This window comes from Crocodylus siamensis, chromosome 14 (genome assembly GCF_052110815.1).
Source record: "Crocodylus siamensis isolate JL-2025a chromosome 14, ASM5211081v1, whole genome shotgun sequence".
NCBI lineage: Eukaryota > Metazoa > Chordata > Crocodylia > Crocodylidae > Crocodylus > Crocodylus siamensis.
The window spans coordinates 21770690-21842778 of record NC_143408.1 but is presented as its reverse complement, the minus strand read 5'-3'; positions in this window follow the sequence as shown (position 1 = coordinate 21842778).

The following is a 72089-nucleotide window of genomic DNA, read 5'->3' as shown; positions in this document are numbered from 1 at the left end:
ACGGGACAAAGGCAACAAAAGGCCTTCTTTTACTCAGTTTTGCCAGGTATGCCGAGCTGGGCAGGAGAATTTTTTTCCCCAAGGAAATCTCTCTGTTTCTTCTATAACTCCAACCTGCTTCCCTACCCCCACCCCCCATCTGATCATTTAACGTCCCCCCTAGATCCAAGTTGGTAACAATTAACCAGTTGAAAATGCACATGGATGTTCACCATACTGTGAAAACTAAATACAAAGCTTTCCTAGTTTTAACCTTCTAAAGAAAAGGGTGAAAGGGGCACCATGGGGATGAGAACTCTCTTTACAAGTGAGAATTTGTTTAAAGGTTATTGATGCCATTTTGTACAAAATAAATGCCTGCTTTCCAGGAATTGCATTGCTAAATGATACATGGCTCACTAAAATGCTGCAGTAGAGTCTGTCTGCAAATTAAAATCAACCAGCTCACCTCAGCCAGGCATTTGGCAGCTTTTTTTACAGTGAGGCTCATGTCTCGGTACAGAAAATGTCTCTTGGAAGCCTCTCTTATTGTCCTTTTTCCCCATTCTGTCCAAATCACCCAGACTATTCCTCTTCCATTCACAATTATATAAAGTCTTAGCAGCACTTACTGAGAAACTGTCCTGGCAGAAAAGGTTGAGATTCTCTGCTGGCTTCAGTATCTGAGACCACATCTTCTCCCTGTGTCTATTTAGCTCTGAATATTGGTAAAGAATGGCTAGTTTTGTTCCTCCTCTGATCTTCCTGCTTTTTTTTTTTTTTTTTTTTTTTGGATGACTATCCTGTTACCAAACAGATCTCTACAGGCCACTAGTAAATGCTGCTCAGACCTCCTAGGCTCAAGTGAGCCCTTATTGAAAACTGCTGACTTATGCTATTTTCTATTTATTGCCCCTGACAGTCCATAACTTCATGTTATAACTTCAGTTCTTAATTGGCAAATCTCTTCACAAGGCAACTGCTTCGCTGATGTTTCAGTAACATTGTAAGCAAAGGTCAAGCGCATAAAAACGTACAGTGTCACAATAACCTTGAGACCCATGTAGCTGTAGAAATGAGTTTAGGAACCAAATTGGCATAAACAGGGGCCTATTTTTCCTTAGGCAGAACAGGCACTAGACCTTAGTAGAAGGCAGAAGCTAGGGTGGATTAGGTTGAACAATTCGTATAAAACCAACCTCTGGGCCAAAGACATAGTTTCATAGTAGCTAGAGTCGGAAGGGACCTAGGTAGATCATCTAGTCCGACCCCCTGCCTTAGCAGGAAAGAGCACCGGGGTCAGATGACCCCGGCAAGGTGCTCATCTAACTTCCTTTTAAAAATCCCCAGGCTAGGAGCCTGCACCACTTCCCCTGGAAGCTGGTTCCAGGCCCTAGCCGCCCTGACTGTGAAGTAGCGCCTCCTAATATCTAATCTAAACTTACCCTCCGCCAGCTTGTGACCGTTATTCCTGGTCACTCCTGGCAGCGCACGGGGGAACAGGGACTCCCCCAATACCTGCTGATCCCCCCTGACCAGTTTGTAGCAGGCCACAAGGTCCCCCCTTAACCTTCTCTTGTGGAGGCTAAACAGGTTCAGGTCCCGTAGCCTCTCCTCATAAGGCCTGCCCTGCTGACCCCTGATCATACGAGTGGCCCTCCTCTGAACTCTTTCCATATTGTCCACGTCCCTCTTGAAGTGTGGCGCCCAGAACTACATGTTTTCAATTACCATTGCAAGTTGGGAAGTATAGGGAATAATGGTGCAGGATTCCGAATCCAGCATCACTGAATATGGGGGCTCGTTCAGACTAAAAACAATCGGGTAATCCCTTCAATTTGATCCTGCTTCAATCCACTTCTGGCAGCGTAGCTTGCAGACCTAGCGCTCCTGCCTTTGGGCTCATTATGCTTTTAAAGGTGATCGGTCTCTCCTCTGACATGACCGGCTCAGTTTTTACATCTCATTTCCCTATCCATGAAAAGAGCACAAGGGATGCAGTTAAAATGACTCCATAATGCTGGTTAATCACTACCATGAGCTGCAGACTAATGCTGATGTATAACAAGGGCTGGTCACTTGAAAAGCAATCCCGTTACCTTTTTCCTACTGTCTCCATCATGCATGAACAATAGCACAAGCTGCAGCTTCAAACTTTCCAACAGCTTTCTGTACAGCTGTTCTTCTACAGCGCACCTTGTCAGCTTGCAAAACAACTGTCATGCTGCACTGCATTTCTGTTTTCAATATTTAAACAAAAATATAAAATAACCAAAACCACAATAAAATCTGCAGCCTGAACCTAGAAGGCACAGCTGTGCCAATGCTTAAAAAGAATGTACTTCTCTTTCCTTTATAGACAGCACAGTCTAACGACCAGGAATCTGGCAGAAAACAGCCCTGTGTGCCACCCACCTCTACTTTAGACCAGCCTATGCTCTTTCAAAGCATGTTGAGAATTCAGCAGAGGCTGTGGAGCTGGGAGCTTATTTGGTAGGTGTTCCGCACTAAGTTTACAACGTACAATGTCTTGTATGTACGTAATCTCTCTGTTGGTGTCCAGATGCTTTTATTGATCCTTGACTAGTGTTCTACAATGAACTGAAGTTAGGTCTGTGTCTATGAGCAGCAACCTGGTCCTTGAAGGTGGGTATCCTTTGAAGACTTCAGTAGTGCTGTAAGCCAATGTTAAAAGATTCTCCAGATGTTACTTGAGGCTGCAGACCCCTACACTGAAAATTAAGTATCCATAAACATCATATGCTAATTTTTGCCCAGGTCTGCTAAGGATATCAGTCAAGAACCCACCTGAAATGCAAAGGACTTTATTGGAAATAAGTTATAGAGGACATGGGCAATGGAAAGTGTTAATGGCCAAATGTGACTGATGGACAGCTATAACCATCTGATATTTAACTTCTTGAACTAAACTGAAATTCCCCAGCAAATGCATGAAAGCATCAGTGGGAGAGTTAAAAGAAATCAAGAAACCAGAGACCAGTTTCTTTGTCTGCAGGAAAAAGTTGTGGTGACCTTCAAAGTCCAGAACGGGCATTGTTACTGGGGAAAAAACCAGTGCCGCCTTAGGCAGGAAAGTACTGGACCCGAGTTCAGGAAGAGTCTGAGGTGCAGACAAGAAAATATGCAAGCTTCCAGAATAGCTGTTATATTTTCAGGGTATGGAGACAAAGAGCTCCAAGCGTGCCTGAGGGTTTTTTAAATGGGGTTCCCATTCCCATTGCCAAATCCTGGATTCTGTTTGGGTCCAGGCCTCCTGATCCATTTGATTCATTCTAAATCTGCCACTAGGTCCACAGCACAATTTCTATATTGTGCTATGTCTTATTATTGGGGCTTACTCAGGATTTGAGGGCTTCTATGGTGCAGATGGAGCTCACTTTGTGGGACTGATCTGTGATGCTGATTTTGGGGCTTTCCCATCTGGACAATCAGCTTATCCTGTAAATTTGCTGATCTGTGTCATATTTAACTTTTCGTGTTGCATGCTCAAAGACGACCATAGCAGGGTGTGGGGCCCAGGGCAAATCAGCCTGCGTGGGACCCAGATGCGGTAGCAGGGGGTATGGTGGCGAGCAGCCAGATGCAAAGCTGGCCTGGCTCTGGGGCATCCCCTGCAAAGCACAAGGCCCAGCGTAGTTGCCCCAATTCACCAGGGGACAGCCCTGTGTTCGCTCTTTGCAAACCATGGAAAGCTTGGGATTGATTTCCAGCAGCTGCTCATTAGTGGATATCACAGGTAATCATTTCAGACCCCCAGACACTTGCATCTGCCTGAGCTGTTATGCAATGCTTCAAAAGCACACTATTTTTGTAACAGTCAGGTATCTGTGAGAGCAATGAATGGACATGGGCAGTTTGTGCCAAATTTTGCAGTGATATACAGTGCATGAAGTCCCCTGAGCAAATGCAGAAATTGGAACTCAAACTGGAGACAAATGAAAATACAGAGGCATGGCAATGGTGTGAAATGTATTAACATCATTATGCCGCCCCTCCCATTTTAGTATTTGTACACAAAATACAAAAAAAGCATTAGGATATGAAATCTACCACCTCAGTATAAGACCTGCAGTTATCCAACTTTTTTAAAAAGAGCATTCAGATTATAATGTAGAGGTTGGGAAGTGTAGGTCAGGGGCTTGACTGTTGGCTTTAGATGCAGAAGGCCTGCTCCCAGGTCTGCTAGGTAATGCTAAGACTTTTTATCTCCTATCATTTGATCATCTTGCCTATTTACATTGTAATCTCTTCAGGGTTAGAAGCTGTCTCTTACCAGATATATGTACAGCAATGAGTAGAATGGAGCACTGATCTCATTTGGGGCCTCCAAGTACTTCAGTAATACAAATGATAATCTTTTGTTTTAATTATTGTAACAGTAGCTCCATCTGAGTTGGAGATTACTGCTCCACTCTAGTGCAGTCATCATATTCCCTAGGGCAGGGCATTGTTAAAACCATTTCAACAAATCAGAAGGCTTCAAAATCAATTAACTTTGCCACACAAGCCAGCATAGCTTTGCCACATAAATCCAGAAGCTAGGCTATCCAATGTAAGCCCAGTGAGTCGCACACTAAATGGAGCCTTGATTATGTAACAGAGGAAAGGGAACACTCATTAGGCAGAACTAATGTGCAGGGATTTGGGGAGGGTTTAGAGTGTGGTTACCAAGACCTATTTAAGAACAGCCTGAAGGTGCAAAGCCTGTTAAAGAGGGATTTCTGCTAGTTGTGGACTTAGTGAAGTGTGCTGGTGCTGGAGTAGCATCCTCAGTCTGCTGGAAAGAAAGATTCCCTTCCTCTTCCTCTGTTTATTAAGGCTGGTGCTTCCTATTGCCTCTAATATAAAGTTCAAATGATGTTTTTTTTAAATGGGGATTCGAGTAGCTGTTCCTGCCTTAGTGCTCCCTCTGAACAGTTATTGTCCTTAGTGTTTAGAGAAGTGGGTTTATGACCAAAAACACTGGATAGAGGATATGATGCCAAGGTGCTTTTTGCTTTAAAGAGAGTGACCAACTGTCCTGGATTTTTCTGGAGAATCTTGAATTTCAGGGCCGCATCCATGACGCATGAGTCTTTTGTCTTGACTTTAAAAACTGGTCCTGGATTGGCACAAGGCACCAAGTTGATCAGGGATAGTACTTGCAAATTGTGCAGTCATATGGCTGCAAAAACTTGCTGCTTGCTGTCCATTTAAGGACTGCTAACAGCTGCCTGTAGAGTGCCTGGTACCCTGCCCTGGAATTTTGCTTCCTGAAAATGGTTGCTTTAATTTTTGCCCTCTTTGTAAAGAGCAAAACCAGTGGTGGTTTTAGCAGTGAAATTCTGAAGGACTCATTCCAGAGTCTAGCTTATTGAAGTACTTAGAACTAGTTACCTATGCTGCTTAAGTTTTATCTTGATCACTGGCCACTGCTTCAGAGTGTGGAGAGGGAATGATGTCTTCTCAGACACTTGCACACATGATGCCATTAACATGTACATGTGATGAAAATGTCACTTTGTGTGGCTTAATGGTGTCACACTATACCCGTGCAGGAGCTTGGGGGGCGTTAAATGAGTTTGCCCTGTTGCAAACTAAACTACATCCTCCTGCCACAGGAGAGGCAGGCAGGCGGGCTTCACAGAAAAAAAGCCCCTTGCCCCTTCTGCCTTCAGCAGGCACCTGAAGGGGACCAATCCTTTTTCTTTTTTGTTCTGGCAGAACCTGCCCACCTCTCCCACGACCGGGGGGTGAGCTGCTGGCAGGCCAAGTGGCTCCTGAGCTGCAGGGTGGCCCAGTCCTTCGCTTCATGGTGGCGGCACCCCCCAGGGTCACCCCAGCAGGCTGCTAGAGGGCTGGGTGCTGCCCCAGCTTGGGCTCAGAGAAGAGCTGGATCAGGCCGGGTGCTGTCTCTGAGTTGGCAGCACCTGGCCTGCTAGAAGCCTGCCTGGGTATCCCCGGAGGGTGCTGCTGTTGCAGGGGGAAGGAGCGGGGGCTCCCTGCAGCTCAGGGCACTTGGCCTGCCAGCAGCTTGCCCCCCTCTCCTAGCGGTGGGCAGGCTTTGCTTAAAAAAAAAATCAAACAGACAAAACAAACTCCAAAAAAACACACACAAAAAAGGATTGGGCCCCTTGCCATAAAAGTTATGGAAACCCTTAAATTGAAATGGTGGGTTTCAATTAAAAGCCCAGTTTCAATTTAGGGGGCGCAGAATGCAACCTTAAGGACTGAACCCCCCCAATGTGGCCGAGTGCCCTGTTGTCTACCTGGGAGAGCCAAATGCCATCAGGCTGTTACCTGCTTCACTGCCACCTGGTGGGGATGTGCTGTAATAGCGTCTACCTGTGCAGCTACTGTGGAATAGCTCCATGCCTGCCCACTCGAGATCCTTGTGTAACTTCATTGGTGTCCAAATGTCCAGGCATCATCTATGCAGGCCGAGAGACAGTAGAAGCCTGGCAACCAGGCCAGGCCAGATTGTGTCTCTCTTTTGCCCTAAAAGTCTTGCTATAGAGGTGAGAAACAAACCTGGAGGGAAGAAAGGTTTCAATGTGGCCTAATGGCTAGAAGGAACCAGCCACTAAGTTGGAAGGTACTGCAAAAAAAAAAAAAAAAAAAAAAAAAAAAGGGGGATACCTGACTGTGGATAGCCCAGGGTCAGAGGCTGAGAAGAGTAGTTCTCTATTCCCTTGTAGTGAGTAGATACCTATGCCCTTGCTGAAGTCAGGCCCCCAGAGAACAGAACCAGTGATCAGTGTGGGTACAAACATTACTGCCGCTCGTGATCCCCTCTTACCCCCAACCCTCAAAGCTTTAGAGACCATCAGAACAGCTGAACCTTTTCAGGCTTTGAAACCCATGACTAAAAGAGATGCTGAGCAAACCAGTCCAACTGCACCTGACTGGTAAGCAAATAGCCCCTCTACCTCCAGCTGCCGAGGCCATTCAGCTACATCTTTATAGGACGCTGTCAACAAGATCACCTAATCCTACTGCTCAGATCTCCTCCTTTTCTGAACAGAGGCAATTGGGACAACTGAGCCAGAACTGGCATCCTACTGGAAATAAATAAAAAGTCTAACTATAGCAACTCGGTATAGATCATCCCAACAAGATGGATGGGGGGGATCCAGATGGTATCTGCTACAGCAAAACCTAGAAAAGAAGCTTCAAGACCAGCTTCAAGTTATGGATAGTTGTAATACAAAATATCTTACCTTTTAACTGGCATAATGTATTTAGCTCTCTTCTCTGCAAACAGCATGGGAGGGAGGGAGGAGGAGGGCATGGGACAACCTTAAACTTCTCAATGCAGTACACAAAGGGTGAAGTTAAACTGTTTGTGATTTCTCTATTGCCAGCTGAGAGTAACCAGGAGCAATTCTACCTTGACTTCAAAGATCCTGCACGCAGTTGATGGACCGCTGTGTATCGGTGCTTGGCAAGTACAAAACCTGAGGGAAGCTCTGGACGTTCAAAAAGTGCAATAGTAACAAGTGACTAAACAGATGAGTTGTCTAACCAGGCATGGAGCTGATAGTGAAATCTGAATTCTGCTGCTCTGCGTTGCACACTGAATGGATAAACTGTCTGGCATCTACACCTGTCAGTAAACGACTTCTTAAGCCTCCTTCAACATACCATTGTATTGATCTCTTTGCCTCTCTGGAATCAAGAAAAATCATATTTCTAGGCTCTGGCCCTATAGAGGGAGCTAAGCATGTAAACACTATCTAGAATTCAGCTGTAGAAGGAATGCAATTCACTGCAGATTAAGATGGCATAGCCATGGCCAGATAAGTGTCTGGGGAAATAACCTAGATATTCAGTATTGCATGTATTCTGAGTCATCAGAGCCTATACTTGGACCTTAATATAAACTTTTCTATTGCCATTATAGTGCAGAGGTAGTACAGTTAGAGGTGATACCCGACTTGCATTCTGTCTCCAACATACTCAACAAAATACCTATAGCACTTCTGACTGCAGCACTTCTTCCTGGTGATGACCAACAAAGCAAGCCAATGTACTGCTCTGAGACTCTTGCCCTAACAGCAGTCACAGAAAAACTGCCTCTTGTGCCGCTACCTGCATCCCTCTGGAGCAGCTCTGAAAGGCTAAAGATGGGAGTTAATCGAACACTTTGCAGTGAAGCTCAGCTCTAAGTTCTCCCCAGCTTTACCCCAGAAAGCAATGCACCAGCTCCTAACCCTTAATTAAAGCTTATGTTCTTAGGGAAAGTGTGTACAGGCATGTGGTATCTCCACTAACTGTACTTAGCAACACTTACAAAACGTGAACAAGCAGCAGTGGAAAGATTCAATCTAACAACAAAAGAGTTGGCAATTATAAGCTATTCACCTTAATAGGACAGCTACATACTGACCGTCTTGTCTTGTTCTGCCAAAAATCCCTGCAGAGAAGGTGAGAGTTGGCACTGCTTGCTGGCAATATCTGTTTGCTGCCCTGGAGAAATGGTACCTACTGCACTGCCACATTAGGTAGAGATGCCTAAGGCCAACCATTGTCCCTAAAGACAGGACTTCTTTTTAGGGCTTGTCAAGCTGGTAGAGCAGTAGAATTTAAAGCTAACTCAGACCCTGATACAGGTCTTTAGCTAGGGACCTCATGCATTTAATAAAGGTGCTCATATTCAGTTAAAATGTGTAGCCTCCAACTGACACAATGCAGCCTTGTAGTGAATTAGACCCACTGCTCACTTTGAAGCAGACCTTTGGGTAATTTTCAACATCTGAACTGAGGCATACAAGAAAATGGGACTGACACTTGATATTCAGAAGACTGAAATCCTCCATCAGCAAGCTCTTAATGAGCAATCCCCAGCTCCAGTCATTCAGATTCGTGGTGAGACTCTGGACAACATCAAGTATGTCCCATACTTCAGAATCCATCTCTTGCAGAAGGCTAACATAGACAAATAAATCCAACATCACCTTAAATGAGCAAGTACAGCCTTCAGATACCTGAGGAAATGGGTGTTCGAAGATCACAACATCAGATCTGAAACCAAGTTCATGGTTTATCAAGCAGTTGTGATCCCCACCTTACCGTACAGAGCTGAAATGTGGACACAGTAAAAGAGACACCTTAAGTACCATCAAGGCTGCCTGCAGAAGATCCTTCAAATCCAGTGGGAAAATAGATACATCAACATCAGCATCCTCTCACAAGCAAACACCATAAGCATCGACATACTGATCTTCTGACATCAACTTTGTTGGGCCAGCCACATCATCCAGATGTCCAACTCCAGACTCCCAAAGCAAGCCTTATTCCCCCAGCTTAGTCAAAGCATACGCTCAAGAGGAGGGCAGAAAAAGCGCTTCAAGTATGTCCTCAAGGCCAACTTGGAAAAAACGCAACATCAGCATTAACTCATGGAAGACTATTGCGCAGGACCGCCCCAAATGCAGGAAGAGTCTGCAGCAAGGATCTCAGTACTTCAAATTCTTACAAAGACAACAGCAGATAGAAAATTGAGAGTGGCAGAAACAGTGTGGCGTGCACCAAATCGAGAATCCGGAGCTACCCACCCCACACAGAAAACACGTGCCCGAGTTGCAGCAGAGTCTTTTGGTCTTGGATCGGCTTCTTCAACCATCTTAAGACCCACAGGTCATCATGGAAAACAATCACCCTGGACTGAGAGAGATTTCCAAAGGAGAATTAGACCCCCTTGGCCTCCTAGTGCACTGTTTACAAGAGTGCTAGCTTAAATCTAGTAACATTTACCTATAAACGTACTCCTCTACCCTAAAGAGGCAGTAGTCTGGGCAGAAACGCTTGTGGCTACCAGCATCTAAGCTCTCTTGGTCTGGCAAACACGCTGAGTACCCTCCTCGCAGGCTTTCAGATCCCTTTTCTCCTTAGCAGGGAAGAGTACATGAGACTCTTCTGTCCAAAGAGTCTGTCAAATAAGAACATACACTACTTTTATAAAAAGTGTTGATAATACATGTAAATATTAAATTTGTACTTTCAAATAAATACAAAAGCTTCTGCTGGCATAACTGAGATGAAGATGATGACCAGAAAGTGTGTCATTCCCCACCTTTTACTTTCAACGTTGTATGTCATTTGCCTTCAGTTCTTGCTGCATTCTTTCAATAGATTTGGTACAAGAGGCAGAAGGGGTAAAAACTTACCTATATCTTTCTGGATGATTGCAGTGGGCATTTGCTGGGCATGCCATCAGGTGTCACAGTACTGCCTCTGGGCAACTTCTGGTTGCATGCAAAAAGCAGTGCCTCTCTCTGCAGAGTGGAATCTGTCTGTTTTCAGGAGGAAATAATATCTACAGCTAAATATTGTAGTTTTCTCTCCTTCCTGCTGGCCTGCATATCTCCCCAGGGAGGCATGTGGGAAATGGAAACAGATTTGAATGTCATTTAATGCATAACTGGGGTTCTCTCTCTCCCTTCCACCCCATATGCATACACATATGCTGTTTGTGTCAGTTCATCTTTGGATCAAGTATTGCTTTTGCCTTCAGGCATTAGCAGTTTTTGGTTTTTTTTTTCTCTTTGCAACAATAAGCACTGGATCAGATGAGCAAAGCAAGGGAAGGCTGGCTTACATAAGCACTATCACAGGGGTTGAAGTATAGACTCTGCCCTACGACTAGATCTGAAAATGAATGTTTCACTTTCTGAAACAACTCCTCTGCTCAGTGTTGCAGGCAGGCTGTTCCATCATCAACTCTACGTAGCTGAGAATATACCATGGGATTCGACTCCTCATCCCAAAGCTAGCGTGAGGGTGAACAACACTATTCCTCTAGAGATCTGGTTTGTGCTAAGCATTAAAGAGGAAGTCTTCCTTCTCCACAGCAGATCAGGTGGTGGCAAGGACTGAAGGCATCCTGCTCAGAAAATTACTGATAGTTTGAGATGATCTATGACTATGGGAGTATGCCGGGTGTTATAGCCCAACAGAAACCTCTATGCAATAACAAGACCAACTGGACACAGGGTCATCAACATTTTTGGGCGCAGTACCAAAAACCTGCAACCTTGACTGTAAGATGCTGGCGTGCCAGGGGTGGACAGTGGGGGAGCAACAAGAGACCCAGTCATTGTTGTGGCAGCGCAGCCACAGCCCCTTCCTTGCTCTCAAGCCCAAGATGCACGTGCCAAGCAAAATGTCTTCTCATGCCACACTCTGGCACCTGTGCCAGGGGTTGCTTACCCCGAGCTAGACCATGCTAGCAGACAGATGTGGACTTGAGCAGTAATTGTGAGGTACAGCTTCCGCTCCTGGACACAAGTGCCATGCTTCAGGAGTTTTACGAGCCAGCTTCAGGAAAGAGCTTCTATCCTCCTTCCTTCTGCAGTTAAAGCTGCTGCACAAACTCACTCCAAGTGGGATACAGAACTGCCCGGTGCCAAACGATCTTGGCTGAGGTTGCAAAACCCTTCCAACTGCTTCAGACCAGCCTAATCTTGTCCTCCTGTGCAGAGTTACCCTGTGTGCTTTTGTATCTAAGAAGCCTGAAGAGCCGGCATGCATCAGCAAGGCCTGGAAGACGTAACAGAGGTCAGATGTTTTCAGCAATACCTAGGATACAGAAACACAGTTAGAAGGAGCTCTTCTAAAAGAACTGTTAAACAGACTATATGTATACAGTGTCTTCTGTTTCTCCCATTGTCTGGCTTCTTAATGCTCTGCCCATTTTATCTGAATCTGTGCCAGAGCTGAGATCTGGCTTTGAATTTCCTGAATCCTACAACAATGCCTTAACTACCAGATGGATCGTTAAAACTCTCAACTTCACTGTAGGTATACAACTAACATCCATGTGTTATAAAACTAACATCCACGGTCTATGATGTGGGAGAAGCAAGAAAGCCTATGACTCCAGAGTGTGCCGTACTGATGGCAAACCCAAGAAGGGATTCTGGATGCTGTGACTTCTTGTCTCCCACTTCAGTAATCCCCAGGATAACACTGTCTCTCCCTGATATTCCTGCCTCAGAAAGACAACTAACAGGAAATTCCACAATGCTTCTCCAAATTGCTTCTTAGAGATGACACTAGCAATAAATCCTGGTTGTCTGATCTCACAAGTGAAACAAATTTCATTTCCCATACCCACCCATTCAATTTGTTATAATTCCAAATGCTTGGGTGTATTATACTGTAGACCAGTGAAGTGCTGTCCTCCAGAAAAGAGAGAATTCCCTGCAGAAGCTGGCCTTCATTTCCCCTGCAGAAGCACCTGGAGGTTGTCAGCCCATATTTATTATGAACACAAAGTGGATAAAGAAAATATAAGCTATAAATGGGGAACTCTTTTCAAGTTTGCTGGCTTGCTGAGTGCATTGTTAAAAAATGCCTAAGTTATATTTGGTAATGGGTATTAGGCACATAGAAGCCAAACTTTCATGAACTTGCAATGAAATAGTCTCAAGTGCCTAAGCAAGTTAGTAGCCTCTGGAAAATCTTGCTTTCTGTCTATTCATCCAGCACCAGCTAGATCTCTCTGATCACGCCTGCTCCCCATCACTGGTGTGTGAAACTTCCTGTCTGTATACTGTGCAATGTATCTGCCTCAAAGCCAAAATTTAAAAAAGCAAAACAAAACACCTCCTAAATAAGTGGCTTGATTCTTACTCGCACACTTCAGTGGGAGTTACTGGGCATATAGCCTTTTAAAGATTGGATCACTTAGCCACCTTAGGTTGTGGACAGGCATTTCAGCCACTCTACAAGTGGTGGGGGAGCACGTATCAGCTGCCAAGATGCAACTGCTGTTACCTTTGCCAGCCCCTGGCAAGTGAACTAAATCACTGCAACTTGAACCTTGCCTGAAATAGGATGAAGATTACAAAGATTCTGGTGCGCTGGTATCACCGCAGGAGCAAGCGGTTATAACCATCTCATCCTAACCGTTTCTTTCAGGCCTTGTATAAATGGAACATCTGCACCCCGAGTCCCCTCTCTTGATACTCTTGGCCTAAATACGCCCTTAGTTTACAGTCACCATTTTTCTTCCTCAGTAAGTCATTGCTCCTCAAATACCGTAGGGATGTAACGTGCTGGGCAAATATGTGAATTGAGGACACCTCTGATTTCCACTGACTTGCGTACACTGAAGTGTGTGGCTGTGCTGCGTGAGTAACCGCTGTCCAATATCAGTTGACATCCAATGGTTAAGGGCCACCTTTTAGCCTCTTTTTACAGTCTTTTATAGCCTCATCATGCTGAGGGTGTGCAATAGTCTTGCTGAAGTTGATAGCTGTAAGGAGGCTTTGAAGAGGTTGCTCAGGACTCTGCAAGATCAATTCCTCTGCAAGGGTGTAATGCTACACCCCTTTCAAGATTCCCCAAGTGATGTTCCAGGAATCTGAGACCAGGTGTTTATTCTTTGAGTACAGTCAATGATGCCTTTAACCTTTTGTCCCCATGTACCCATCCAATACCCACTCCCAAAGGAGGAATTGGGTGACATCAAGCAGGCTGGTGGATTTATTCCATGCTTTGGCCACAATATGAATTGGTGGCTGTCACTCTGGAGCTGATCCTGTTTCAAACAGCCTGGGCTTCTCCAGTTTCTGTGACATGCTCCTGTTTAGGAGCATAGCATTTGCTGATTCAGAGGAGAAGCTACTAACACTAGCAGTAATTGGCAGTGTGTTCTCCATATTTCATTCTTTCTTTTCCCCCTTTCTTTCTCTCTGTTAATAAATATGGAGAAGAACTGGGGCTGCTCAGCACAGCAGCAGGAGGAAAAGGAAATCCTGTCACTTTATACTAGAAGGGCAACCTGCAAGTGACAGGAAAATAACTATCCCCCCTCCATCAGTTTAAGTTTACTCCTTTCCCCACAGGAGCCACCTTAATTAAGTGCTTTGTGCTCCTGGATTTGATTTGATCTTATCGATGCCTCGCTAGCCTTGTAAATGTTGAAAGATAAGACCTCCATCTCAATCTCTTGCCACTCTCCTTCTCTCTCTCTCTTTGTTCTGGCTCTGTTTTAAAAATTAACTTTCATGTTCACTTGGAGCTGAGAAACTCATTATGGAAAAAACCAAATCAATTTTTCTTGGCTATATTTTGCAGCTGCTTTTTCTTCCCTCTCTGGAAGGTTAATGTTTAAACTAAATACAGGGCTGTGGAGGGGGTGGTTGAGTCTCCTCTGCTCCTTCTCACCTCACCTCGTGCTGCATGAATGCTTTATCGTCTCCCACCTCCGATGCCACCTACGCATTTAGAGTGGGAGAAATGCAGTTGTGTCTTTGGGTGGGAGACTTGGAGCCAGATACAGCTACTTCGCAATTCGGTTCATCCCTAGCCCTGCTAATTGAGTTGCACCTGATGACACCAACAGTCATTTTGGCCCACAGTCTCTCACTTGGGTTACCTCCTGATCCCATTCTCGCTGTATCACATACCTGGCATTCACTGCCAAGCAATTAGACACAAAGCGTGTGGTGCAAAATAGAGCTATGTAAGGCACAGCAGCCTCACTCTCCAGGGACATATGCAAATGTTTCCTCTTAGATCTGATTCTTTTCTGAGTTTGAAAAGAAGAAAATTTAACTTCTAGTAACAATTTTTAACTGAAATTTAACTCTTTTTTTTTTTCTAAATCAGTGGTAGTTCTTATATCTGTAAGCACCGACAGTTGCTTGCCGTACCCACTCAGACCTTCACAAAAGCAGCATGAACACGCAGGACTCGGATCCTTTTTTTCTGAAAATCACAGTTCTTGTCAGAGCTCAAAAAAAATTGGGATTAGTAAATGCTCTAGGGCACAGTTGTGACTCCACCCGGTGGAGAGCAGTCATGAAAAGTACATAAGGACCCCAACATTTGTCCTTGACAGAAATAATGCAGTTTCCCTTCAGAAAAGCCCAGGGAATAGATCCTGGACTGCATCCATATTGCAATATGATATTACTCCTCCTCAGAGCAAAACCTGCTGCTTTACAGAATATGCAGGCAGTGTTGCGACTTCCACGGGAGGCATTAACACAAAGGGGAGCGTAGTCTTAGTGGTATGGAACAATGCAAGGAAATCCGCATCGGCAATGGGGTGACAGCAAGGTTGATTTGTCCAAAAAACTCTCTGAAGTGGAGATTGGGAACTAAAGAATTGACAATAAAGTGCATTGGTGCCCCCAGGACTCTTCAGGGTATGTATTGCTCCAGCCAACAAATTAAAGAACTATCCCAAATCTAGAGGTTTGTCATAGACGTGTAAAATCAAACCAGTTCTTTGTCCAGCAGTTGGATTCACCGATGAACGTAGTTTGAGAGTCTACTTTGTAACCAAACCGAAACCAAAAACGTCCTACCCGCTTTGGGGGTTCAAGGCAGGCCTCATCACTCCACTACTACTCAGCCTGACATCTTCTGGAAGATGTGCAATTTTCTGTTACCTCTCTTGAATAATAAATTATAATTAGCTTATAATATTTTTGTTGGTCACGCAAGCTCTCCAGGTAAGGAAACCTGTGGCCATGTGCCACCCTGGTTTCTATATTCAGGGACTGGGACAGAAGGTTTCTGAATCAGGGTATTCCCCTCTTTAAAGCTGCTCGTATGAGACAGTGATTCAGAAATCAAAAAGTGTCTCAGCTTCTCTCCTCCTCTGAAGCACAACCCAGTCTGTGTGACTTCTGCTGACTGGCTGCACGCTTCAACCCTCTCCCATCTCTGTCAGAGTCTCTTAATCCCAGTTTTGAACCATTTCTGGTGCTTGCACCCACTCTCCTGCTTCCCTTCAGTGTCACCGCTGCTTCACTTTTTTCTGCTAAACTTATTCCAACTTAATTAAATCAAACCCACCTGCAAGAAAACAAGCCTGGGTAATAAGAGACCTGGCTTTATTTCTGGGTTGGCCACTGATCTGCTGTGTGACCTTAAGTAAATCATTTTGCCTCTGTTCCTCCATCTAGGTGCTTTTTCTTGTCTATTTAGGCTGTAGGCTCTTTGGGAGAGAGACTGAGTCTTACTATGTGTGTGTAAAGACTTAGCACAAAGGGGTCCTGACCATGGTTGGGGTCTCACGGTGTTACTGTAGAACTAAAATCAAATCCTAGATGCAGCAGTTCGTAACAGCCAGAAATGGTTCTTGAAGGTCATTGTGGAAAACTGAACAGCAGAAAAATGTGATAAACTCAGCTACATCACTCTGCAATCATGTTGAGTGTGATAAACTGTTAAGAGAAAAAAATTGAAACCATGTCACTGGCCAGTGTCAAGAGGTGCAGTGCGAAGAACACATTAAACTTTGATGGATCTATTTATATATTAAACATGTGCAAGTCAGCAAATCTGTATTAGTGGTAATTTTCCAAAGAAATCTGCTAATAATGTTACTGCACATGCTTGAACAAATTACTGCATAGGCTTTTTTTTTTGCCTGCCCCCAATTAGCATACAAAATTTGCAGCTCTCCATATTATTTTATACCCTGGAGTACAGTCCAAGCAGCAAAGCAGAGGGGAGTTGTAAGGAGGTTGCTAGAGAGGAGGTCTGTGTTTACAAGGAACATGCTGATGAAGAACAGTTGAGAAGATAGAGAAAGAGAATGATACAGAACAAGAAACGGTCTTTTGGGAGGAGATCACAATCTTCTGTGTTTGTACAGCTCCCAATACTGTGGGGTCTTGGTCCATGATCGAAATTCCTTTTTATATCATGGCAGTGGATAAATAGTGGGTGGTGATGGGATTCCTGGTTCTACCAGCACTCTATTTAAGAACATGTTTGGCTAGGATTTCTAGCTCATTTTCTAATTCAAAGAGATCAGGAAAGCTTGTGAACTTCCTCCACACTTGGAGACTGTAGTGCAGTGCACGAGGTCACCTAGTTCAGGAGATGTCTACATCAGGGGCATCTGTCTAGTGCCCTCTGTCCTCACTAAATGCTCTGCACCCGTTAGTGGCATATGGCACCTCCCCAAGTGACCACAAACTCAAGGATTCCACAAAGCTGTGATTTCCCTCTTGTGCACCTTAAGAAATCAGGCTGCAGGATGCATACTGAGGCTTCATGCATCTTCTCCACCTGCCCAGGCCCGAAGGAGTTCCTTAATTGGGACCTAGGCAAGGAAACCTTCTTTATGCTGGTATTAAATTGGCAGCTGCTTGCATCTGCCTTTACCATTGATACCGCTAGTTTATGCGAACATGAATGTTAATGAGGATGGAGATTGCTCCTTGGACCAAATGTAGCTTCCCTGCACCCTGCTGCACATCCTCTCCTCTAAAGTCACCCTCATTCCTCTGTTTATCCATTCATGCACCTTAGTTATAATCTTTAAGTCAGAGTTCTCTGTGGCAAGCGCTGTCCTTGTGCAGTGAGGCCTGGCGCCCTAATTGGTGTCCTGAGACACTTGTGAAGTATAAACAATAAAGCATCTTTACTGTGAAGCACCATGTTGCTATGTAAGTAATAAATAGCAATCACTAGTATTGACTGCACTTTGCAGACCGTAGGACTGAAATTCTGTGAACAGCATCAGAAAATAGAAAGCAAGAGCACTGCAGTTGCATGTGCTTTCTAGACCCTTCCTGACTGAATGGAGCTTATCTCAGTCTGTACAATGTAGTATTATTCCTGTAAACACGGCACGTCAGCTTATTGTGGTTAATGAAATGCAGTCCCTACAACTCCTAAGATACTGAAGGACTATTAGTGCTTTTTTCAGCAACTGGATAATACAATGTGTGGTGGTTAACAGAAAGAAAGATGTGGGGGGAAAGGAGGTTGTTAGTGTCAGAAAAGCAAATGGAGAGAACTTCATGACCAGGGGGAACTTTTTATGACTTCCCAGCATCCAGGTCTCAATTATCAGAGATACAACTCAATTCACAAACAATATTTATCTCTGGCAGGGGGAAGCTGCTTTATTACAGGCCCTGGAAAGAACCAGTTTTGATAATGAAGTTAAAGGAAAAGCAGACCCTCCCAATTTGACAGTAGCCTTTTCTGATCACTGTGGCAGGTCAGGAGTAAATCAATAACCGGCTCTCTGGAAGGCTCCATTTATGAAAAGTTCTGTAAATTGAGGCTTCTGTGCTGCTGGCAAAAAATAATATTCCCTCAACGGCCCCGGATCTCTGGAGATGAAGGGGGGTTGCAAGGAAGTCAAGGCACATTTGTATCCAGAGCCTGCTGCTGAGGCTATCAGACTAAAATAGGGGAAGGCAAAGTGCAGTTGAAAGAAGACAGCTTCACAACACCCCTCCACTGGGCACCCTCACTTGGGTTCTCTAAGGGCCAGCTTGGAAGCTAGCTGTGTGCAAGCTTGCAGTGGAAAAAGCCTCAGGAGAAACCTCCCTGCTCCCTCTGGTTGCCTCAAAGGCAGAGCACAGCAGCCTCTCCAGTGGGTACATGTTGCTTGGCCTTTACCCCCTCTGGGGAGCAAATCAGCCAGAAAGGGCCAAGGAGGATTCAGGACCCTCCCACTCCCCTCACTAGCAGTCCTGAAACTCCTAATACACGCCCCAGACTCCTGGACCTAAAAGACTAGACAAAGCATCCCTGGTCCAGCAGATGTGGAAAAAAGTATTATTTTAAGCCCTTTATACTATAAACACCTGCAGGGGGGAAAAATCAGTTCCATTTTCATAATCGGCTTCCTTTAGGAACTTTGCTTCTATCCACGTGAAGCTGAGAAAATGCAGAAGTATAGGCACAATTCAAGAACCTTGTTAAAGAAACAAGGACATTTCCCCCAGATGCTGGGTTAAGGCAGATTTTAAATTCATGGGCTAACAAAAGCTTTCAAAGGGCACAAGTGTGAGGAGTCAGGCAGACCACTCTCACTGGCATTTCAGAAGAGTGAAGAGGTTAATTGCCCTTCTGGGCCTCTGAAAATCTTTCCCAAATGGTCTCTCTCCAAAACTATTTGGGGATTGCAGCACATCTCCAAATGAAAAAGTCCCAGTGTGTGCTTGCTTCCTACCTGGGGGACAGGTTCCTGTCCTAGATTTTCTGGGTTCACTTTTAAGCAACTCCAGCCTTGGTCAGAAAACTCTATCAGTTCATCTAGGTACAATGCCTTTCATCCACTCTCCTCAAAGCACTTTGCAAACAAATAGAAAAGAAATCAATACTCAGACATGCATATGCAGAACTCACCAGAGACCAGTCCATCGTTATTGCCCTGGCCAAATATTTTGCCTCTGTCTTATAAACAACTCAGATGTTGTTGGGTTGTTTTTTTTTAACTTGTTATGTACCATCCTGCAAAGGCATAGGAAGTGCTCCTCTTAAATGTCCAAGTCTTTGCAAGATTCTGTCCTTGGACTGACCTCTCTCCATCAGATTCAACAACTAGGAGCAAAGTGGGTTAAAGCCTGAATATGGTTCCTGAGCAAATGTTTTAGATGATAGTGTGCCCATCCCTTTTTGGGACATTGGTAGCTTCGACAAAGAGAAGCCTGGATTAGCACTGGAAATTTGGGATTAGTGGGAGGCTTTCCTGCCTTGGCATGTTTTCTGATGGATCGGGAGTTTGGACCACATATTCAACAGAACTGCTGGGTTTTTGGCCTTTATCAAGTTGGGGTGGTTAGCCACCTTAGTCTGCAGTCAGTCAGAAAGCTGGGTAGATATGCATTAGGGCTGTGGGAAGCTGAGGGGGCTGGTTTGAGTTGGAGGAGATCTGGCCCAATTCGGTGGCCAAATCTCCAAATCTGAGTCAAATCAGGAGACCAGTTAAAAGGTCCAAATCGATTTGAAGCTCTCCAAATCGATTCGGAAAGATTCAGAGAGCTTCCGTGATTTGGGCAGCCCCTGCCTGCTGCATCAGTGAGCTGGAGCCAGACTCTGTGCTGGTAAGTAGGGGGTGGAGGAAGTGGGGGCTGGAGGAGGGGGCCATGGGGGTCCCCTGCCAGGCCCCAGCCCCCACCCGCTCCCCCAGCCTGCCCATGGCTGCCCTGCCCACCCCAGCTCCCGGCCCTTTAAAAAAAGCCCGAGACTCACCGGGTGCTGCTGGGCAGGAGGGGCAATCCCCGCTGCCCCCTACTGCCCCACACTATGTAGGGGGCTCTGCCACAAGCCCCCCAACCCTCCCCCTGCTCCCCCAGCCCCCCCATGGCTGCCCTGCCTGCCCCAGCTCATAGCCCGCTAAGAAAAAAAACAAAAAACCCCTAGATTCGCTGGCTCCTGCAGCAGCCTCAGAGCTTCGGGGGCTCATGGAAGAGCACCCCACATGGCACAGGGCAGTGGGAACCATCCCCCACTGGCAGGAACCAGTGATTCTGGGGGGGGGTTATCCTTAAAGGGCCAGAGCTTGGGCAGGCAGGGCAACCACGGTGGGACAGCGTAGGGGAGGAGGGTCAGGGGCTGTGCAGGGATCACCCCTTGCCTGGAAGCATCCACTGAGTTGGGGCTTTTTTTTCCAAGTGCCAGGAGCTGGGCCAGGCAAGGCAGCCATTGCCCAGCTGGGACAGTGGGCAGGGGATGGGTGTGGCGGCAGCCAAATCTCCAAATCAGATTCAGCCGAATCGATTCAGGGCAGTGATTTGAATCACCCAATCGAATCACTGTCCCCTGAGTTGGCCGAATCCGAAGTGAAAACTAGCTGCTTCGCACAGGCTTAACATGCATCTGTATTAGACTAACTAAATAAGAGATAGTAGGCAGCCATCGATCCTCTGGATCATGTAAGAAGTCTAGTCAGATGCCTGATGAATCCCTTTGTGGCTGACAAGTCCAATTCAAGAGCGACACAGCTTGTTACAAATTTCACAGGTCCATATGTTATCTGAGTTGGAGTACAAGTTTACAGCATGCTGCTTTCTTCTCTCTTGCTTTGCTTCCACCCTCTGAATCAAAACCACTTCATGTTGGACTGCCCCCAGTGCCAGATGTTCCCTCCCTATCAGACAGGATTATGTGCGCTCTTTCCAGCTTTCTACATTGATGTTGAATGACTTTATATCATTTTGGCACATATCATGGTACTGCCACAGAGGGAGACCATAGAAAGCAACTTTCTAGAGCCATCTCGAATCTCACTATACAAAATATTCTTGGGAATACAGTCTTCTCCCATTCTCCCACGTCAACCTCCTGTTCTTGATAGTGGTTTCTAAGGGCGTCAGTCCTGTGCCCTCCTGTACCTCCGTGTTTGGTATTTTGTCTGCCCATTTTCTTTTCAGGATCTTACACAGACATCTCATGTGGAAGCTGTTCAGTCTCTTGATATGCTTAGCATATGTCCACATTTCTGAACCCTAAAGCAGGGATGACAGCACACAAGTCTTGTACATTTGCATTTTCATCTTATCTGATAGTTTGCTGTTATTCTATGCATATTCCTGTAATAGCCCAAAATTCTTAGCTACTTTTCCAATTCTGTTAGTCAGTTCAGTTTGAAAGTCAAGATTCCTGCTGATCAAGAAGTAACAAAAACTGAAGTAACAAAATCTGTCATTGACACCAAGAGACTTATCCTCCAGAGCGATATCAGGAATTGAATTTTCCACTCCTTGGTACATGATCACAGTCTTCTTGAGACTAATTGCCATCCTAAAGCTCTTGATAAGATAATAAGATAAGATAAATAAGATATATAGTCTATAACGGTGCATATCTATCCTGCTTTATCTGGTTGTCTCTGTGACTTGTTCTCAGGGCCCTGGTTGACTAGAAAACTTAGGCAGCACTTACCTGCAACAAGAACAATATAGCAGGGGATGAAAAATTACAGCTCCTTCAAGCATTTCTAGGAAATGTGAGTCTAAGCACCCATCTACTTGTATGCATGGAGTGCATGCTTTGTGGCTATATTTTTGTGTGGATGTATGTTGGTGTGGCATGTGTATGCATGTACACCTGAATGTCTTGTGTGTTTGTGCATATATACTGAATAAGCACTCTCTATCAAAAGTTCTAGCTGGCTTTTGGGTGGAGAAAGGGACACTAAAGGATCAAGTAAGGAATTAATTGAGAGAGCATGTTTGAAAGTATCAAACCTTGTCTATCAATGCAGTAGCAGTATTTGTGTATTAAGGCTGTTTATTGGAAGATTTTCTAATTGCACCTTAGCTAGGGCCAGATTAACACATAAGCAAATTGAGCACATGCCGAGAGCTCTGAGCTGCAGGGGGGTCCGGTCCTTCCCTCCACAGTGGTGCAAATGGCCCCATCTGCCCCCCTTCCAGGTGGGGCTGCTGCTGCTGCTGCCCCAGGGACCAGCGTGCCTTCTCTGGCTTGCTCCAGGCGCCAGGCAGGGAGAGGGCAGGTAGGGGGGTGGCTGCAGCTGGGTGGGGGTGCAGAGCTCGGGAGGGCAGGGTGTGGGTGTGGGTGCCCCCACACACTCCCCCCCATAACACACAGTCCCTGCCACCACCAGCAGCAGCCCTCAGGGCACTCATGGCCCGTGCAAACCTGGGTACAGCTCTGGCCAGTGCCATGGCAGGAGTGAGGAGCACAGTCCTGCCAGCCGCCTCTCTTGTGCTAGGCTCTGCACTGTGCACATGCACCCTCCCTTACACCCCACACACCCACACCATGCCCCTACAACTCCCCTCCCACATATACACCCCAACCACCTACTGCCCCCCCACACACACACAGAGCCACACCCCCTCGCAACCTCCCCCCGCCACACACACATCACCCACCACCACTCCTCTCTCTTTGAAATGTATTGGGCTTGTTTTAGAAACAATGCTTTTTTTTTTTCTTGCAAGGCCTGGCAACACCCTGCTCCCCATGATGGGGAGGGGTTTCTCAACCAGCCCAGGGACCACAATTTTGTTTGCCTAGGGTCCACTAAAGGGTTAATCCAGGCCTGACATTAGCTGACTGTTGTAGCTGCTGGTATGAGGGAGACCACCTCATTGCTGCCTGTGGCCTCCCTTCCCCTCCCTTTCTCTATAACCAGCAGGCACTTTCACTTTTCATTTTGTCTTTCATCATTCACAGCTGAGGAGTGATTCCGCGGGGCTGGCAGCACTGTTAATCTTCCGAGTTGCACTGACCACAGCCCCCTCTTCAACACATGGGAAAGCAGCCGACAGGTTCAAAAACCAACATGCACCAGACTAGGTTGCTTGTTTTAGGTAAGCAGGTTGATAAATATGGAAGTGGTGTGTGAATCTGGGCAAAGAGTAAGAGTCCTGTGGTTAAGGCATCTGCTTGGGAACCAGGTGGCTTAGGCTCAGTTTCCAGTTCGGCCACAGCTAGCTCATGTGATCTAGGGCAAGTCACTTAATCCATGTTTAAACTCCCCATCTGGAAAATGGGATGATAGTATTTCCTTTCTCTTCCTCCCTGTTGGGTTAGAATCTAGTCTGTTTAGAACAAGAACAAAGACTGACTCTTGCTTGGCTTTGTATAGCACTTAGCAACAAGGATGCATAAATTCTTCTGGGTCTGCCTTCTCATATTAGGAGTAACAAAAATACATAGATATGTGCACATGTGGAATTGTGCCTGCTTGTGAGCATATATTGAGGAATAGGCTTATTTGGTCTGCAAATGCCAGACCCAAACTTCTTTTAGTAGTATTTACCTGTATTAATGACATGGTCGCAAACACTTAACCCAAGGTCAACCAGGCACTTCCATTTCCACATGTAAGAGCGTGCATTGTTCAACAGCACAGTACCTAGCATCATACTAGCTGCTGAAAAAGAGCAAGATCTGGTAGAAGGCTGGGGCACCTTGCCCATCTGATTCTCAGACTACATCTCAAGGAATGGATCACAACATACCCACCTGATCAAGTCCATGCAACAGCATAAAGAAACTGTGCCACAGCACATGGAGGAAGTATTACTGCTGGCCTATGAGCTAATCCCTGATCAATACTCCAGAGGGAAGGCGAAAATCTTTTCACAACTGCCCACTCCTAATCTCGGACAATAAGCACAAGTGATGGTCCTTCCTCACCCCAGGCCAATGATTGACCGAACAATTCATCTATAAGCAAGAATTGCTGTCATTGACCATCTAATACCTTTTATTCCTTACGGTAGTGCAAATCCTTGCGACTGCTCAGGAAAAACCATTGCTGAAGTCAGTGGGAATTTTGCTAGAGCAAGGATTTCAGAATCTGACCGCTTTACCCCATATCAATGGAGCCACACAAACCTAAACCAGGTTATAAAGGGTGAATGACACTGAGCACCAGCCATTTAGATTACATGGTCACCATAGTAACAGCCTATTATGAGTTCAGGGACCTGAAAGCTAGGTATAGAATCTGGCTTCACATTTTTATCCCTGAAAATTTGGGGGAGTTTAGCCATCAAAACTGTGTGACAGGTTCATTTACTGGTACCTAGTGATTTGGGAAGAGATGAATAATTAATGACTCTTTCCTTGAAATGTCTTTGCTGGAGTCGTTCCAGCTAAAGATAGGAAGGGAGGAAGTATGGATCGATCAATCCAGCACAGGCCTATTGTCATCAAACTGTTCATTCCCATATAGGTTTGGCATCAAGAAAGCAAAGCTCTGAAATCAGGAGGTCTAGAAACCTTTAACCCATAGCAGTAGTGCAATTGGGGTGTGGGATGGGAGAAGCCTTGAGTAACTGCTCTAGGCATTGCTTTTGTTGGGGAGGAGGGTGCAAAAACAGCTACTGCTGTGGCAGGCTGTATTGCCATTGCTGGCAGTGGCAACAGCCAGTGCTGCCCAGTGAACCACTGCTGTCTAGGGCACAGAGCTGGCCTGTTATATCTCTGACCCATAAACAAAGGTGGGTGGAGAAGGGCAGAGCTTGTATCCAAACTGATCTAGGAAGGTCACCATCTCTGCTGACGTGTCAAGGACTCTGTACTGTCTGAACAGTACAAAGCATCCGGACTGTCTGCACTTCTCCAGTTGAGAATGCAATAGGTGTAAACCCAGCAGAGCTGGCACTAACTGTGCCACCCCATCGAAACACAGGGGAAGGGGGAAGGCAAGAACATCAATGGGTATATGACTCATAGGAACCGCAGCCAGCTTGTTCAAGTTAGAGGAGCCCTTAAATTTACAGTTCTCTAATTTGGGGGCCAGAGCTATTTCAGCTCAAGCATCAACTGAATCTTAGTGCAAAAAAGAGAAGGTGTCTGATCTTCTAAAGGATAAGAAAGAATCCCAAAGAGATGTCAGAAAGCAACGTGTGGTATTTTAAAAAATAGACTGTAAGTCTGCACTGGCAATTCCATGTGACAACATACAGATTCATGCTGAGGCCAGACTCTGGGGGGGAAATGTTGGGGGGGGGTGGAGGGGGTGCACAGACACACTATGAGAATGTAAAGCCCTATTTCTATTTCTTCCATCCATTGATATCCAACCATCTACTTGCTTTTCATGTCCACCTGATTTTTTAAATAATTTTCCAGGGATTTATATGTGCCGAATTAGTTCAGCAATGTCAAAGCCTGGGTTAAAGGCCCTTTTGAAAATGTTACAACAGATGTTTTAGTCTAGATGTGGGAGAGAACAGATTCTACTCCCCCTCTCCCCCCTCCGGGTTCAGCCAGATAAAGCATCCTATGACTACAGTAAGATGCTGCAGCCCTGTCCTCATTGTTACAGTCAGAATCACAATTACAGAGCCGTTCTAATGGGTCTAGTCCCTTGCATGCTGTGTGCAAGCTCTAATCATGTGAACTTGAGCTCTGGGGCTGCCAAAAAGCGACAGAGCTTTCAGGATAAAAGGACCTGTTCCTGTTAATCAAAGACACTTGGAGAGAGAACACCCAGCGCTCCTGCTGAATCCACAACACAAGGAACCCAGAAGGCCAGAGGAAAGTATTGCCCCCCAGTCAGAGGCAGAGAGAGGTACAGAAATAGTTTTCATTAGGTGCTGGACACTGCAGCGTATACATGGGAATGTTCTGTTCCAGCAAAGGATGAAAGGAAGAGAAAGAGGCTGGTTTAAAACTTTCACGAGCCCCTTTAAACTGTGTTGATTTATTGTTTTAAAAGGACAGGGGAATAGAGCACATTTTGTATGACTGAGAAGGTTGTCAAGTTGTTAAATGTTGCAAAAGAAGGTTCTGTATGGGGAGAGGTGGGCCAATAACTATTCTGGTTCACTGGCAAGCTTAAGTAGTCAAAAATGGTTCTGTATCAGACCAAGAACAAAAAAAAAAGTCAAAATTTTAAGCAAATCAGACATTACATTAAATGCAGTGTTGTGTCAAAAAAAAAGATTTATCCAATTTTAAACCTAGTTTAATGCTTTGAAATACATTTTCAGAAAGTTTTGGAGAAAAATAATTTTCTGAAAAAATCTAAAGGTTTTCCTTAGAAAAATTCAAAATGAAACATTTCATTTTGTGTTGGATTCCTAAAACTTTGTTTGTGATAAAAACAATTTTGGGAAAGAAACATGAATTGTCCAAAATGTTTAATGTAATTGAAGCTGCATTGTTTCTTGTGAAGGCTTTTTGTTAAAAAAAATTCTTGGTATTTGTGTATGTACATACTGAATCATTTTCATTTTTTAATGTATTTATATTAAAACTTTGGACAGAAATCAATCTCGTGAGACTAAAAGATTATTGTGCTAGTCCACGAGAACGACGGCTGTGAAACTGGCTACAAGCAAGTCTGTTACCGCTGTAAATTGTTTGTGTAAAGAAGCAATTCCACTAGACGCACTGAGTGAGAAGATTTAAATCCAGGGAGCAGCCTTGATCATTTTAGTTTTAACTCCAGCATGAAGAGTGAAAAGGTAATGAGACTCCAGTGATTAGGATACCCTTCTGGGACTCACAGCCCCACAAACTGAACCCTTGCTGTCCACAGACTTCTTGCAGGAAAGTCACTTGGGGCCAGATCTTGTTCCACCTCTTAGGTGTCCAAGTGGTCTCTAGTGGCTTTTAGAGTCTAAAGATTCAGACACATGACAGAATTACTGCACAATAATGTACCCCAGATTTTACTCCATACCAAAATATCTCCGATACTAAGTAGTGGAGACACAACCAGCTCCCTCAAATACTGCAATAAGTGTTGTTAGAATCTGGCTACTAGGTGGTGAGGGATCCATTTTCTGCAGCTGAAATGGACTGAAATTGTCCTTGCTGAACCTCATGAGATTACTTTTGGCCCAATCCTCCAATTTGTCAAGGTCACTCTGAATACTAGCTCTACCCTCCAGTGTATCTACTACTCCCCCCAGCTTGCTTAGGGTGCACTCCATCTCATCTTCCAGATAGTTAATGATGATATGGAACAAAACCAACCCCAGAACCAACCCCTGGGGCACCCCACTTGATACCAGCTGCCACCTAGAGAGTGAGATATTGATTACTACCCATTAAGCCCAACAATCCAGGCAGCTTTCTATCTACTGTACAGTCCATTCATCCAACCCATGCTTCCTTAGCTTGCCTGCAAAAATTATGTGGGAGACAGTGATCAAAAGTCTTGCTAAAGTCAAGATATATCATGTCCACTGCTTTCCCCGCATCCACAGAGCCAGTCATCGCATTATAGAAGGCAGTCAGGTGGGTCAGATGTGACTTTCCCTTGGTGAATCCATGTTCACTGTTCCTAATCACCTTCTTCTCCTCCAAGTGCTTAGAAAGGGGTTCTTTGAGGACCTGCTCCATGATTTTTCCAGGAACCAAAATGAGGCTGACTGGTCTGTAGTTCCCTGGATCCCCCTTCTTCCCTTTCTTAAAGATGGGAACAATATTTGCCCTTTTTCAATTGTTTGGGACCTCCCCTAAGTGCCCCAAGTTTGCAAAGATAATGGCCAGTGGCTCTGCAATCTCATCAGCCAACTCCCTCAGCATCCAGCCCCATGGACTTATACACATCCAGCTTTTCTAAGTAGTCCCTAACCTTTTTTTCCCCCACAGACTGCATGCTTAGAAGTGGGTGCAGAGAACAGAACTAAGCACTTTCTGTCTCCCAGGGACTCGCCTTCCTCACAACCTCTTGCTTGCCCCCCTGGACTCTTGCACTCCTTGCTGCCCGCTGACCCAGCTGCAACAGTACTGCCAAGCCCATATAATGGTGGTGAGGGAACTTTCTTAAGAAACAGATGTGGATTCAAACTCAGACTGAATAGTGCCTAGAACCCAGGTCTCATTCCTAGACCAGAAAACAAGACAGTAGTAGATTATACGTGGTCACCTTTTATAATAAACTGATTGTAATTACCCTGTAGTTACCTAACAATTATAATACAATTAAACTGCATTTTTGCTGGAGCCTATCCACAATTATCGCTGATTTATGGGTAGTTCATTAAGTGACTAAGAATCATTACAATGTAAAACTAATGTTAAATACCTGGGTTCTAATAGTGCATGCATTAAGAATAGCATCAAAGGCAGTTACATTGCCATGAAGTTAATCTTGTGGTCATACAAGTTAGGATTATTTACATGCTAAAAAGTGAACTAGTGTAATTACAGTGTAATTGCAAGGAAATTAGAGTGTAATTCCAGTTGTGGTATTACAACGAGCAACCTTAAATGTTTAAACTCTCTCAATTTTAATAATCCACTTTGTTGCTAGTAATAAAGGTACACGCACACAAACACCACCCCCCCCATGCTAGAGCTGGTTCAAAAAGTAAGACCTTTTTTTCCACAGAAAATGCTGTCTCTCTCTCTCTCTAATAAGCAGCTGTCAGCCCTGGGTGTCACCCCTTTAAAATCTGCATTAGGATCCCAGCATGACAAATTACTCAGACTAGACCCCTGAGGTCATGGGCTTCTTCTGCCAGCTCCTGAGTGCTCTCTTTCCTCTGGTCTGTAATGAAGAGTGATTTTGCAGAAGGAGACATCCCAGAGCGCTGTACCAGGCACAACAACATTCAAATAGTGATGAAATAACTAGTACACCTGAGGTGAACTTGTATGAGACACATTATTCAAAACATCTGCTCTTTACAAGCATTTCAGGCTCCCAGAGAGAGTGATTTGTGTTTGTCTGTTCATGCCTTGTAGTAAAGAACTATCCTTGCACAGCCAAGTGAGGTATTCACAAGTCAACACAGCTGGTGATACTACCCTGATTTGGGTTAAAGCCTGTTCATAGCAACAGGGAAACTGTAAGATCAGGAGGAAAAAGAGTTAAAATAAAAAAAATTATGGAGCTGATCGGCTGTTATATCAAGGCTCCTTTATGCTGTTCTGGAAATGCATCCTTCCAAAATGACAACGTTTCAAGAGTTAACATCTATTATCTGTTGGTATTTCCAAAGCCCATGCCTCCTTGGTGAGTAATGTTTAAGTTTAATAAGTCATCAAGATGCTTGTGAATGATTCTAGTTTTGTGACATTAGATTCCAAGGAGCCACCAACTCTTTAAAGGATGTGAAAGCAGTAGTAGACAACCATCAATCCTTCTGGATCACAGTGTATGCATGAGAGGTCACCCTAGACCTGCAACACATACACCTAAGCAGGAGTAGAGAGGAGTAGAGGCTGCTCAGACCATCCATCCCTACTTTAGGCCATTGAGACAGAATCCAAAGGCGAGACTGAGTCCAGATTTTCAGTGCCTCAGTGGCTGTAGTTATATACACATCAGAGAGTCAAAGCCAGGTCTCCTCCGTGGCAGACAAGGATTCTACCAGTGGACCACAACGGAGTCCTGCAAAAGCAGTACGGCACCTCCTAAAGCAAGATCAAGTTCCCTAGACTTGCCCCCACTACACCTAGATCATGCTCCACCTTCACTCTGTCCAAAAACAGCCAAAGTGATTTTTTCTAGTGGAAATTATTGATTTTGATTTCAGCTTTCTGTTGCCCTCCCACTTTCCCCAGTCCACTTTGCACATGGTCAGCCAGAAGCTTTTTGTGTCTGCAGGAATAAGGGTGGATGAAGACAGACCACACACACCAGCTGCTGGCAGGGCACCTGCGCTTGATAGCATAGGAGATAAAAGCTATCATTTAGGGTAGAAAGAAAGCCTGGAAAAGTCAAGCTCAACTGGAGAGGTAGCAGAGGCAGGACCTTGTAATCGCTGCCATGCTCTCTGACTTGATACAAAGGTTGTAATTCAATTGCAGAGTTCTGCTTCAGTGCGTCCCTTATGATGTTAGCAGAGAATCTCTCAACTGAATTAAAGAATCGTATCAATTGGGAGGCAGACATTATTCTTATAGAGAGCGACAGAAGGAGAGAAAGGGAGAGAAAGAAAAAGATAGTTTATATATGTGCGTCTGTACTGCGTTCCAATCTAATTACTTATAATTTTAAGGTAGTGGGCTGTGAAACACTAATTGAAAATTTTTGGTGCTTACATCTCAGAGTCTGCAGAGAACTTGTGCGCCCATCTGGTTAATAGGAAAGGGATTGTATTTTCTAGATCATTGATTTATCATCGTTAAGGCCCCAAATACAGAGTTCTGTAAGTCAGCTTCAGGAATACGTTTTTTCTATTACGTTTACACTGTCTAAAATTGCCTCTAGCACTGTGAATGTTAAAATTGACTGGATTCAATTTAGTGCAATCGCCTCCTTGCTCTGTCAGGGGTTGTTTATCTCATTTAGCTTTTGTAAGAAAAGGTTGTTGTTTTTTTTAAAGACCCACACAATTATCCCGTTGTTGTTATTATTATAAAGAAATAAACCCCAAACCTATTGATTTGGAGCATTAAGAACATCTAGATGGTAGGCGAATCAAACCAAGGGAAGTCTTCATAATGAGTAGGGAGACAATTTGTGTTATTACATAGGAGAATTTCCTCATAGATTCTCAGAAACTTGCTTTCAAATCCTATGACTGGGTATGACAGTGACTAAGGAGTTAACTCCAGCCATCACCCCGCACTGCCACCCCGCTATTCCTTTTGCCCAGAGGAAGAATGCTTTAGAAAAGGCAGGATCTACACCCAAGGATTGTAGTACTGGTCTTCATTAATTTTGGAGGTAGGGAGGGGGTTTGGGCAGTGGAGGGAGGGTCTCATCTATTTAGCCTGAAATCGTCATATGCTTATTACTGTTCTCCATTAGAAAAAGAACTTATTTAGCCTGTTACTTCATTATTTTTCCCTGCTGAGTCGTTCCATGACGTTCACAATTGCATACAAACAAATGGTGCAGTAATTGGCCAAAGGATGCTGGTGATACCTTTGGTTAGTGTAGCAGCGTGGACCATTTGTGCAGAACACGGGAGCGCTTTCTTCTAAGACTGCCATATTTCTATTAGGGAGAAGGTAGAGCACTCTTCCTGATTTCAGACGAAGAGAGATAACCACCTCCTTGTTACCATCAGTAATTGCTGTGAAGCCCCATTTACAAAAAAGAATCTGAACACAGAATATTTATCAGGCCTAAACAGCCCGAAGGCATAACAGGATCCTATTGCTGGAAGTAGAAATTAGATAAATCTGGGCTAGAAACAAGATGTATGCTGTTAGCAGTGGAGGTATTACACCCAGGAATGACTGAGCTCTGTATGCGATACTTTTTCCATCATTTGATGTCATGAAATCAGGATTGCATGTATTTCTAGAACTGTGAGAAAGCTCGACCATGAAATATGGGTTTGGCACAATAATTCATGGATGAGATTCTGTGACCTTTGTTACACAGGAGATCGGGTTGGGAGATTATAATGTTCTGCTCTGGCTTTAAACTCTATGAATAGGCTATTCAAATCCAGGGCAGTTGAATAATTGACAGTAGCGGTCCCTATCTATGGCTACCCACGGTGTGTAATGAGTTGGATGGGTCTCAATCTAAGTGGCTTGCATTTGGTATCATAAAGAATCCTGCCATATCTGGCACTTACTGGCTCCCTTGTTAGCAAAACAATGCAGATAAGACACAGAGACTGAACACAAGGACTTCAGTTTCTCTTGTTTCTAAAACTGCTCCCTTCATACCAGGAGTGAGGAAAGCAGGCAGTGTGCTTTGGGGAACATGGCAGTGCTGTCAAATGGCCTTCAGTGCTGCCTTCCTGGGCACTGCAGATCTGGCTCAGAGCCCATTAGTCAGCTGAAATGGTCTCATCAAATCTTCCTGAGCTTCATATCAAGTCTTGCATGTGTGTGTCTGTACACAGGTGTATGCCTGTCACATACACACACACATACACGTGTGCATCTGTCTGTGCATATAGCTATACAGACAGACACACATACAAACCACAAAAAGAAAAGACAGTATTTGAAATCCTAAACACTTTGTTCTGATAGCATTAGTCTATTTGTCCTGTGTCCCTTCCATTTCACTGCGCAGGGACGCAAGTGACAACTCACCATTTTGCACTGACAGCATGAAAGGCTTTTCACGAACAGCAGCTTTTATCATTCTGAGGAGGCGAGAGTATGCCCGTGTGCACAACCAAACAGCAGATCCAGCAGATCTAGCAGGGCATGTGAGCTATGATTTCCTCTCGTGTCAACTGAGGATGCTGAAGCTTCAGCTGGCAAATACTATTCTCCAAGAGTGATAGGGCATTGCTTAGTGGGGAAGAGAGAAGACAGGTCTATGTAACGTGCAAGGTCTCCAAAGAGTAAATGAACAATGTAGTAATTATTTAAAGTACAATAGTAGTGAACTACCCATGGTAGAGGAGGAAGAAAGGACAGCCTTCTGGTATAGGAACTGGTTTGTGACTTGGGGCACCTGGATAAGATTCTGAGTTTTGTCAATGCCTGTGCAATTCTGTTTAATTTTCCTGTGGTTTCTTCATTGAAAGCATCTCAGCAGGGGATACTAATTGCTTTGGTTTTGTCAGCCAAAGCAAAGGGGCAAAGGGCATAATGGACATAGGGAATAAATTCACTTTTCATGTCTTGATACAGTGCATGACGGTCTAGATAATTTAGACTGTGAATTCTTTGATGAACAGTCCATGGACTGGGACCACTGGGCACTCCCACAAAGTAATCAACAGAATTATAATTAAGGTGCATTGATCACAACCATTTGGGTTTGGAGAAAGCTCATAGTGCTAGCACTAGTGCTGCACCTGCTCTAGTATAGAAAGTCAAAAGTTGGGAAATGACCCTCTCCCCCACTCCTAAAAAAAATTAATTAACAATGATTTTGGTTCTTCCAAAACAAACAAAAAAAAGAACAGAAAGGAAAAGGGAGAAGGGGTAATGGAAAGGATTGTAGAAGATCAACACTCAATACTCAACAAGACCCCAAAAGTTTTCAATTAAGGATGTTTGTGTGTGAAATTTTTATTGTCGTGAAAAGCTGTTTGCTCTCAAAAAAAAAGTCACCTTTCCCTATTCTTCAATAGCATTAAACTCCTATCTACTTTTTCTTTTATATAGAAACCTTCTGATAGTTTAGTTATTCTACCAATCCACTGGGCATCTCCACCCTACAGAAATGAAACCTGACTAAAATGGACTATTTTTGGTCCAAGGAACTGAATACTTGGTAATAAGTGTGCTTCCCTCCGGTTTGGTATGAAAACTTCCCATTTTTAATATTCCATCATCAGCTTGCAGCACTTGCAGAAAGATTCCTAACTGAATACATGCCTCTGGCTACATTCAGATTGTGTTCAAAGAAAAGGCCCTGTATCTGTGATACAGACATCAAAGGAATCTCTTTATTGATCCATTATAAAACTAATCACCTTGTGCTGGGGACCTAGATAATGCTGGGGACTTTATAGCTCCTTACACAGGCAAATCATCCATGGAAGTCGGTGGAACTGTAGGAACAGGCCTAACACATGAAGTACTTTGCTAGGTAGCTACAGAGGGTTGTGACAGAGCATGGAATTAATTCTCTCCGGGTACGCACCTGACTAGTGCCCAAGTGCCACATAGGGGACTCCAGAGAAGTAAAACAAAGGTGCTACCCACTTGTGCTGATTCCACCTCCCATGGCCTCTCCTTTATAGCAGGGATATGAACCCAAGTATTCTGGCCAATTATTCTGGCCGTCATGCTGGAAGACAGGCTAAAGATACAGGCTGACCTGGACAGACTTGTAAAGTGGGCAGATTTAAACCTGATGATGTTTAATATCGAGAAATGTAAAGTGCTCTGTCTGGGGAGAAATAATCCACAACATACTTTCAGGCTCAGTGGTGCTACATTAGCCAGCACCACAACTGAAAGAGACCTGGGGGTCGTGATCAAACGCAAAATAAACATGAGCCACCAGTGCGATGCTGTAGCTGCTGTCATGCATCAACCAATGCATCACTAGCAAGTTTAAGGATGTCATCCTCCTGCTCTACTCGGCATTGGTGATGCCATAGCTGGAGGACTGCATCCAGTTCTGGGCGCCACACTTCAAGAGGGCTGTAGAGAAGCTGGAAAAAGTCCAAAGGAAGGCCATACAAATGATTAAACATCTGGAGAGCAGACCATAGGAGGAAAGGCTGAGGGACATGGGACTGTTTAGCCTGGAAAAGAGACTTGGGGGGATTTGGTAGCAACCTTTAGGTATATAAGGGGTGAACATCAGAGGCTAAGAGAACATCTGTTCACCAAGGCACCCCAGTGGCAAACTAGGAATAATGGTCATAAATTGATAGAAGTCTGCTTCAGATTAGACATAAGGAAAAACTTCTTTATGGTTCATGTCCAGAGTCTGGGACAGACTCCCCACAGAAGTGGTACAATCATCTTCCCTGGAGATCTTCAAAAGACGACTGACTGGTCGTGCACCTTGCTGGGGTCATCTGACCTCAGCAATCTTCCCTGCCTTAGGGCAGGGGGCTGGACCCCTAACTTCCATGAATCTATGACCTATCATCAATAATGAATACTTAATAAATAATAGGGAATAATGAGTGATAATTAATTAACAACAATCAATAACTAGTAATTTACTACTTTAGTATTCAAAATGTTTGAATTACCGCAGCAGGTCTTCACAATGCTACGTAAACATAGTTGAAAACATTGTCCCTGTCCTGAAGAGCTTAACAGGACCACACAAAGGGAAGCATATACAACAAACCTAAATCCCCTGTGTGCCACAGAGGAAGCTGAAATTTTCATTTGTGGGAGATTTTTAACCCTTTTTCCTACAACCCCTTACACTAGTATAAAAACAGGACCGAAGTAACAAGGATCACTGGGTTGTTTTTAAATGGGGAAAAAAATTAAAAACAACCTGGGAAAAAATAGTGAACATTTTCAAACAAACCTTTATTTTATTTTATTTTTTGCTAGAGTGCTTTTGTCCCAGGAGATACATACCACCCAGCCAAAATCTCCATTGCTCAAGTATCATTTCATGATTATCAGGTGTTCAGGTAATTTTTGGATGAAGTCGTCCTTCCATTAACTTAACTTAAGTGCCCTGCCAGACACCCACCACAGCAACCTTTGGGTTTAGCTGAGACATTATTTTCTCTGAATCTTCAACACGTACTGAGCCCAACAGCAACCCTCACCCATGCTGACTCCTAATCTCTCTCACTTTTCTCACCTCCTGCTAGCATAGCCAGCTACAGCCACACCTGCCCTTCTGCCACTGCAAATCTTCCTTGAGTTTCTTGTTTGATTTCTTCCAGCAGGAGTCTTGTTGAAAGCTCAGACTGGTTTCCAGGAGAGGAGGGAATACCCATCTATAAACACTAGGCTGATAGGAACCAAATTTGCTATTAAGGACCTTGTAATAAAGACCTTTTTCTGCAGCATTAAGTTCTGTACTGCTCTGACTTCCCAGCCGAGCTCTCAGCCCTGAATGCTGCTGATTGCTAAATACCTTCCAATGCGTGCATGTTAGAATTCAGACATTTACACTCATCCAAACCAATCTGTGGAAATCCAGTGACAAGACACTCTTACATTTGCAGCGGAGTTATTAAACTTTCTCCCTTGTTGGCTGCAGCTAGCCAGCCTCAGGCATATGTTCAAGCACTGACAGGGTTACAAGACAGAACAGAAGCTCCAAGATTATGCTAAAATGGACTTTGTTATTTCTATTCAGCAAGCATCTTCATGCTTTTGTGGGGGCTTTATGTTTATTTAATTTGATTTATAACTTCCTACCAATAGTTACCCATCCAAACTAATCCAGAGTTTTAACCAGAATTAAAAACCTAGAAATTAAGATACAAACGGGAATCAAGGTTGGTTAAAAGCCAAAACCTTTTACTACTTGTAATATTCATCTCAAGACTGACCTTCCACAAAACCTCTGATCATCGCATGGAGCCTTCAACTCCCCAGGATGGCTTAGTGCTTACTAGCCTCAGACTTGTATGATCTCAACTAAGGCAAGATCTACTGCTGTATCCAGCTTCCATTGGTTGCAGCCAGCAGGAGGTACTGTTAGGGACCTGTTAAGGTCTCCAGTGCCAGGCAACATTTACAGTATCTTAGGGACTGATCTTCAGTGCATCAGCCCCATGCTAGGGCCCATAAGCCTGTAGAGGAATACCGGAGTACAAGACATCCCTCTGCAGAAAGCCCCTGCTCCTTGCCCATACACTGGAGTCTGCAGAGAGGAAGGTGTAGGAGCTGGTTCTGGTTCCCCATTTGCTGAGGACTGCCCTGCAGTAGGGATCCAGAGTTAAACTGTTGCTCCTTTGTTGCCTTCTGAATAGCAAAGACAGTGGAAGAGGACAGTGACCCTGACCCTTTATCTTAATGCCCAAGCTTTTGCACCCCTGGCTTGCAGGGGCTTGGAGAGTGACTCCTGAGCCATCTGGTTCTCCAAGAGGTCTGGTGGCCAGACACTATGCTTCCTATATCTGATAGGAATAAAAGTGACCATGCAGATGGCACGTGCAGTGAAAAAAGAGAGAAGAAAGGCCAAACTACCAGTGCACCAGCTCAGTTTCAGCTGAAGGCTCCTCTTCGTCTTTCATGCATGACCCATTCTGGCAATTTACTGCATTCCCCATTCCTAAGATATTTGAGTGATTATATTTACATAAACACACACAAACACATGCATACGCGCTTTTTCCCTAAAAACACTGCTAGTCTCCATCAGGGAAGGAGGATCCGTCATTGCCGTCATCCAGAAAGCTACCGTTTCTGCTGCCAGCAGCTAACAGTGGGAGGCGGAATAAATTGCGCATGTACATGACTTGTGGCAAAGGTGTCACAGCAAATATAGCAACCATAGTGGAGGAGTTGAAAATGCCACATTGCAGCCTAATGAAGAGTGATTACAGGTGCAGACAGCTCTGTGTGTCCTAGAGGAGGCTAATTCCATGGTAATCAGCCTATCATGAATTGAGGAGGCAGAATACTAGTATTTTACAGCAACAACAGTCACCACCACCAACCTACTGCAATCTGCAGACTTCAGAGGCTGGTATTCTCTTGTTAGCTGTAGGCAAGGAAAGATGTGATACCCTTATATATCCCTGCACATGTGTATGAAGGTGCATAAATACATAAGTGTGTGCGTGTATCGAGTCAGGGCACTTGCATTTGTCTGTCTACGCATGTTATGTAACTGAAAAGGTATATACACTATTTATTATTTATTTAAGCGATTTATATGCTGCCCTTCCCAACAAAAGCTCAGGGTAGCTTACAGCAAGAGGAGCAGAACTGTATCAGTGAGTGTATGTTTGCCCGGGCACTGTGCATGTTTTTTGCCTACAGTATGTCAGTCTGCATGCACATCTGTGTGCACGTGCCAGGATTTTTATAGTTTAGCTTTGCATGTTTGTTAGTGTCTGAAAGCTTGTTGACATGAGTGCTGACATGTATGGGTATGCTGTATGAGCACATATGTCAGTGTGCATGTCCATGCCTCCATCAGTACAGTAAACAGGAGGCAGGGATCTAGTTTGGTAGGCTGCTGACATACCATATTTTGGAGCTTAAAATCACTGGGTCCTAAGTACTACAAACGTTGTATGGTATCTTATCGCAAGACTTCCCCAATCTCCATTTCTTACTAGTGATTGAAGAACCTCAAGCAAGGAGTAACTGCTGAAGGGGAATAACACAATAAGATAGTATGATGCCTTCTTAATTCACAGCTTTTCCCCTTATAGAAATACATACAACAAGATGTATGTACCTGCTGCAAGGTTACATATTAAACCCTGATGCAGGGCATGCATGATGTGTGTTATAGTTGCCTGCCAAGAGCTCATTTGTGCTGTGGTGCTTCTCAGTGTTGTGACAGTTCAATTCACATCCAAGTCTGGAAGGACAGTTGTATTTTCAGAAGTACTTCTAAGATGTCCCTGAAAAAAACAAGGCTCCTGACAGGAGCCAGGTAACGGCTGGATAATACACAAACCCATTTGCTAAACACCACTTGAAAAAAATCACAGGCAGCATAATTGACTTTTGCAGCTTGGATAATGTAGGTCACTACTTTAGTGTAACAAGAAAACGAATGTAAGTCGGAGTGAAAGACAGAAGGGAAGTAATTACAAAAAATAGATTAAATAACCATCAGATAACAAGCATAATAATAAGCATCAGTATAGTGAAGACAGAGAAAAACAATTTGTTAAATGGATTGTAGCTGAGTTCCAAGAACCTGTTGGTTTTCAGCCTTTTTTTTCCCCTCTATCATGTTTGCAGTGAACAAAGTGCTCTTTCTCCCTTTGTAATTTATATGCTACTTGCCATGGTTTCAGCTTACAGCTTTCTCTGCTTAGAAGGTTACTAACTTAACACCTGATCTCATTAACACAGAGGTCTTAACACTTCCAGAAGCAAGGAAAAACCATGCAGTCTCACACAAATAACAATTATCATAGTCCAAACCAAAGTGCTGAGCTCTAGCAGATTTTTTAAAATGGGGGTTTAGGGTGCTCTGCACTTTTTGTAAATTCAGCAGAACTTTAAAAAAGAAAAAAAGGGAGAAAACTGGATGGCTTGGGGTACTGGTAATGGCACATAGAACTTGTCACCTCCAGGTCACTGGTTTCAATCCAGTCCAGGTCAACGACGATTTAAACTTTGATCTAAAGTCATCAGCAACAGATGGCTGTTCAGTGGCCCATGTGAAATAAGTTTGGAAGGTTCTTTGCTCACTTCCTAGTGGGTCAGTGTTTTCACATCACACAAAATCAGTCACAACTACCCTGCTTGTTGACTGTAAGTAGAAATATGCAGACTGAGCTCTCAGTGTGCAAGGGGGAGTGGGTTCTCTCCATACCAGGACCAAGTGGCACCAGAAGGGATGGAGGGTGGGACGAAAGGAAGAATGTAATGGTGTCTGCCTGTGTTGAGTCACTTTTATCATGTAATAATTTAAACTTTAGAAGACTCTCAGGCTCAGAAAGACTCTCTAAATCACCGGTACTTGCTTTTGTATGAAAAGGGACACCCATTTACACAGTGAAGCTAAGTACAGACTTTCAAAAAGCCTGAGCCTGAATTGATTCAATCTTTCCAGGTTAGGCTAACCTGCATAGATAGAACCGATTTACAAGTGAACAGACATTCACTTTTGATACTGGAAATGCAGCCACATGCTGGCAGTGGCTCAGGCTAGAAGCCCTCCCTTCCTTTCAGACTGGAGGGAAACTGAGTGGGGGGGACATAGCCAAGCCCTGACAGGCTGAGTATGACTAAGAGGGGTTTAAACCCCCACCCTGACCTGCAGGGAGTGGCCTGTCCAGCTTCTCCCCCTGCTCATGGCACAGCATGGCCTGGGACCCCCAGAGCCCTCCTCTCAGCCAGGGGGCAATCCCACTGTACCTTCCCAGCCACTGGGGCTGGGGTTTCACTTAGGGAAGCCCAGAAGCAAAGGTCAGATGGGGGAGGGAGGGAAAGAAGGGGAACAAAACGGCCCCAAGCCCAGGTAGGGACGTGCACAGAGGGATCACGGTGACAGTGGCTCCATCCTGGATGTGAGCACTGCCAAGAAGATGGACCTACTCCTTGCCTGCCCTGCGTGACTGCAGAGTGTACAGGGGCAACATGCATGGGCTCCTGGAGCAGAACGCAAGATGCCGTGAGTCCCATTCAGAGCCATGTACTGCCCTGGGGTTAGGGACCAGGGCTGGTCTCAGGGTACAACCAGCACTGGCTGCTCCACTCCCACAGACCCTGCTGTCACTACCAGTCTTCAGGGCTGAGCACACAGGGCAGCACCACAGGGAAGTGGGAGTGGTGTGAGGCAAGGCGCCTGGAGGCACAGGCAGGGCCAGGCCCATGGGGAAGGGCTTGAATGGGCCAGGAGTGCAGGGCAGCAGGGGCCAAACTACACTGGCGCCAAGGTAGATCCTGCCCTGGTGGTGCCAGGTCACCACTGCTGCAAGAGGGAGCTGAGCCCAGAGAGATCAGTGTGCTGCTCTGCTGCAGCTCACCAAGCTTGCAGGCACCAGCAGCCCCTGCTGCCGGGTCGCAGCTCCAGTCCCCTCCTCTTGACCCGCCTGTGCTGCCTTCCCTTTGTCTCAGGGGGCCATGGCAGCCAGCACCTGGCCACACACCCACTCCTGCTTCAGCTGGAGAGCAGAGGGGTGGGGCCAGCCCTGCTCTCTGGAGCAGACAGCGCCAGACAGCCCGGGACGGCAAAGCATTCTGGGATGCTGGCTGACTGTGATTTAACTTTAACCAGGAAGGGATCAGGGACAGAAGTTCCATAAACTGGTTTGACAGCAACCAGTTAGGTCTGATACTACATTCAACCAGGTTTATCTTAAACCAGTATCCGCCATTTTGAAACTGGTGTTATGTGCACAAACTTCTGTTCTGTTACAGGTTTAAACCAGTTTCTGATCACTTGAACCAGTTTGTGTGTAACTTCTGTCCCTAGCCCAACAGCTAATATGGCCAGAGAAAAGGTCAGAAGGCTATGGACAATTCTAAGATAAAGTTGGAGGGTAGGACGGTAAGGGGCAGAGGGAGGGGCAGGAAAAGGAGCAAGGTATGTTTAACTTACACCTTCTACATTAGCCTGCACTGACTTATGTTTGCTGTACATCTGTCATTCTATTCTGCTTCTGCTGCAAACAAGGTACTTTGGGTATATGTGATGTCTTTTATTAGACATCTACCCAAGAAACGTGCCTGCCTATGTCCTTAGACCAACACAGCTACAACCAAAAAACTTCTGCTGCAACACATTTTTCCACCAACTAGCCTCATTAGGCCAAATTCAAAGTTGTTGTCAAGGTGATGCTGAGCCAGACAGTGTAGCTGAGGTTAACTCCAGGTCTACAACTGTGAAGTATCACTGTAGGAATGATCTGTGACTACTACATTGGTATAGATCAAGAGGACAACTTCCTGGGGTGCAATGCCTGAGGGAATCGTAACAAGTCTTCAGACAATGTAACAGAGTCCCATTAGTGGCATTTACTTTAAATTACTTTCTCTTAGAGTCACCTCTGAATTTGGTTCTAAGGGATGTAATAAAGGTACCCAATGAACATTTGTGAAGGAGGAATGCAAGAAGAGTCCTAGAAGTTTGCGGGTGTGCACTGAGGGGGGCAGCGTAGTTACATGCCACTTTCAAATGCTCTCCATACAGTGACATTAGAATAGTGATTCTCACCCTTTTTTAGATTCAAGGCATCCCTTGCTTAGACACAAGTCACCCCTTGGAAAATGTCAGCTCTTAGTTTTCACTAATTGTTTTGACTCCAGAAAAAATATTAGAGCAACTTTTGTGTTGTAAACAGCACGGAAAAACCATGACAGGTCAGAATGTATATAACACTGTGGACTTCTACTTGAAATCTCTGGATCTACCTTGTGAATCTGGATGAGAATTATTTCATTAGAGGTATTTTCTGCCCCTCCTCTTTGCTCTGCTACCAGAGGCACAATGGTGTAGGGGTAGGAATGAGATACAGCAGAGGGTGATGCAGCGGCATGCAGAAAGAAGAAATATCCAGCCCACGTGGACACAGAAGAGTCTGTATCGCTTTTGCTAGCAAATATCCTGCCAGAGGCCTGATCACATGACCTGGCCACCTGCTACCTCCAAAGAACTGAGTGTATTTGATGATCATTTTAAGGGAATGGTACTGGGAACAGTTTTGGCCCTGGGTTGGTACTTAGCAGTTTATTACCCACTGCAGTAGCTAACAGTCAGGCACAAATGCAGGATGTTCAAACAAATACGCTTTTCTTTTATTTTTTATCATTCAGAGACCACATAGATGGGGTCAGTGCCCCTCTCAAAAGAGCTCATTTTGGCATAGCATCTTAACGAGGTGCAGCACTCGCCCTATGGTCTGAAACATCAGCATTGACCTGCATCCTTATTGGACATTACTCTCCCCACCTGCTGCTCCCAGTTTGTTTCTGGGACAGGACTGTCCTTGTCCTTTACTGCCTGGCTCATTAACCAAAGGCTCCCTTAAATGATAGTGAATTCAGAAGGGACACAGGTGAAAGGAATGGCAATTTGCTCACAGCTTGATAATTACACATTTTTCAAAATAAATTAAAGCTGGGGCTAACTGCAGCACAATGTTTTCAGAAGTCCTGCTTAAAGAGGAATTAATTGGAAGCTGCATTGATTGGAGGGGCTGTTGAGCCTTTGGAATTCATTTAGACACCATTTCAAAGCAAGTCCCAGACTGCTTAGCAGACACAGCTTTGCTCAAACCAGGAGGGAGAGATGAGAAGAGTTCATTTGCAACGGTCTTTGGAGAACCCCGGTATATTCAAGGCTACCTTTCCTCAAAGAACAGCAATGTTTGATGAATAAATAGAGATCAGTCTCTTCAATGGGCCCTTGCTTCGGGGTCACCCAAGGCAGGAAGGCTCCATGAACCAAGTGTGCATCATAATCCAAGCAACACAAAAATGGAGCTCTGGAGGTTACCTAGCCCAACCCCTGGTCAAGGCAGGACCATCCCTGCCTAAACTACCCCAGACTGGATTGTTTAACCTGTGCATAAGAGCTTCCAGTGATGGCTGATATTCCATGAGCTCTCTAGGGAGTCTGTTGTACATGCATGAGAAATTTTAGAAGAGAGTAGTAGGTCTAAACAAGGATTGCGACTCTCTCACCTGCATCCTCCCACCCCCTTCTTCAAATTCTTGGATTTGGAACAGTATGGCCCACATGAATACATGGGCGCATCCCGCTCATTCCTCTTTTCTCAAGTACAACCTAACTACAAAAGTACCTGTTTGCTTCAGGGGACTTAAGGCCTCATTCTCACTGATTGCTTGCTGTAAAAGGGTACCTAAACTCGAGGGCACCTGATGTAAGGGGTGATAAAGAGGTGATTTTTCATATATTCTTGGTCCCCAAAAGGCATACTACTCCAGGAGCTATGCCAGACATTCCAGTTAACAACAGTACAACAGCAGTCTTTGTCACTATTACTGTAGTTTACTATAGCTTATATCCAGAGATGGTTAATCTTTCATACAGGACAAGCCCTTGTATTTCTGTTATAGTCTACTTGTCTTACCAGCTTGCATGTGTTTAAAAGGGCAGCTCTGCATAATAAATTCTGTTGGTGTAATCAAATATTTCAGTAGATCAGATTAATTTTAATTTGTTGTCCCTGTGACTTCTCCCCCACCCTGCATACACAGCACCAGACAGTGTGAATTTAACTTACCGGGGCTTTCCTGATCTCCCGCTGACTTGTGTAAGCAATTAATGCAGATAAGTGAAAGATGGAATTCACAGGAGAATTGTAGCTCCTTGGATCCACTTCACAATATTTGCTTTCTACACACTGTGCAAAGAATGAGGTTGCAAGAAGAAAATTGCCATTCTCTTCAGTGTGGGGCATGGAGACTGCAGCAGACCTAAAAATCTCTCCCACTATGAGTTAGTTAGTTACATGATGTGTCTTAAGAGGTGAAACAAAAAGAAGTTTTCACATGATAGGCAACACCAGCAATAGCCCAGCTCTGGAGAGAGCCTGTGTCACATCCTAATCTTGTTCTCATGGTTCTTTAAGTTTCAGGGCATTCTAATCTAGGGTCTTGGTCTGTCCTGTTAAGGACAGTTGAGGCCAAATGCAATGTTTTATAATACCCAGTCACCTGAAGTTTGACTATCTATCTCAGGGTCTATGACTTCTACCCAGCAATGTATTATCCAAGTGCCTTCCAAACACAAATCAAGAGCAAGAGCAAACTCTTCCCTGTTGCAGCTTCAGACTGAAACACTCATAGCCTGTTCCAGTGGAAACAACTTCTCCCGGCAAAACCAAGAGGTATATGTATGAATTATTCAGGCAGGCCTTTGTGATTCAAATAAAGAGAGGGCAGGGACCAGCTAGAAGAGAAACTGCCTGCCATACCTGTTGTTTTCCAAGTGTCGGATTCCCATAAAAAACAAGACTAATAGTAATACAAATGAATCACAATCCAGGACCAGTCAAATAACCAAGATCTCAACACTAGTGAAAGTCAAATGCACTATCCCCATTTAGCTGCCATCTCCTGAACAGCTGAAGTGCAGCATTTATATAGGAGGTGGAGTGTCACTAGGGTAACATCCCACTGTTGGCTGGGAAAGGATTGCACGGATGGAGTCAAGCCATACAGATTTCTGGGCAGTCTCCGGCACGGATCAGACTTGGCTGCCATGCCCCTCTACTTTGCTATGGACAATTTTACCGTATGTTGCATGTAAAAGACTTAGGAGTCAGGCCAGGATGGGTTTTGAATAGACTCTGTCTAACTTTGCTAAAGACATCTGTACTGCTGCCAGTACACTCGGCACAAATGTGCCACTCGCTGCAATTTACTCTTTGCATGCAAGGATTTTCAGACCATGCCACACATCAGACACATGATTATTTACACACATGGCCACCCATAACATACAACACAAATCACATACAAATTCACATACACACCACCAAAACCACACCAAATACACTCTTCACAAACTCACTTTTCAGCTACACTCACATTGGTGCACTAGGTACACATGCTCACCAACTAGTGCACATGTATATTAGTACACACATGTACAAAAGACCCTGAGCATATGAGACACACCCACCTTGGGAGATGCGGGGAAGAATCCTGATGGCTCTAAAAGGAATGAGAGGTTGACCGTTGGCTTAAGTGCAAACGTGACTTCATTTCATGAACTTATTAAAACATGTCCACACACATGAGAGCACCTACACTGTAATACATACAGTGGACACATATAACTATCCACAGATACATACCAAACAGCACAAGCAGACTCTTGCCTAGACAGCAGCACACACATGCAGCACTACACACATACTCTGAATCACCTTTCATCAATGACTCTCAGTTATGTAAAGGATTAAGTCTGGCACCGGGCCCAGCACTAGAGAACAAATCTGTAGGCTCAAGAAGCAAGCAGCCTGTGCCCTCGTGAAGCTTGAAGCCCTTCTTTTCTTGAACATAAAGAAAAAGCCAACCAATAAATGTTTTCAAGGTGAAACTCAAGATGCCCAAGAAGTCCTTAGAAAAAGGGAGCCAAGGTTTGGCTCAGTCACGTGTCTTAAAATCCAAGCAATTTGCATGGAGCACATTGTCTGTTGGAGGCCACAGAGCTGAACAGAACTAGTCAATAGCTGGGTGGTTCCATGCCAAATGTTTTAAGTCAAATTTCTGAGAAAGTGGTTTGTTTTTCATTTTTCTTGGGTAAGCTGAGGACATGTGAGCTTCTCTATATTCCCCCCTGGCTCTCAACCGTCAGTGTGAATTGGTATTCAGGATGTGATCCAGTCTGTAGGGCTCTCTATTCATCCCCAGATGAACAGGCTACAGTTGTGCTGGGTGAACTGTTCAGCAAACTTCAGGGAAGTTTCCCTTATGCCAGGTTGCTGACTTCAGAAAGCAAGTATGCTGGAGGGGACTGTGGGTCTGCAGAAGATGACACTGGATTTTCCAAATCTTTTTTGTTAGCCCAAAATAAATTGCAGAAATTTCTTAGTGATATTCGTCTGTGGCTAAAAATCATCTGCTTCAGGGCACGCACTCATCACCAAATGAGTCAGGCAGGATTTCTCTTCCTTCTCCTCCCCAGTTTACAAAACTGCACTTTGCAAGTGGTCCCTCTTGTGGGCAGTACTGGAGTCCAGTCTCAGTGTCTTAACTTAGAGCCACATGATCCCCAATGTAGGGAGCTCTCCAAATCACTCCAGATTTTTCTTTGTCAAGAAAAGGGAATTAGTCTCTTAATTCCCATGGAAATAGGAAGGCAAGACCCACCAAGCATGTAAATACCCCAAGATCTACTGGTCAGTGCTGTTAATTTCAATGCCTATGTAAAAAGCAAGGGCATTTCCTCATAGACCCAGTGTCTCATCTATCCCATTCACCATGGCAGTACAGCTCATGGATTTCACCCTGCAAAGCTCTCTAAACTGCAATTCTCATTAAATCACCCATCGCATAATACCCTGCTCCTTCAGGTTCTCAACCCAGCTGGAATCAAGATATGCAAGGTAGCAGCTTTACCTTTAGTCCTTCAAAGGTTATTGTGCATGAGAATTATGCCTGATATAAGGAAAATCCATGTAAGTCCCCTCTGGAGCCAGCCTTTATGTGCAACCTTTTCCCCCCCTGACTGGAGGTGTGCCCAGCACAGGGAGGGCAGACCCAAGGTAAGCTGGCTCAGGCCTGTTTCTGATTAGGCTTGAGCAAAGGTAGCCTTTTCACAGCCTTCCCTTCTAGTCTGCTAAATAATTGACCTTGAGAAGAAGGCTCTCTCAAGTGCCGCTTTTCCAAACACATGGATCCAAGTTCTTCTGACCTTTCTGAATAGCTAAGCTCCCCAAGTCACTGCATCATCATCCTTGCTGCCCTTTTTGCCAGCTCACTTGTATCCTTTTCTTATAATAAGGTTACCCAATCTGCACACATTATTCCAAAAGTGCCCTCACTCCCTAGTCCTTTGCACAAGGCCAGAATAATTTCCTCCTATTTATATTCAGTGACTCTATTTGTGCATCTCAGAATCTGGCTGCTGCTTTTCCTGCTGTATTAAAGGCTTTGGAATTTTATCTGCTAAGGGACAAGGAAACATAATATCACAACTTTTTATTTATGCTTCCAGGCTAAAATCCCAGATCCAACCACACCTAAAGCTTGAAATATGAACCTGGAAACGAGGAGGTTTCTCATGACATCCATCAAGTCCCCTAGGAAAACTGGAAATCAAGTAAATAATGTATGAAATCCTTGTCGTTGCATGCTCAGAAATTCTGGATTAATGGCAGCCTCTGAAGGAGCTACCTTGTTGTGGCAGAGTACCAGCTCTACTTACAAGTGCATTATCAGATAAAGCAGGGCCCTGATACCTCCCCCTTCCCATGCTGAAAAGGATGTCACCAGGAGAAGCACTGCATAGAGAATACCCTTCAATCTGAGAGCACATAATTGTGTGGGGGCAGTGATATGCTCTTGCCCCTCACTGCCAAACCACAGTCCCCACCTGCAGCTCTGCCAGTGCCCCCCACTCCAGCCCCCTGGTCCCCCCAGCCCTGCCGCGTCTCTTAGCTGCCCCTCCCCTGCGAGCAAGGACACCAGCCCCATTACTGCTGGCCTGGCCACGCAGCTCCCTGCTGCCCCCAGAGGGCTTCCCCACCTTCCTCCCCTGCTGGAGGGGCTGGCACCTCCCCCAACCCCCACATCCTGTTGCAGCCCCAGAGCCCAGACAGCATCCCCATTGCTGGAAGGCACCCTCCCCCTCTTCACACACCCACCTTCTCCACACACATACCCACACCCCTAGACAGTCCCAAAGCCCTGGCCCTCCAAACCCTGCTACTCATAGACTTACCTGCATCCAGCTGCCAGGGCTGCTCCTACCACTCTGCCTGGCTGCAAGCCCACCACGTGCACGTTCCACCTGCCTCCAATCACCCTCCTCCCACCCCTGGATCCCCCCAGCCCCAAGCAGGGCAAAATCCTGGGCATTTGTTTATATTTTTAAAAAACAACCTGAACAGAGGCTGGAGGACCCAGAAAGAGGACATGTCTGGGAAAATTCAGATGTATGGTAACCCTACACCTCATCATTTCCCCCATTAGTGGGTGCATCTACATATATGCTTTACTGTGGAGTAGACTAATTAGCTTCGCAGTAAAGTGTCACAGTCTACATGTGTACCAGTATTAGGACGCAGTGATTTAATTAACTCTTCCATAAGACAGTACTGTTGGGAACAGCACTATTTTATGGTGGAATAATTAACTATGCTGAAATGCACATGTAGATGCTGAACACAGGTGTACATTGCACCCAGTCAGCCCAGCCAGCCAGGGGCCTGCTCTGCCCTGACTCAAATTCCTGCTGTCCTGGGTGCATGTGTAGATACTGTGCCCAGAGCACTTTATTCTGGCTCAAACTGCTCCAGAGTTTATTGTGTCGCATGGATTACATGTGCCGATGCACCCAATGCTATTAGCACTACTGCAGAGGAGTTGCTTAAACCAGGTGATTGGGCATCACTGCCGTGACTTGAGCAAGTCACTTCCCCTATCAGTGTTGGCTTACCTTATCTAATCTTTGGTGCAGGCACTTGTTATGTGTATGTACAGCACCAAGCACAATGTGAGCCTTGATCTCATTTGCAGTCTCTACCCCTTCTTGTAAAACAAATGGATAACAATAATGCATTACTCCACTGCTACTTGCACATTGCTTTTTTATTATTAATCCTGAAGCTCACGCCTATTTTAGAAGCATGTCCCCTCCTGAAAGACCCCCAGACTTCATTCAAACAGCACACAAAGATCACTTCTACAGGTCCACAGAAATGCAGGAAGAAGTGGATGAAAGTCGCAGGTCTTTAGCAGCACACAGCTATGTTAGACAACACTCTGGGGCAGAGAATGAGGAGGGGTGCGTTATCTAAACTGCAAGTGTCTCTGGGCTGATTAAAGAGTCAGGAACATGTGTAGATAGCACAGGGCTGGCTTAAGCCCGTGGACCTAGAAGCCAATGGAAGGAAACCCTTAGACTTCAGTAAGTGTCACACCAAGCCTCAAAGCACGTCAGCCATCTCAAACCATTGATCATGGAAATGAATGCAGCTGCAGAGCAATTCAGGAGCAAAAGGGTCAATGCATCCGAGCTGCTCCTCCACAGACACCATAAAAACTGCCAATTGATGTTTGTCCCTCTGTGGCTGGGACAGCTGCCGAGTCCAGTGTCAGGGGAGCATGTTGGAAGCTCACAGCTCTTTTCAGACCTCTACGGTCCTCGCTTCATTAACTCCTCTGGGCTGCTGCAGTGCGGAGATAGGCAAAGCTTCAGTGAATCTTTTTTGTAATATGGGAGTAAAGATGGGGCAGGGGGAATCAGCTCACAATTAGGGATCCACTAAACTTCTGTTAAAAACAGTCCTCAACAACTCCCCCTGCCTGCTGCTGACATGGTAATTGTGTCTAATTTCTTAATTTTCATGCCGTTGTTGCATTTGCTTCCTGTTAATGAGATGTAAATATGTGTTGCCAGTTTGTGGATTTGTTTAATTGCAGGGTAGCTAAACTGTGATTGGCCAGAAGGTTAGTTTTTGATTTATCTAACACACATGCCAGGCATCCCAAAGTTTCATCTCCTCTAGCCAGGAGGGAAAAGAAAAACAAAAAAAAAAGGAAAGGAAAGGAAAAATAAGTCTCAGGGTTGTGTTGTGGGGGAAATGTCTGGTTTCCAATTTGCTCACTAGGGGCCTTAAAAAAATCCTGCCACGTTTCAAACATACGGATTCAGATTGAATTGTTCGTGTTTGTCTGAAGGCCTTGAGCTGGACTTTGGTAATGGAGGGACTCGAGCAGTGCAGATAGAGGATAAACTGACAGCTTTACTATTCAACTCTCCTGGCTAGGGCCAGACTGGTGTACCATTATTCAGTGAAGGAGATTGAGATATTTGTGGAGTAGGGCAATAGCAGTGGGAATAAAGTTATGATAACCTATCCCCTTCTATAAAGATTAAAATTCTGTGTCAGATCAACTGACTTTAAGGTAATTTAAAAAATAAATTATGAAGATGTGATGAAGAACGTCTTGCATTCAAAATCTTTTCTAATTCTATCTCAATGATGTAGTTGGTCCAATAAGAGATTTCACCCAAAGAAATCCTTGCCTCTCAATTCCTGGGTCATCATGGCCACATCATAATTATTTGGACCACTGCGAGTGGAAAGCCGCCATGAAGCAGGGCCTACGTTGCTTTGAGATGGAGAGGGTCAATGATGAGCTAGAGAAGAGGCAGGCAAGACAAAATGGTACTCAGCATGCCAGTATAAGCTCAACTTGAATTTGTATATGCAACTTTCCGGAAGGTCTGCCTGTTATGTACTGGACTCAAGAAGCTGTGGTGGTAGCCAGTAACCTACCAAGGGCGCAACCCCCATGGTCTTCCAAGACTAATGGCTGCCAGTGATGATGACTCTTTACCTCTGTTGCCCCTGCAAAGCCAGCCCAGCTACAAAAGAGGATAAATCTAGTATACCTTGGACATTGTTGACAAGTATATTTACTAAAAATTGTTTCAAGTGGTTACACCAATGCAACCTCTTTGGGTAGTGAAGAGGTTTCACAAATATGCTAAGAATCTGTTCTGAAGACAGTGGGGTTGTCTACATGTCGCTGAATGTAGAGCTCTGCTTGGGACTATTCCCATGATTTTTCTGTTGTCATGAACGGCTGATAATACAACCCTAAAAAAGGAAGGGTAGTGACAGCAGGGAAATAATTTAGGCTTGAATTTACATATTATCCTGTTAAAAGCCATTTAAACCTGCCCTCTCTCACAGAAACCCTCAAATTCAGACTTGCCTCTCCATCTTTTTTCTTGCATGTAATCCTCCCCAGCTTTTTTGCTAACTGGAAACCAACTCTTTATTTCATCTTTAAAAACCTAAAGCTTGTCCTACAATCGTGCTACAGACTGAGCCTTAAAAGTACGGCACCTTTATATAGTTATTCTCACACTCAATCAATATTAAATAAAAACAAGAATCTTCATTAATTATTTTTCTACATTTTGCTTTCGCTCTCTCTCATGGCACACAATTCTGTTTAGCTGTGTGTGTGTTTAATGGATAGTTTTATCTTGGGATATACCAATAGTTCAATACCTCCAAAAAAATAATCAGAGTAGCTTCATAAATAACACTTAAAACAATTAATCCTGATTAGCAGCACCTAGAAGCCCCAGCAGATCCTTGAAAAAACGAAACTTTGAAGTCTCAAATGAAGAAATTACTAGTTTTCCTTCTCAAAACTGCACTACCTTCTGTGCTTTCCTGTGGAAGCATATCCCAGATACTTCACGGCATCAGGCTGTGTTATTTAATAATAATTCTTGTTAGTAAGTAGGATCTGGGAAGTTCACCTGAGGGTGCATTTGCAACAGAAAGGCTTATCTTCTAGGGCACTTGCATTTGGCAGCAAAATATTTTGCACAACCCTTTCTCATGTGGGAGATTCCCCTCCAGCCAAAAGATGGTGATCAGTAGTGAGAACTCTCTCACGTGTATGTGTGTGTGTGCAGATGTGTGGTGAGCATCTCTCAAAGTCATTTCTGGAAAACCTGGAGACAGGAAGAGGGTGGGAAGGGGGAGGTTAGGGGTTGATTTCAGCATTGTCCGCCTGTTATCTTGCCGTAAACAGATAGCTACAAAGGTAATTGGCATGTCCCAAGGCCAAGGGCATCACTTCTCATGTCTGGTGTCACTAACGGCCAATAACACAACCCTACAAAGTAAAGGGAAGTGACAGCAGGGAAATAATTTAGCCTTTAACTGACACGTTATCCAGTTAAAAGCCATTTACCTTCTGCTGCTTGGTGTGTCATTGCTCATTTTAGTTTTGAAGTGACATCTCCCCGAGCACCATTAACATGCCGTCGCTGAAAGGAAATTTATAGACAGCGCACCTGGGAGAAATATAGCCTGGGTGGCTGTGATGAGAGAAGATTTTGTGGACTTCTTGCTCATCCTATCAGCCCCCCATCCTACTAGATTCAATCTCTAGGATAGGAAGGATTAGAGAATTCTTCCTGTCACCATCCTCTACCTATCGCATGGTATGAATCGATAACGTATTTCAGCAGTAATTCTCATCCAGGACAATCCCAAAGCATTTTACAAAACACTGCCCTGAAGCTTTCAAACTGAAACATAGCCACCTCCGGTACAAGAGTCTGACAGCTGTCTCACACCAAACACCAGAGCACTGAGCAGGGAGAGAAAGAGTCAAGGTGGAAAATCCAGGAGACTTCAGTGCAATAGAATAGTCCAAAACAGGGCTTTGCCAGGAGAGGGGAAAAAAAGTCTGCTGTTAGGAAAAGTGTTAAGGGATGTTAAATGACCATGAGGCATCTGGAAGGCAAAGCCGTGCTCACATCTGCTTCTTTCCCTGGGCTACTTGAGATGGAATAATGAAATGGACTGTCCACAGGAAGGGTAAAGTTTGTCTATGCAGGAAGCTGATTCCTTGTTTGCTAGCTCAAGACCACAGGACAAGCTCCTGCAAGAACTCCCACTGCATCATAAACAGTACCATCTTCCATCCCTACCAAGTCAGCTTGGACTTGCGAATAAACTCCCCTATAGCACAGCATCCATATCATTTATGGAACGTATGCAGACTGCATGCACAATTCTTCCCTCCCTGGGGAGAGGAAGATAGAGAATGAACCACAGGTGACATATGCTGGCTGTGTTACTGAGATGATATGGCAATTCTGGCAGCAACAGAGTCAAGATAGACTAGAACAGAATGGCATAGATGTTTAAAAAGCTGTACATCTGGCCAATGTATGTCACAACGTATGTCAGCTGTGACAGTTCATATTAGGCAACAACATAAGTAAATAAACCCACTTTCTCAACAGTTAGAGCTGGCCCCAGGCTGGGAAATTCTTGTCTGGTCCTTGAACTGCTTCCCACACACACATCACAGTTGGATGGTGTTAAGCACTTGTGCTTGGTTCAACCCAGGCAATTCGTATCTGGACCCAAATCCAGTTTATAATCTGTTCCCTCATTCCAGCTAGGAGGAAAAGTATTTTGGCTTAACACTAGCCCTGTTCTGAAATGAGAGAACTAAAGGCAAATACAGACCTAACTAAAGTGGTTACATTCCCATCCATCCCCTCTTATCAACCAGTTGTTCTGCCACTACCAGCAATGAATTTCAAGCCACTGTGCAAATTGTCACTTCACAACAATATGGAATGAGGGCAGAGAGGCTGCCATTGATCACCCACCGGAGACTTGCAGCAAGAACTTGGGCTGCCATAGAAGTCACAGTCATTAACGCAGTATGGATGCATTTGCAGCAGCAATTGGCACTGCTTGTTCAATTTACAACCAGCAAATGGATAAAGGGTTTCCTACGCTCGTGCCATTGCAGTAAGAAGGGCAGGCAGCATTCAAGCTTCCCCCTGCCAGGAGATTCCCATTGGATGCTGCCTCTCACTCCTGAGAGCCGAGAGAGGGGCAGATAGTCAGTTAATTGAATTCATAGTTGCCCTTTACCCAGATTCATTCAGATGACAGATGAATTTGCATTAGTTTAATGTGAATCACCACGGATAATGGAAAACAATACTTATGCTAATGAGGAAACTGAGCAAAAGCTTTGCAAATGAGCTGCTATTCCTTAACCAGCCCGGGTGCAGCTGATTAGAAATGGCACTGTGATTGATAGCTCCATCCATCTCCTAGAGCTCTGCCAGTCCTGACATCTCTGGTTCGTCATCCAAATGGGCACCCCTGCAGCTTTGTCACTGAGCGTTGTCTGAGCTCGGTAAAAGTACAGCAGTACTCCAAGCACTGGAGTAGAAAACAGCTGCTTCCCCAAAGAGTTTACAGCCTAGCATGCAGAGCATCATGCATGTGGCATCACTGAAGGCAAGGGGGAAGTGGGATTCAATGAGCATAGTGGCAGGAGCGACACATTCAATAGGAGGACAGGTGAATCATAGATAAATCAGGCTGGAAGTAACTCCAGAGGTTACTTAGTCCAACCCCCTGCCTGAGGCAGGATCATCCCTATCCAGACCATCCCATACACTCAACAGTCTAAAACTATAGTCAGCCCTGACAGCCCAGAGCTAACACCCCAGTGTGCCACAAGTAAAGCAGGGCAGCCATGGCAGCAAGCGTCCTGCTTCTAGGAAAGGCAGATGTGGAGATGGCAATAAGAAACATACCTGCCTGCATGAGAACTGAAAACCAGCAATGCTAATCAGCATATATTAATCTGCATGTGCATCGGTATGAGTACATTAGCAGAGGCTGCTTGCCCCACATCCACCCCCTTGATGCACTCAGCACTGAAATTCCACCCGCAGGCGCTCTGCATTCACTTCCTCTTGGGTCCCAGGCTTTCCATCCGTCCACCTGCCCTCGGATCCAACTCCTTCCATCCCGAGCTATGGGGACGTTTTACCATCTTTAATTTCCCCTGAGCCTGAGGAAGGGCGGGTGTGCCTGAAAACTTGCAGAAAACAATATTTTTTTTGTGATTTCTTAGTTGGTCTAATGAAAAGTGTCATCTCGGGTGTAGAGTTTTGCCTTTCTTTTCATCCCGAGCCCAAGTCACTGCATTTCCTCAGGCGCAGACTGCCTCTCCTCCCTTCCAGCCCCTGTATGCACCACACTCCCAAACCCAGCAGGCCTATGGGGCTTCTCCCACTCTCTCCGCTGGCTGGGCCAGGACCGTCGATCGGAGCTGCCAACACAGCAGGTGGAGCAGGTCGAGCTTCTTCATACTCTGCAGCTCTGAGGCACCTGAGGACACCAGGGCTGCCCCTTTCCCCTGGAGAGGCCCTGCCCCACAGCGCAGCCCCAAGCTCCTCCTTACCTTCCCGCTCCGCCGGCTGCGTGCAGGGGTGTCTTCCCCACGCCCAGGCTTCACGGGGGACGGGGCAAGCGGCAGCTCCCCACCCTCACACCTCACGCCTTGTGTCTTGCCGGCCCCCTGAGGGAGGCAGTTGCAGCACCAGGTGTTGGTTACCACGCCCTGGCAGCGCACCTGGGCTGGGGTCCCTGTTGATTGGCTGCTTTGATCTTTTCCCCGCCTCCTGAGCAAGGCCGTCCACTCAGGGCGGGGCCTTTCCTCAGGCTGTGGGGCCCACTCTGCTGAGGTGGTGCTGGGCGCCTGGTGGCCCTCCTGCTCCATGGGGAGTCAGCAGCAGGGCAAAGGGGCTGAGGCAAAGCTTCCCCCGGGCCCTTCCTACGGTGGAGCCTGCGGCCTGAGGGGGGGCGTGGGAAACCGCAGCTGGCTGCCCGCCCTGCCCCAGCTCCTCTCACGCCATCCCGCTGCCCCGGGAGCTGCTCCGGCGCTTGGCCAAAGACAGGCCCATGCGGGCACAGCTGCTTGTTTCCGCAAGGCGGGGTCCCTGTGGCTGCTGGCGGTGCCTTTTTTTTAGGGACTTTGAGCAAAGCAAGCGCTGCCCAGGGAGCAGCAAAGCGGCTGGAAGAAGACCCAGGTAGGAGCTTGGGGCCTTCGCAACTGGGAGCTTTGTGAGGCACTATGGTCTTGCAACAAGCATCTCCCCCACCCTCTCCTGCACCCCAGGTCCCTGCTCCCCTTCTCCTGCTTACTTGTGGCTCTGTCCCAGGGAGGAGGTAGGGAAAGGGTCACCTACCTGCCCTCCAGACCAGCTGGGCAGGCAGGTTAACCCCTCCCTGCCTGCTCCCCATGACAGACAGTGTAGGCGGGCATGAGTAAGTGGGGCTGGGGCAGGGAGGGTAGCCCTGGGGGCAGGAGGGACCTGGGGGAGCCTGGTGTGGGGCTCAGGAGGGAAGCTCAGAATGGGAATGGGGGATTCTTACCTTTCAGTCCTCCCAGGTCCCTGCAGGCTTGTAGTGTGACTGCTGCACGCTCCAGCCAGCGCTAACACCCGTCAAGATCTGAGTGGCTGACAGTGTAAAGTGTAACAGGGTCTTTTATGCATAGGCAACTGTCGATTCTCAGGGTCACGGCTTATGCATCAGAGGTCTGTGACCATCACACTAAGACCTTCGACATGTATACCCAGGCAAAAGTATGGAGAAAGAGAGGCCGCCCAAAACCTACCATCCTCCTTTAGACAACTGAGACAGAAAAACAAAGGCCAGACATTCAGTGTCTTGATGGTTGTAGCTTCTGCTAGAGGGCAACCGATAAGAACTGCTGATTGCCTAATGCCTCAGCATGGGCACATTTCTATCAGGGTGATGAGTCTTAGCCTTTCTCCCACCAAGAAGTACCCACAAGGCACTTGGAGTCAGGGTTTTGAGGCACGCTACACTCACTCTGAAGGTTGCAACATTTTGGTATTTTATAGGCGCTACCCCATCGTGTATAGCCCTGCCTCATTGCCACTGTGGCCTCCTGTCAGATGCAGTTTACAGTCATACCCAGGACCAACAAGGATTTCATGGAATAGTACACTCCTGGCATGTTTCTTTCTTTCTTACAAATCATGGTCTCAGGCTCCCTGCTCATGCAAGCAATTCTACTGCCCAAGTGAGTAGGGACAACCCGGCGAATACCCAAAACTAATTCATGTCCGACATAAGCCAATGCAGAGCTGGTCAGAGACATGCAGGATAGTTTGTGATTTTTAAGTGTACATAATGCATTAGGAATGTTGTGAGGGAAAAAAAAATAAAATAAAACAAGGCTCTGCCCAAAGGGTTTACATAGATACAGGTAACACAAGAAAACACTGGGAGACCTAGAGAATCATGCTGACTTTTCAGTAGCTGACAGTTGTTGCATGAGAATAGAGAGCACACTCTGAGAGCATGGAGGGAGACATAAAGGTGAGTGTGACAGAAGGCAATAAAAGGATGGAGAAGGGAGACTTCCTTAGCAGGATGACAGGGCATGTGGTAAAAAACAAGAGAAGAATTGTGCCATTATGGAGATGTGTACAGCACCCGCAGAGCCAAGAGAGGGCCTTGGAGCCAGCAGGCTAATTATTACAGGCAAAAATCAAAGTATGTGGGCAAAGCTTTGTGGAGTACCCATAGTGTTCAGCGGTATGATTCAGAACCATTGGCACAGCTGCGTGGGGACTTGTTACATGTCATGCTGCTAAACTATAATTGCACTGAACTATGTGGCAGGAGTTTACCCTGCTCCTGCCTGCACTAGCTCCAGAAAATTTCTGTTGGCCCCTTGTTTTTAGCCCTGCTAAAAAAAAAATGTTTCAAGTAAATATATTTCTAATGATGATACGGAAGAGGAGGAATAGTTATTCTGTTTGCTGGGCTGACTGCATCCAGCACTCCATTTCCATCAATAGTAGCACGGTTATTACCCAAAAGTTTTTCATATGTTGTTACATCAGCATTCATCATGTTCAACAGTATACAGACCCTGAGCAATGCAACTCGGTGCCAACTGGAAAAACTCTTCAAGGCAAAGTGCCCCTTTGTTTTAGGATACCCCTCTGCCATTGCCCTCTGTATTTGAGTATCATTCTTAAGCACTCTAAAAGCTCTGACCATCTGGAGGGTTGTGGTGTTCAATGAGCAAAGTCCGTTCCTCTGCTAATTGTCATTCTGATAGGCAAAGGCTGAAGTAACTGAGCATTTAGGAGGTCTCTGCCCTAAAAAATTTTCCCCAGTGAGAGATCATGACCCATTTCCATTAAGCAAGCTGGCTTTGTGTTTCTAGGGGCAAAGCAGATCACTGCTCAGCCAGGGAAGATGTTGCGGGGAGGGCTTCTTTTTGTTCGGCCCTTTTCCCTTGCTTTCAATGCTGCCTCCTCCTGTGATCCATCATACAGAGAAGACACAGGATCATTACTGGAAGGAGCTTTTCTAACTGCCCATGTGCCCTCATGACCTGCACGTCAGAGGAACAGAGTTAAACTAGAAGAATGACCTTGCAGTGGGCTAGCGCTTAGAAGTTCTTCTGATGTCACTGACACAGGGGTTGATGGCTTTTACTTGCAATATTTGATGGGGGCTGTAGGCTGTGGATGGGCTTAGCGCTTGGAAAATATAGTCAGTAGTACCTGATTAGTCCTCACAGGGAATGCACGTGTACTTTTAAGAGCTGTGACAAAACACCTCTTTCTAGGCCTGAAGTACCAGCTGCTACTCTAAGTCTTTATCTGTACTGCAATGTTGAATTGTTGCATCCCGGATCTCCATAAAACTCTGCACCCCAATTCAGACCTGCAGTGCTATTTGAACGCATTTGCTGCTCAACAAATGAATGTTCATCCTGTCTTGCTTCTGCAGTTCAGCTCCTTTAGCTCAGCTGTTCTCATGTGTCTCATTCTTGATCTATGCCAGTGAACAAACCCTACATGAATGCCAGTCATCCCAATTCACTTCAGTCCTTCTTTGCTGTGTCCCTTGATGGGTTACTGAGCACCCCATACAGTTTTGCTGGAGCACTTAAAGGGAGCAGAATAGCAAAGCAGTGGCAATGAGAAGTGGATGGTTCAGTGAGGAACCCTTGCAGACAGCGATGAGGATTTCCTCATAGGTCTCTTACATAAAAAAAATCCTATTCCTGCCCTTTCAGACCATCTTAGAAATTGTAAGAAGTGCAGATCGCTTGCTAGTGTCATTTTGGTCTCCGTGGCATCTGCTGATCTTTTTCTCTCTGTACACTTACAGTTTATAGACATTCAAGCAGCCATAAGTGTCCTTTTTAAGTCTGAACTACTGAAGAATGTGCAGTGGTCAAAAGTGAAGAATTTGTAACATCTCATGCAGCTTCAAGTTATGAAACCTTGAGACAAGGTAAACATAGATTCTGGGAGAAATAGCCTTGACCTCCAAAAGCTTCAAATGGGCAGAAACATATTGCTGCAGGTAAAAAAAGAAAGAAAGAAAGAGAAAAAAAAAAAGAGCCCTTCATCTTCTTACCCTTCTGTGCCCCAGAGTTGAAGCTACACTGAAGCAGAATTTGATACTAACCTGATCACTCAATGCTTACAAAGGTCCCTTTGGGAAAGCATTAGGTGAGGTTTAGCTCGGTTGTACCCATCTTCATCCGTTCATTGCAAAGAAAGCAGTGCTATTGCTCCCTTTTCTCACAGCACCCTAATTAGTTTCTTCTGTTTTTCTTGATTATTTCTTTTTAAAGCACAAAGGAAGCTCCTAGTAGAAGTTAGAGCTTAGGGCTGGAATACAAAAGCTGTGCTGAGTTCGGTCTCTGGCACTGACTTCACAGGGAACTTTGGAGAAGTCACTTAATTTCCTTTGTTTCAAAAAAGCACCATAAGATTCATGAAGGGAAGTGTTACATATGCGCCAAATATGATCAAGGAAAAGGGAGACAACATAAAATGTTGTCTCTCCTCTTCTGCTGGCCAGCAATTGTTACTCTTTCAAAGCACCCTTTATTCAATGGTTTTAAAACATTTTGCAGGCTATATAATCAGGCATCACAATCCTGGTAGAAGCCAGATAAATAAGACTGGGGAATTTAAGCCACAGAGTGGTTAAGTCATTTGCTTAGGGTCACTTAGTGGCATTGGAACATAGTGGGTGCATCTACACGTTCATTAATATGCCATAGTAAGTTACTGCGCATGAATTTTAGTACCTGCATAACCAAGTACTAAATCAACGGGCAGGAACTGGGGCTACTGCGTAGTAGTGCTGGCACATGACTTTTTAGTGATGTTAACTGTGCAGTAGCTTAATACTCCTGCGCAGTAGCATGCTAGCACAGGTTTTGTCCAGCACACTACTGCTCAATGTTATTAGGCTACTACATAGTAGCCCTATTCATTTTGGATTTGGAGTCAGCCTGAATCAGGGTCAAAAGTGATCTATGCCGGTGAACAAACCCTACATGAATGCCAGTCATCCCAATTCACTTCAGTCCTTCTTTGCTGTGCCCCTTGATAGGCTACTGAGCACCCCATCCAGGTTTGCTGGAGCACTTAAAGGAAGCAGAATAGCAAAGCAGTGGCAATGAGAAGTGGATGGTGCAGTGAGGAACCCTTACAGAGAGTGATAAGAAGACACAATTTGTGAATCAAAGCATTTCCTCATAGGTCTTCTTACATAAAAAAATCCCTGATTTGATTTGGCCGAATCTGAATCTGATGATTTGGTGCTGATTCGGAGAATCAGTGATTCAGACATAGACACAGCTTTAAATGTTTTTTCTACATGTCTCGAGGTAGCAGCGTGGCTCATGATTGCTGCAGCGCTGGGGCACATGAAGCATCCCACAAGACAGCAGAGGTTCCCACCCCCCCCAATGTGCTTGGCAACAAACCCAGAAGTGAACTGGAAGTGCTTCTGGTCCACTTCCAGGTCTGTTGCCGAGCATGATGGGGAGCCCCCCTGTGCTCCTGTGAGATGCTCCATGCGCCCCAGCACTGCAGTGATCACGAGCCACGCTGCCACCTCAAGGTATGTAGAAAAAACATTTAAAGCTGCGTCTATGTCTGAATCTGTCCAGATCGATTTGGAGGGTTCCAATTCGATTCGGAAAGATTAAAGGGTCCTCTGATGCAATTCGGATTTGGAGATTCAGCTGCCGAATCTCTGCCGAATCAAATCAGGGACTGAAGCTTCACACAGCCCTACTATGCAGTTGGTGTCTTGTGCAGATGTACCCCATCTGACCAAAGCCCAAGAATGACGCTCCCAACTCACCTCTTTGCGCAAGCCATTAGGCTACATTGTCTTTTCCCTGCACTCTTTTAAAAATTGCACCACATCATTTAGCAGACCAGCTCCACCATGTTCTGCAAAGCCTCCCTGGCCTATATGGAGAGATGGGATCATAGAAGAGTGGTGGGATGATAGCATTGAAATCCATCTGGTTTTAAATAGCTCAAGGTCATCTCAGAATGGAAAGGACAACATCACATTTCTGGAGATTTCATTCAATGAACTGTTGATTGGAAAAGCTCTTTCAGATCCCTGTGGAGTGGAGTCTGGAAGAAATGCATTTTCCAAAAGGAGGACAGCGGGTAAGTTGTTAATGATTTCAATAAAGCAAGAGAAAGAACATTAGGAGGTTAGCCATAAGGGTAAAAAAGAGGAGACTAGTATATTGCTCATTAGTGGTTTGCTAAAATTAACTCCATTACGGTGTTTGCTTTCATTACAAACCTTCCATTTAATTGCAATTACCGCTGAACTGCAAAGAAGGGACCCAGCTTGGTGCTACAGGTTGCCAGTATAGAGAGTACTTTGCTGAGTTGTGCGAGTTGTTGTTTTTAGGATCAGCCTGTTTGAGCCTAACATTGCCTCAGATTTTGCTATATACATAGCTTTGGAGAATAGCATAAGTGTCTTATTGCTCCTCTCAAAAGAGACCACATGTAATAATCTAAAGGCACATGCCTGCATGGATAAATCATTCAAATAATAACTAAATTAGAGAGGGCTTGCTCTAAAGCCTGTGGAAATCACTGTGGGCTTTATCAATGACCTCAACAGGTTTGAATCCCAGGGGAAAAATGGTCCATAACTTTAACTGTAAAGGAGCCCTTACCTGCTCTTTGAGGTGGCTCCCAGCTTCCCGTTTTGCATGCTAGTTTACACTCAAGGGTCACGTCCAGACGAGTGTGAACCTTTGTTTCCCAGCCACCTTGCCCCCAGGGAATGCCCATGCCATGTGAGCTCTGGCGCATGGCAGGTTACCCCAGGTGTGGTAAAGGAGGCTGGGGCCAGCCTTACCTGAGGTCCTTGGGGCCTCGGTGAGCGGCAGACATGGCACTCCGGCAGCTGGGAGCCTGGCCTGCAGCCAGATTGGCTCCCAGTTAGCCAGACTCCAGTTTTGGGTGGTGTATGCTGCTGCCACATGCGCCACCTGCTTTTGTTTGGTGTAGGTTTTATGACCCCAGAGTCTCCAGAGTCAACACCCCCCGTACTACAAGATAGCAGCACAGGGAACACCTGCATATGCGGTGTATGGTGCTGCAGATGGGTCTGCGGTGCCACATACTGCATGTCCACACTCATCCGGATGTGGCCAAGAATATTACCAGGGATATAGGGCAAGGACGGTAAGGCATTTTGCATATAACAGCCAGCCAGTGAAATGCTGCCAGCCAGCATCTAGCTTGGCGATAGAGGCAAGGAGATTTTGTCATAGGATACACCCTTGTAGAAACAGTTTTGGAAAGGTGAAGAGGAGTCTTATTTAATATACTATAGCTCCAGGCCAGCATTTATCTCAGACTAGTGCAATGGATAGGGATTACATTGTTGGTGCGCGAACGTAGACAAGGCTCCCCATTTTTGAGACCTTATCTGAACCCTGGTAAAGAGTCAGCTACACAACCCATTGTAGTCACTTCAGAATAATGAAGGGCTAAATTGCCAGCATCTGGATTTGAAACTGTGGATTCATGCATGATACAAAGTCATGGCAAACCTGATGCTTAAAATAATAAGCAGTTCAGTCTGACTCATTCTGTTTTCTCAGTCATAGATAATTATGAGACAAAGTAGCAACTGATTCTAGGAACAGTTTAGACAGAGAAGGTAAATGGTGACAAAATGGATTAAAGCCAGAAAAAAATAAGGGAGAGGAAGATGGGAAAATTCTTTGATGAAAGTAGGTCAAGAGGCAGCTCTATGGACTGGCTCTTTGGGCTCCTTAAGAAGTTAAAGCTGCAGTTAGAGACTAGATTGCACTGAGAAGTGAAAGCAGATGTTCTCTGAATGCAGTTAGCTACCAGCAATAAAATGCTAAGTGTTTTGGAAAATGCAATAATCCACTCATCTGAATGCTATATCTGGACCTTGGATGCTGACCCCCTGATACTTCTGAGAAATTAGAGTAGCTTGTGTTATTGTTGTTGTGTTTTTTTTAAAGGGAAGAGAGAGAAAATGAAAGGCTAGATAGAAACCTGTAAAGTTTTAAAATGTTTAAATCCATTTTAAATAAAACTCACCAGGAGTTGTCTCACTCCTGTAAATGATTCCTGAGCGCAGCTGTTTATTAAGTACTGGTGTTTTGTTTTTGTGGATCAGTTCTAGGTATATCTAATGCAAGAAGTGACATACATCTGGCATCTTGTTCACTCTCTCATGGCTCTTATCAGTACAAGTGGCTTCTGGCTCTGATGTTAATGCCTGATCAATCTGATTTCTACCTATGATAAAGTGACAAGTGTTGTGGCTAAGGGGAGAGCAGTGGACGTACCTTGACTTTAGCAAAGCTTTTGAAAGTCTCCCATGAGAACTGCATTGACAACATAAGATAACGGAGACTAGAAAAAAGTACTATAAAGTGGCTATGTAATTGGTTGGATCATTGTACTCCGCGAGTAGTCCTCAATAGCTCAATGTCTGGTTAGGATTCCCTGGGGGTCTGTCCTGAGTCTGGTATTGTTCAACACCTCAATGATTTGGATGATAGGATTGAGTGCACGCTAAGCAAATTTGTGGATGACACAAGCTGGTTGGAATCGTGGACCCTCTAAAGGGCAAGGCTAGGATCAAGAATGACCTGAATAGACTGACTGGAGAAATGGTCCACACTCAACCAGCTAATATTCAACAAGGACAATGGAAAGTCCTGCGCTTGGGATGGAATAACTGCACGCATACAGACAGACTGGGGCACGACTGGCTTGGTTGCAATACTGCAGAGAGGAACCTGGGGGTTAGGGTGGACCATAAACTGAATATAAGCCAACAGCGTGTTCTTGTTGCATAAAAAGCCAACAGCTTTGGCTTGTATTAACAGGAATGTCACTTGAAAATCAAGGGAAATGTTCCTTTCAGTATATTCAATGCCGGTGAAGCCTCACCTGGAGTACTGTGTCCAGTTTTGGGTCCCACACTTCAAAAAAGATGTGGACAGTTTGGAAAGAGTCTAGTGCAGGTCAGCAAAAATGATTAGAGGCCTGGGGGGCAAGATGTAAGAGAAAAGTCTGAAAGAACTAGGTTTATTTACCATGAAGAAGAGAGGGCTGAGAGGGAATTTGATAACAGTCTTCAAAGACCTGAAGAGAGGATGGAGATGGGCTTTTTTCTGTGGCTGTAGGGGACAGGACTAGGAATAATGGCTTCAAGCAGCAGCAAGGGAAATTTAGGCTGGAAACTGGGAGGAACTTTCTGACTATGAGAGTGGTCAGGCTTTGGATCAGGCTACCTAGAGAAGCTGTGAATTATCCATGCTTGGAAACTTTCAAAAGCAGGTTGGACAGATGCTTGGCTGGGTGGTTTAGTCAGGGATGATCCTGCCTTGAGCAGGGGGCTGAACTAGATGACCTTGTGAGGTTCCTTCCAGTCCTACTTTCCTATGATCGTATCATTGTTCTAGAGTTGTCCCTCCAATATGTAGTAGGGGCAACGAGTTCCTAGTCTGTGGGACATTCCTACTTATAACATGGGAGTTCTTACTGATTTTGACCAAAACTATTTGCAGATTCAGATCAAATTTGGCAAAATTTAACAGCACATCATCAAACTGGCATTGTCCAATGAGTAAAGAATACACTGAAAAAATTATATAGTTCTTATTAAAAAAACATTTTCTCCCAGGGCCAGTATGGGAGGTTTTTTTAAGTAGTGTTTGAAGGTGTGAAGAGATAAGATTCTGTGACACATCCGTCACCTCAGAGCACTGGGCACTGGCCTGAATCAAAAGAAATATATGTCCCTAATGCTCACCCATCAATGTGATGTCTAAAGGGTAGGATTTGACATTGCTAGACCTGATGGTTGCACTTCCTGTATCCTTATTCATGCTGAAAGAGAGTTTGGTTTTGTTGTGCTGCAGGTTGAGATACGCTTTACTTTTTTGTGTTCTGAGTGCGGCCAGTGACCACTTAAGGACATAGTAGCCATTAGAGCAGATTGGTTGGAGCTGGATATCTTTACAGATTTCTTCCGTTGGTTTCTTCACCTCTTCACTGTGGGTTGCATTTAGGGGTAAGCAAGGTTTTGGATACTAGTGCTTTCTCAGTTTTTGAGGGCTAAGCAAGGGCCCCCTTATGTCAAAAGCATTGTATTGGCTGCAAGATGCCATCTATTATTAGCTAAGACACTAGAAATTGTTTCCATAGCACTCAGGCACCCAGGGAGAGAGTGGGAGGAAAAGACATGCTGAGTTTAAGAGCGTACCCCATGCAGCAAATAAAACTCCCAAGGTCTGTATCAAAAGCAAATAAATCAGTCCTTAAGTCATGCCTTCAGTAAATAGAGGAGTCATTCATAATCTGTTGAAGTACGTGCATGTATATATGTGCACAGGCCTATTCGTAGGGGTGGGCAGTAAGTCTGTGCTGGGAAGAAGACTACAAGCAGAGAAGACTTCTAATAGGTTAAAGGCAAATCAGGACTCATAGTAGAGATAATATCTTTCATTAGACCAAAAAGATTTTTGAAAAAAAGTCTTTAATTGCAAGCTTTCAGGCACAAACACCCTCCATCAGGCATCAGAGAAAAGATTACACAAGTTCTCCTGAGTAGAAATGAAAGTTCATGTTTTATAGGATTTCACAGAGGAGTCAATAGATGGAAAACTCTTCTGGGCATTCAGTTCATAGCTGGTATGAAGCCTCTCACCTCCTGTGAGGATCTGTGATGATACAGATTACCTTGAAACAAAGCCAGGAGCAGGATCTTAGGTTTCAGGTGGTCACAGTTGCTTCCTGCTTGATGAAGGGTGTTTGTGCCCGAAACCTTGCAATTAAATTAAAGTAATTTAAAGAATTTTTGTTGGAAAAATCTTGTTGGTCTAATAAAAGTTATAATCTCTATTATGAGGCCTGATTGCCTTTTCCTCTAGACCAATACAGCTATAACCTGGATACCTTCTAATAGATTAGAGATGTTTGCAAGCTCATATGTCTCTATGTACTGCAGGGATGGATGGAGATGAGGAGGGTAGAAGTTCTGTAGGAGGCTGTGTGTTTGTTCAGGAGAAGGGTGTTGAAGCCATCCTAGGCACAGTGAAGTTAAAAGTGGTAGAGGAGGGCTTGTAGAGCACTATCAGTCATAGATCTCTCTAGTAGTTGTGTCTGAATAGTCATGGGCCAGGAGGCCTAGCTGGTAAGGACTACAGGGTCACTGGAGAAGGCTTGTGGTTTCTGCCATCTTAACAGGTGGGAAGCTGAGACCTGGCTTCATGGAACCGGGGGAGAAGAGAGGAAACTTGGGGCATTAGAAGGAAATGAACCAGTTTAGGGAAAGGGCTGTGTTGACTTCAATGGAAGAGGGGATCAGGGTTTTACCACCCTACCGTAACTGCCCTTGCGCATGCTCTTACCCCATGAAAAGTCAAAGCTAAACCACAGTAACTTCTCCTCTTTCTTAAGAGTGAAGCTACTGCAGGCCAGCTTTTCCTTACCACAGGCTAAAGGCCTGCATCAACAAATACCAAGTGGCAGGTGATGCACAGTGAAGCCCTAACCTCCTGCTATGACTTGGTAATTTGTCCAAATGTCCATACCCTAAGATTCCTCCAACACCTAGTTTGGAGCCGTCTCTGAGCTGGCCATTTCTCATGACTGTAACATGCAACATATGACGGTGACACCAGCTGCTGTAGAAAATATGCAACATATCTGTAAGTGAAATGGGCAGGCAGTGCTGAGTTCACGTACCTCCCCATATGTGGCTGAGATGCAACCAGGCTTTCTTCATCCAGGCTACAGCCAGTGAAACCCATAGGTCTCTTGCTGTCAGCTTCCTAGTGGCTTTGGTGAAGAGTATTATGTCATGAATAACAGACACTCGGCCTGCAGTTCAGAGCATTCATTTACTTCAAAAAAGACATCATGTAATGGAAATGGTAGAGTGATGGAGAGGAGAGAATAAGCTTCTGGCAAAGGGAATTAATCAGCTACTGTAATCAGACTGGGCACCAGTAAGATGTGAGCTCTGCTCTTTGTAGTCTTGGTAAGTGTGCAGAGACTGTTTCATGTGCAGTGCTCTTTGCAAGAATAAAAGGACTCCATCTGTACTGCAACAAGCTGGATCTTTATTTGAAGTGCCCTGTGCACAGTGCTGCGTTTGCAGCCATGAGATACATTTTGTGCTCAGAGCTATTGTGAAATTGTCCAGTAAAATTGAGCTCCCTAGTATCATCCTTCAAATCATCTTGTGTTCCAACCTGAAGGTTGTTATTGGGGGTAGGCATTAAGAGTTTTGTCACAGCAGGTGGAGTGAATATGCAAAATATAGATTGGCATGAGGAAGGGTGAGAAGGCAGGTAACAGGATGTGATGGACAGGCAAGCGTACGGCCCCAGGGAGTGAATACAGGTAGGTGGAGGAGGTACAGGTCCAGTATGCAAAGAACAGGGGTACATGTCCAAAATAGGGAGGATTTGGGGTTGGTTATGCAGTTGGGCTTCAAAGGAGAGACTTTTGTTTTTCTTTTGAAAAAATACCTCTGAGTGGAAGAGCTGGGCAGTGGATCTTTTCACCTCTTCATCATTATCTCTAAGTTGGCCAAATTAGGGAAAAAAGAAAACTGAGTGAAAAGAGTTGCATGGCCTTAGTTCTGTTCCTAGCTGGAGAGATTCCTGACCCCACAACCTGTTAATTCTGGGTAAACACGGGGGAATAGCTACCGACAGGGTTAGGGCAGAAAGTTAGAGTGATGCAAGGAGCTAATCTATTACTTCTGTCTGCATCTTTGGCTGAAAGGACACTCTGAGGCTGTCAGTCTTGGTTCCTTTTGTGTTGAAAACGTGTTGTAGCCCCTTTATCAAGGATTTTAGAGATGCCAGCTAGCCAGGAGCACAATGCAAAGGCGAGAGAGAAGTATGCTGCATTGCGAGACTATGCATCAGCAGAGGAACTAATCCAGCCCCTCTGGTACCTAGCTGCTTTGATGTGGTTCCGAAATCATTTCTCGCTGGGTCTCTGAAGTAAGATGTCGCATCAGCAAAGCAAACTGCTGCTCCCTGCAGAAAACTAATAAAAAGATTTTGGATTCCACCCTGCATCTGACCTAACCAGCTAAATAGGTTACACTGAGTTTTGAAAAATGCCCCAGTTTTCCTCTAATAGGCAATTTTTTCTGCATAATTTGCAGAACAAGCAAAAAAAAAAGAAGCTATTATGTAAAATTTATCAGCAGCAATTGGCTCTCATTAGAGATCAGGAGAAGGCACCTTCCTTCTAAATATTCATTCCCCACCCTTAGCTCCCCAACTGGATAGTCCCAAGTGGATGCAAACTTCTGGCCAAGGACAGAAGGAACCAGATCATCAGTTGTCTGGACACTTAACTACTAGACACCTTTTTAAATTTTATTTTTATTTGCAAAAGTATATATTTCTTGTGTGTGTGTGCGTGTCTCTGTGTGTAATAGATAAATCACATTACTTCTACCAAAACTGTCCTACGGCCACTGTGGCTCGCTTGACAGTCCAAAACATATCATTGCCACTTCACAACATCCCCACTGCATGCCTGCGCTCCCACGTGTCCACGCACCTGAATGACCATCACCCTTCCCCATCACAAACATGCAACCTTTCCCTACACTTTAAGCTTACCCTTTCCCTCTCCCCACACCCTGGTCCTAGCTTCCTATAACATCCATCCACAGTGCAAGGGCTGGTCTTCCCATCTTGTGCTGCCGTGACAGCAAGCCCTCCCAGCCTATCCAGTGTGCTGCTGTTCCATTGTCCAGATTAAGGAAAGTGTCTGTAAACCACATGGTTATTGCAGCTGCTGAATACAACCTGTCAGTTTTGCTGCATGTGTAACAACCTTCAAGTTCCAAGAGAGGGGTACTGTTTTGGGGCAAAGGATGCTTTGTGCAAAGCTTCCTACTTGGCCAGGAGGCCAGTCGTTTGCATCTTCTTTTGTATGTAGAGGAGCATTTGCTTGTTTCAAGGGCAGCACTGTGGCTTGCAAGTCCCTTAATTCAAGGGGCAGTGAAGGGGAAGGAATCCATGCTTTGCTTCCCTTGGGAACCAGAGGATATGCTATGAGATGTCTTATCCCTGAAAGAAAAGCTTTGGTGGCCTAATAATGGTAAAGGCAATGTCCTGACCTTGGTAATCTGTGGTTTGGAGGTGACTCTGGCATTGTCTGCAGTTTCCTCGGGTCATCTAAGAGTTAGTTGCCAGGGCCTTACCCCTTCCCACTAAAGCCAGTTAGCATCTTTCCACCAATTTCAGTGCATTCTAAGTTGGGTCTCTTCTACTGGGAAGAGGGAACACAGGAAACCTAGAAGACCTTATATGATTAACTTTTAAGTGCTCTTACATTCCCTCAAATGGCAGAAAAAGAAACAAGGCTCAGCTGTGTTGGATACAGATGGGATTGTCCATGAAGGCTATCAGACACAGAAAACCTAATGGTGCTCCCTGGCTCTATAGCTCACAGGCTGACTGATAACAAGCTGACTCTACTCTCACTACCCAGGAACTCCTCAATTCCTGGCCTTGCATTAGTGGTCACAGATGATTACTGACTTCAGTTGGTACCACAGTGGTGCTGGGCTGAAATCATTCCTGTTCTCTCCAGGCTGAGTCAAGGCCTGTTGGCTCTAACTTAGGGACAGCTGCAGCTGGAGTTGTGCAGGAGGGCAGGTGTGCTACAATATACCTTCCTAAGGGAGCCATTTGGGAAGTGGAAGTTATTACCAATGCTGAAACACTCAGATGGGGATTTTTTTCCTTTTCTCTTTCCCCTATAGTAAATGTTAATTATACATGAAGGTTCACTACAGCAGAAGGGATTATAATTAATTTATATTTGAACTATAATAGATTTCACTACAAACTGCATTTCATTGCATCAAAGTATATTATGACTGTTGTCTGCTGCCAGTAATTTACATAAACCAACTGCAAAACATTGCATCCATTAATCCTGCATTAAGGACAACAGAAGGCAGATAAGAATGTTAAAAGAAGTAAAGGAAGCCTGCCTAGCTGCAGACAGAGGCCTCAGACTTGTTCAAGAGCAGGATAACTTAGCTGGACAAATGGCTGCATGAAAGGGATGGGCCAAGATCATTCGGAGATGGGCCAGAAGCAGTTGGACCAGAATCAAATATTGCTGTAAAATATGAAAACCTTTCCCCCTGAGATTTCCAGCTACGTGCTCAAAGAATTGCATGGGCTTTGAGGTACTTATGTGGGCACAACTGAGTCTAAAGACTTTTGAAAACTGTAACGTCCACCTTTATAAGATTTGGGCAGGGAATCAGCACCTGGTGAACTGAGGTTTAACTCAATGGTAGGTACCAGCTGGGGGTCCAGAGATAAGGACCCTCACGCCTCCAGTACCTGAGCGGCAAAGGCACTTGGATACACATTTCCAGTTTGACCTCTCTGGCTTAGATGCCTCTATCGCAGCTAGTTCATCCTTGATCTTCTCCTTGCAGGTGAGTCTGCAATGGGGATTTTTCTCTGTGTCCAACTATCCATTTGCTTCTTCCATCCTCTTACCTAAAAATAAGAAAACATATACTTGAACTCATGTGTCAGCGCTGCATTTGTTGAGCTACTGGATCGGGGGTCTTGTGCTAGCTCCCCAGCTTTGCAGCAGTGCAGGGTGAATTTGCCTGGACATACTGTGGTCTGCAGCACACAGATCCTTCAATATTAGGAAAACGGATAGCTCTTTGCTGAAATATTTAAAGGAAAGGTCTGATGCTTCATCTCCCACACTCCCTGCTTTCCTGCCCCCCTCCCCTCCTCTCTCCCAGCTCATCAGGAGTTGGCCATAGCCAAGAACTCCATGCCTGATGACCCAGTCAGAAATGGGAGAAAAGTACAAGCCAGCTTATCGGGGGCTTAAACAGACAGCTCAGTAGCTGCTGTGAACAATCAAGAGGAAAGGGCAGTCCCAGCCCTCCTCTGCTAGGGGTGAGTGCTTTGTCTACTCTATTGAAAAGGTCCTGAAAAGTAGCATGACTGGGAGGAGAAAGCAGGGAACAAGTGATAGGAAAAGGCACCAGCAATAATCTGTGCACTCCAGAAGGAGGAGAGAGACAATTTGCAACCAGAGCCAGCACTTTCAACAGGCTGAGGATCCACCAAAAAAATAAAAAAATCCCAAGATCCTTTCCAAAAGGATGATTGGTGACTGTTTAAATGAATGGCCAGATCATTAATTATCTGTTAGCCATTTATCTTCATCTTTAATCATGATGAGGCTTTTTGGGATTTGTTTCATTGTCACAACTGGCCAGATTCTCACTCCAATTCATGTCCATCCAGATGATGCTGTTGAATATTTTGGGGAGCCCATGGCACGGGGAGCCCTACACAGGAATGTGGCTTCCCTAGATGTCTGTGGGGACATGGCACAGTTTAGTTAGCCAGCTTCTTGGGGCCAGGGCTGTATCTTGTTCAGTGCTCAGCCTACAACCAGTGTGAGCAAGTAGTACTAAATTCCTCTATCCTGATATAGTTCCTTTGTACACACAGTCTGTTTCTCTTGCCATAATCAGACCCATTCTTCCATACAGTCCTGAGTCTTCCATACACTCCAGATAGACGTGATTCTTCTACCTGCTGCATTCATATTTATCCTTATTCCCACATCCCATGCACATGTCTAAGGACACCAGTTAGTTGTCCTTTATACTGGTGTGAACAAGGAGCAGTGAATATTTGTGCAATTTACTTGAATCTGGGGAAGAATTACTCCAGGACAAATCAGGGGTAAAACTACACCAGTGTAAGTTACATGTGTGAGCAGGTCTATCTACAGCTTATTCTGAAGTAGCCATTTGCTCAAGGCAAACCTGCCTCCCCTGCTACTGAGTAGTACAACACTGTAGACAGCTAGCACAAGAGGTGGCTGGCTGTCTTCTTAGGACACCAGTGCAACATCAATAGGCAAAACCAATAAAAGTTACACCAGCATAAATTTGTTCAATGTCCCTCCTGACTACACCATATACTCTGTCTAAATCTAGATGTGGCCTAAATCTATCTGATCTTTACAGGTTTAACCCAGGTCTTATGCATGTGTCCTCCATATGCTAATACTTCACTCCTGCGTCACAGTTTCTTCATCTCCCTCCCTGCAGACAGCCTGGTTCCTCTAGATGTTGCTTGTGTATGCACTACCTCTTGCCTCTCTGCTGCCCATCAGCCCTCCCATGTGGTTAAGTTGCCAGCCAGTTCTAAGGGTGCAGCAGGTTTCCTCCACCCATATCTGGTTAAATGCAATCTGGCTCCCCCTTCTCCCCCATGCTCCAGTGTATGTAGTCAGTGCTGACACCAGTGACATCCCATCCTGTGATCTCAAGTCTTCACCAGCCTCCACCGAGCACCCTCTCCACACCCTTACTGTCTGACTTCAGCATCAGAGTAACGTGCATCATTGTAGGTTTGTCCAGATGGGCTTTTCACCCCTCAGTGCGAACCCTGCTGTAGACATGGCTGTTACCTGTGCAGCTTGATGGGAAGCTGTGCACTCTGGAACATGTTGGTGGTTGAAATCCCAATGCAGGCCAGTCTCTTGCTGCTCAGCTTAGCCTTCT